Genomic DNA, 64915 nt, shown 5'->3' with positions numbered 1-64915 from the left:
CTGGAACAAATATGTCTTGGCAAAGATCATGACAAGTTGTGCGATTCTACATAACATAACATAACATGATCACCAAGGATGGAAGAGATACGTACGGCACACACCATTGACTATGAAAATACAGGCACTGCAGTCAGACAGACCACATTCAAATATTTCTTTAGGCGTATCAGAAGATTTGAAGACCTGGTCTCCTAAAGATCGAATTAGCTAGGCATCATTGGGAGCCAGCTGAATGACAGTGGGTTTATTTATTTTTTTAGAAGCCATTAGTTAGTTTTTTTTATCAAATTACTTATTACATTTAGGTCATTTGTTAACTCATATTATTTACTATATTCGGACTAATGGTTTGTAATAATATTCGTTGAATTGTTTAATCTAAATTATTGTAATAGGCTAGAAAGAAGAATAAATAAAGGCCGCATTATGATAAAATCTATGTTTCTTCGCATCCCTCAAAATATTATGAAGAGTGTATCCTCTACCCCGGTCCCGACCGCGTCCTCTACCCCGTGTGGTATCACGGCTGCCTTCTCGCCGGTCCCGACCGCGTCCTCTATCCCGTTTGGTATCACGGCTGCCTTCTAGCCGGTCCCGACCGCGTCCTCTACCCCGTGTGGTATCACGGCTGCCTTCTCGCCGGTCCCGACCGCGTCCTCTACCCCGTGTGGTATCACGGGTGCCTTCTCGCCGGTCCCGACCGCGTCCTCTACCCCGTGTGGTATCACGGGTGCCTTCTCGCCGGTCCCGACCGCGTCCTCTACCCCGTGTGGTATCACGGGTGCCTTCTCGCCGGTCCCGACCGCGTCCTCTACCCCGTGTGGTATCACGGCTGCCTTCTCGCCGGTCCCGACCGCGTCCTCTACCCCGTTTGGTATCACGGCTGCCTTCTCGCCGGTCCCGACCGCGTCCTCTACCCCGTGTGGTATCACGGCTGCCTTCTCGCCGGTCCCGACCGCGTCCTCTACCCCGTTTGGTATCACGGCTGCCTTCTCGCCGGTCCCGACCGCGTCCTCTACCCCGTGTGGTATCACGGCTGCCTTCTCGCCGGTCCCGACCGCGTCCTCTACCCCGTGTGGTATCACGGCTGCCTTCTCGCCGGTCCCGACCGCGTCCTCTACCCCGTGTGGTATCACGGCTGCCTTCTCGCCGGTCCCGACCGCGTCCTCTACCCCGTGTGGTATCACGGCTGCCTTCTCGCCGGTCCCGACCGCGTCCTCTACCCCGTTTGGTATCACGGCTGCCTTCTCGCCGGTCCCGACCGCGTCCTCTACCCCGTGTGGTATCACGGCTGCCTTCTCGCCGGTCCCGACCGCGTCCTCTACCCCGTGTGGTATCACGGCTGCCTTCTCGCCGGTCCCGACCGCGTCCTCTACCCCGTGTGGTATCACGGCTGCCTTCTCGCCGGTCCCGACCGCGTCCTCTACCCCGTGTGGTATCACGGCTGCCTTCTCGCCGGTCCCGACCGCGTCCTCTACCCCGTGTGGTATCACGGCTGCCTTCTCGCCGGTCCCGACCGCGTCCTCTACCCCGTGTGGTATCACGGCTGCCTTCTCGCCGGTCCCGACCGCGTCCTCTACCCCGTTTGGTATCACGGCTGCCTTCTCGCCGGTCCCGACCGCGTCCTCTACCCCGTTTGGTATCACGGCTGCCTTCTCGCCGGTCCCGACCGCGTCCTCTACCCCGTGTGGTATCACGGCTGCCTTCTCGCCGGTCCCGACCGCGTCCTCTACCCCGTGTGGTATCACGGCTGCCTTCTCGCCGGTCCCGACCGCGTCCTCTACCCCGTGTGGTATCACGGCTGCCTTCTCGCCGGTCCCGACCGCGTCCTCTACCCCGTGTGGTATCACGGCTGCCTTCTCGCCGGTCCCGACCGCGTCCTCTACCCCGTTTGGTATCACGGCTGCCTTCTCGCCGGTCCCGACCGCGTCCTCTACCCCGTTTGGTATCACGGCTGCCTTCTCGCCGGTCCCGACCGCGTCCTCTACCCCGTGTGGTATCACGGCTGCCTTCTCGCCGGTCCCGACCGCGTCCTCTACCCCGTGTGGTATCACGGCTGCCTTCTCGCCGGTCCCGACCGCGTCCTCTACCCCGTGTGGTATCACGGCTGCCTTCTCGCCGGTCCCGACCGCGTCCTCTACCCCGTTTGGTATCACGGCTGCCTTCTCGCCGGTCCCGACCGCGTCCTCTACCCCGTTTGGTATCACGGCTGCCTTCTCGCCGGTCCCGACCGCGTCCTCTACCCCGTTTGGTATCACGGCTGCCTTCTCGCCGGTCCCGACCGCGTCGTCTACCCCGTGTGGTATCACGGCTGCCTTCTCGCCGGTCCCGACCGCGTCCTCTACCCCGTTTGGTATCACGGCTGCCTTCTCGCCGGTCCCCACCGCGTCCTCTACCCCGTGTGGTATCACGGCTGCCTTCTCGCCGGTCCCGACCGCGTCCTCTACCCCGTTTGGTATCACGGCTGCCTTCTCGCCGGTCCCGACCGCGTCCTCTACCCCGTTTGGTATCACGGCTGCCTTCTCGCCGGTCCCGACCTCGTCCTCTACCCCGTGTGGTATCACGGCTGCCTTCTCGCCGGTCCCGACCGCGTCCTCTACCCCGTGTGGTATCACGGCTGCCTTCTCGCCGGTCCCGACCGCGTCCTCTACCCCGTGTGGTATCACGGCTGCCTTCTCGCCGGTCCCGACCGCGTCCTCTACCCCGTTTGGTATCACGGCTGCCTTCTCGCCGGTCCCGACCGCGTCCTCTACCCCGTGTGGTATCACGGCTGCCTTCTCGCCGGTCCCGACCGCGTCCTCTACCCCGTGTGGTATCACGGGTGCCTTCTCGCCGGTCCCGACCGCGTCCTCTACCCCGTGTGGTATCACGGCTGCCTTCTCGCCGGTCCCGACCGCGTCCTCTACCCCGTGTGGTATCACGGCTGCCTTCTCGCCGGTCCCGACCGCGTCCTCTACCCCGTGTGGTATCACGGCTGCCTTCTCGCCGGTCCCGACCGCGTCCTCTACCGCGTGTGGTAGGTGCCTTCTCGCCGGTCCCGACCGCGTCCTCTACCGCGTGTGGTATCACGGGTGCCTTCTCGCCGGTCCCGACCGCGTCCTCTACCCCGTTTGGTATCACGGGTGCCTTCTCGCCGGTCCCGACCGCGTCCTCTACCCCGTTTGGTATCACGGGTGCCTTCTCGCCGGTCCCGACCGCGTCCTCTACCCCGTGTGGTATCACGGCTGCCTTCTCGCCGGTCCCGACCGCGTCCTCTACCCCGTGTGGTATCACGGCTGCCTTCTCGCCGGTCCCGACCGCGTCCTCTACCCCGTGTGGTATCACGGCTGCCTTCTCGCCGGTCCCGACCGCGTCCTCTACCCCGTTTGGTATCACGGCTGCCTTCTCGCCGGTCCCGACCGCGTCCTCTACCCCGTGTGGTATCACGGCTGCCTTCTCGCCGGTCCCGACCGCGTCCTCTACCCCGTGTGGTATCACGGCTGCCTTCTCGCCGGTCCCGACCGCGTCCTCTACCCCGTGTGGTATCACGGCTGCCTTCTCGCCGGTCCCGACCGCGTCCTCTACCCCGTGTGGTATCACGGCTGCCTTCTCGCCGGTCCCGACCGCGTCCTCTACCCCGTGTGGTATCACGGCTGCCTTCTCGCCGGTCCCGACCGCGTCCTCTACCCCGTGTGGTATCACGGCTGCCTTCTCGCCGGTCCCGACCGCGTCCTCTACCCCGTGTGGTATCACGGCTGCCTTCTCGCCGGTCCCGACCGCGTCCTCTACCCCGTTTGGTATCACGGCTGCCTTCTCGCCGGTCCCGACCGCGTCCTCTACCCCGTGTGGTATCACGGCTGCCTTCTCGCCGGTCCCGACCGCGTCCTCTACCCCGTGTGGTATCACGGCTGCCTTCTCGCCGGTCCCGACCGCGTCCTCTACCCCGTGTGGTATCACGGCTGCCTTCTCGCCGGTCCCGACCGCGTCCTCTACCCCGTTTGGTATCACGGCTGCCTTCTCGCCGGTCCCGACCGCGTCCTCTACCCCGTTTGGTATCACGGCTGCCTTCTCGCCGGTCCCGACCGCGTCCTCTACCCCGTGTGGTATCACGGCTGCCTTCTCGCCGGTCCCGACCGCGTCCTCTACCCCGTGTGGTATCACGGCTGCCTTCTCGCCGGTCCCGACCGCGTCCTCTACCCCGTGTGGTATCACGGCTGCCTTCTCGCCGGTCCCGACCGCGTCCTCTACCCCGTGTGGTATCACGGCTGCCTTCTCGCCGGTCCCGACCGCGTCCTCTACCCCGTTTGGTATCACGGCTGCCTTCTCGCCGGTCCCGACCGCGTCCTCTACCCCGTTTGGTATCACGGCTGCCTTCTCGCCGGTCCCGACCGCGTCCTCTACCCCGTGTGGTATCACGGCTGCCTTCTCGCCGGTCCCGACCGCGTCCTCTACCCCGTGTGGTATCACGGCTGCCTTCTCGCCGGTCCCGACCGCGTCCTCTACCCCGTGTGGTATCACGGCTGCCTTCTCGCCGGTCCCGACCGCGTCCTCTACCCCGTTTGGTATCACGGCTGCCTTCTCGCCGGTCCCGACCGCGTCCTCTACCCCGTTTGGTATCACGGCTGCCTTCTCGCCGGTCCCGACCGCGTCCTCTACCCCGTTTGGTATCACGGCTGCCTTCTCGCCGGTCCCGACCGCGTCGTCTACCCCGTGTGGTATCACGGCTGCCTTCTCGCCGGTCCCGACCGCGTCCTCTACCCCGTTTGGTATCACGGCTGCCTTCTCGCCGGTCCCCACCGCGTCCTCTACCCCGTGTGGTATCACGGCTGCCTTCTCGCCGGTCCCGACCGCGTCCTCTACCCCGTTTGGTATCACGGCTGCCTTCTCGCCGGTCCCGACCGCGTCCTCTACCCCGTTTGGTATCACGGCTGCCTTCTCGCCGGTCCCGACCTCGTCCTCTACCCCGTGTGGTATCACGGCTGCCTTCTCGCCGGTCCCGACCGCGTCCTCTACCCCGTGTGGTATCACGGCTGCCTTCTCGCCGGTCCCGACCGCGTCCTCTACCCCGTGTGGTATCACGGCTGCCTTCTCGCCGGTCCCGACCGCGTCCTCTACCCCGTTTGGTATCACGGCTGCCTTCTCGCCGGTCCCGACCGCGTCCTCTACCCCGTGTGGTATCACGGCTGCCTTCTCGCCGGTCCCGACCGCGTCCTCTACCCCGTGTGGTATCACGGGTGCCTTCTCGCCGGTCCCGACCGCGTCCTCTACCCCGTGTGGTATCACGGCTGCCTTCTCGCCGGTCCCGACCGCGTCCTCTACCCCGTGTGGTATCACGGCTGCCTTCTCGCCGGTCCCGACCGCGTCCTCTACCCCGTGTGGTATCACGGCTGCCTTCTCGCCGGTCCCGACCGCGTCCTCTACCGCGTGTGGTAGGTGCCTTCTCGCCGGTCCCGACCGCGTCCTCTACCGCGTGTGGTATCACGGGTGCCTTCTCGCCGGTCCCGACCGCGTCCTCTACCCCGTTTGGTATCACGGGTGCCTTCTCGCCGGTCCCGACCGCGTCCTCTACCCCGTTTGGTATCACGGGTGCCTTCTCGCCGGTCCCGACCGCGTCCTCTACCCCGTGTGGTATCACGGCTGCCTTCTCGCCGGTCCCGACCGCGTCCTCTACCCCGTGTGGTATCACGGCTGCCTTCTCGCCGGTCCCGACCGCGTCCTCTACCCCGTGTGGTATCACGGCTGCCTTCTCGCCGGTCCCGACCGCGTCCTCTACCCCGTTTGGTATCACGGCTGCCTTCTCGCCGGTCCCGACCGCGTCCTCTACCCCGTGTGGTATCACGGCTGCCTTCTCGCCGGTCCCGACCGCGTCCTCTACCCCGTGTGGTATCACGGCTGCCTTCTCGCCGGTCCCGACCGCGTCCTCTACCCCGTGTGGTATCACGGCTGCCTTCTCGCCGGTCCCGACCGCGTCCTCTACCCCGTGTGGTATCACGGCTGCCTTCTCGCCGGTCCCGACCGCGTCCTCTACCCCGTGTGGTATCACGGCTGCCTTCTCGCCGGTCCCGACCGCGTCCTCTACCCCGTGTGGTATCACGGCTGCCTTCTCGCCGGTCCCGACCGCGTCCTCTACCCCGTTTGGTATCACGGCTGCCTTCTCGCCGGTCCCGACCGCGTCCTCTACCCCGTGTGGTATCACGGCTGCCTTCTCGCCGGTCCCGACCGCGTCCTCTACCCCGTGTGGTATCACGGCTGCCTTCTCGCCGGTCCCGACCGCGTCCTCTACCCCGTGTGGTATCACGGCTGCCTTCTCGCCGGTCCCGACCGCGTCCTCTACCCCGTGTGGTATCACGGCTGCCTTCTCGCCGGTCCCGACCGCGTCCTCTACCCCGTTTGGTATCACGGCTGCCTTCTCGCCGGTCCCGACCGCGTCCTCTACCCCGTGTGGTATCACGGCTGCCTTCTCGCCGGTCCCGACCGCGTCCTCTACCCCGTGTGGTATCACGGCTGCCTTCTCGCCGGTCCCGACCGCGTCCTCTACCCCGTGTGGTATCACGGCTGCCTTCTCGCCGGTCCCGACCGCGTCCTCTACCCCGTTTGGTATCACGGCTGCCTTCTCGCCGGTCCCGACCGCGTCCTCTACCCCGTTTGGTATCACGGCTGCCTTCTCGCCGGTCCCGACCGCGTCCTCTACCTCGTTTGGTATCACGGCTGCCTTCTCGCCGGTCCCGACCGCGTCCTCTACCCCGTGTGGTATCACGGCTGCCTTCTCGCCGGTCCCGACCGCGTCCTCTACCCCGTGTGGTATCACGGCTGCCTTCTCGCCGGTCCCGACCGCGTCCTCTACCCCGTGTGGTATCACGGCTGCCTTCTCGCCGGTCCCGACCGCGTCCTCTACCCCGTTTGGTATCACGGCTGCCTTCTCGTCGGTCCCCACCGCGTCCTCTACCCCGTGTGGTATCACGGCTGCCTTCTCGTCGGTCCCGAGCGCGTCCTCTACCCCGTGCTCGTCCCCTCTTCTCCGCTCGGCTTCTTCGGCGGCGTTTCTCTCGGCGCTGGGTGCCAAGGCGGGTGCCATTGGGGTTCCGCCGACTGATCTGTCGGCAAGTTTTGATGGAGAGGCGTTCGTTGAAAACCTGATGGAGGTGGAGGATTGCGTTGAGGCTTTCGAGGAGATGAGGGAGGTGCCCGTGCCTCCGGTTCTGCCATGGGGGACTGCTGCTACTGTTTCTCCTCCGCGGGCGTCCTGGTCCAGCGAGCGGGCGGACTCTTCTAAGGCGTCGATGATGATGGACAAGGCGATGGAACTCAAGGCAAACAAGTCCCTTAAAGGTATAATCTCTAAACCCATAACCCGGTCTATGTCTTTATTTAAGGTGCTTGCGTTGGCTAATGACGCACGTATCTTGAAAGTGGCGAGTGACTACAATATTGTGCTGGGGATGGAAGGGAAACCCCCCTTAGAGGTGATCGAGAGTTTTCAGGCTCAAGAGGCAGCTCAAGCTGCTCTTGTGGAGGCCTTGGCCAAGAGGGGTCTGGCTCGCACCATTGCGGCCGAAGAGGCGCTGGCTGACGCTGCCTCGGTTCCAGAGGACCCTGCCAGGGTGACGACAGGCTCCCTGGGCCGGGCTTCTTCTGGCCGTGGTCGAGGCAGGGGCCGTGGCCGTGGGGCATCGCCGATCCGTGAGGAATGTGATGTTGAGGGGTGGGGGGTGATCCCCCTTGGTGCCCCAATGAAAGGTCTAATATGGAATATGAGAGGGTTTGGGCAGTGGGACCGGCGTCGCCAACTGATTGAATATATCTGGAACCAAAAGATGGACTTTGTGGGGTTGCAAGAGACAATTTGGTCTTCCTTTTCTCAAATTAAGGTAGATGCTCTTGGTGGAAGTGATTGATTCCACTGGGAGTGGGTTCCGGCTATGGGACGTTCGGGTGGGATCCTCCTGGGTTGAATAAGGATGTCTTTGAGGAAATATCTTTCTCTAGGGAGGAGTTCTTTCTTGGGGCGGAAGTTACTTAGAGAAATAAAAAGTTCAAATGGGAACTTCTCGTGGTGTACGGGTCGACTGACCACTCACGTTCCCTCGGTTTCCTAAGGGAATTGTATGCTAAGATTGAGGGGACCTCTTTGGCGGTTGTTGTGGGAGGTGATTTTAATCTTATTAGATCAGCTGATGATAAGAGCAATAGGAGAATTCTTGACCAAGGGCTGGTGGACAATTTTAATAACTGGATAGCGGACCTCCAACTTATCGATCTCCCAAGGGTGGGTGCTCACTTCACTTGGTCTAAGAACCAGGATCTCCCGATGAGGTGTGTGCTTGATTGGGTTTTTGTCTCCATGGAATGGGAGGCTAAATACCCCTCCTGCTCGCTGGTGGCGGAAACTAGTCTGGGGTCGGATCATTGTCCGTTAATTCTGAATTTAGGCGAGGGAACAAGACGCCCTTCAAAACAGTTTTTCTTCGAACGCCAGTGGCTGCTCCAGCCTGGATTTGTGGAGAGAGTGTGTGATATTTTGGAGAAAGCGAGAGGATGTAGGGTCCATAGATATGGGCCGTTGTGTGACTTGATGGATGACTGGCAGCATTGTATCTGTCGTACTCGACATCATCTCAGAGGATGGGGGGCTAACTTTGGCAGTTTCTCTAAGGATCGCAAGGAGGCTTTGTTGTCAGAAATTAAGGGACTGGACATGCAGGCAAATGTGTATGGCCTCTCTAGAGGGGAATGGGCGCGGAGATACGAGCTTGAAGATGAGATGATTTTCATTTTGACTTGCGAAGATTTGTACTGGAAGCAATGTGGGCAACAAAAGTGGGTGCTGAATGGGGATGCTAGCACGGAATTCTTCCATGCGGTTGCCAATGGCCAAAGGAGGAGGTGCATGATTTCTCTCCTCCACGAGGGTGGGACTACGTACTCTGAGGAATCTGCCCTTAGGGCCCATGTGGATGGTTTCTACAGAGGTCTTTTGGCTGTAGCTGGAGGTGGAGCTATGTCTTTGGGGCCGAATATGTGGACTGGCCATGGGAGGGTGTCTCGACTGGATAATTCAGCGCTAATCAGACCTTTCTCGCTTGAGAAGATTACTACCAACTTAAAGACAATGAGAGTGAACACGGCCCCGGGGCCGGACGGTTTTCCCATGATTTTTTACAAGAAATTTTGGAGCATGATAGGCCCCCAATTTGCGGAAATGGTCCATGAATTTACGTTGGGATGGATAGTGAAAAGGCTAAATTATGGCATTCTTGCTCTTATTCCGAAGGTCCAGGGTGCACACAACATTCGGCAGTTCCGGCCTCTCACGCTTACTAATGTCAGTCTTCGGCTGTTGGCTAAAGGCTTCGCTCAACGGCTTGCCTCGGTGGCACACAAGATTATCGACTCGGGTCAATCTGCATTTATTAGAGGGAGGAGTATCTTGGACGAAGATGTCGTCTTGCATGAGGTGTTGCACGAGATTCGACAATATAAGGAAGAGGTGTTTATCCTGAAACTTGATTCCGAGAAGGCATACGATAGAGTGAGATGGGACTTTTTTGAGGAGGTGTTGCGCCAGAAGGGCTTTGACTCCCCTTTGGATAAGTTGGATGCATCAACTTGTCAGTGGGGGCCAAACGGCTGTCAACCTTAACGGCCATATGGTCCTTATTTTCGAAATAAGAGGGGCTTTCGTCAGCGAGACCCCATTTCTCCGCTGCTATTTAATGTGTCGGCTGATGCCTTGCCTGATATTCTGGATAAAGCTAAATCGCCTGGGCACATTTCGGGTGTGGCATCATCTATTATTCCTGGAGGGATTTCTCACCTGCAGTACGCTGATGATACCCTTATTTTCATCAAAAAATCGGAGAGGGAGATTATAACCTAAAGTTTATCCTCATGTGTTTTGAGGAGGTGTCAAGCCTCAAAATTAAGTTTGATAAAAGTGAGGCGTTTGTGACTGGAGGTGATCTTGAATTGCAGCTCCGCGCGGTCCATCTGATGAATTGCGAATTAGGTTCCATCCCCATGAAATAGTTGGGAATGCCTATTTCTGCGAGGGCTCTCTCCATGATAGATTTCTAGGAGATGGTTGATAAGGCTGAGGCGCGTGTGGAGCCATGGAAAGGAAAGCTCCTTGCTTCGGGAGGTCGTTTGGTTCTAGTTAATGATTGTCTTACTAACATTCTGATGTTCATTATGGGATTCTACTTGCTTCAGGATGGGATTCATGATAAATTGGATAGGGTGAGATCCAGATTCTTTTGGCAAAGGAAAACCAAAAACAAAAATACCACATAGTGAGGAGGGAACACATTTGCCAACCAAAGGAGCTGGGAGGCTTGGGGGTGATCAACACCAAGATTATGAACTCGTGCTGGCCAAATGGGCATGGAAAACCCTCACTGGACAGGGCAGGCTTTGGCTTGACATTTTTAGGGCGAAATACCTCGATGTGGATGGAGTGGAGTTCAAACGCAATATCGCTTTCTCCCAGTTTGCGAGGGACATTCGAAAAGTACAACCTCTCTTACGGCTGGGGACTAAGTTCACATTGCGAAATGGGCGATCTATGTCCTTTTGGTGGGATCGCTAGCTCCTGGATCGTCCCCTTCAGGAGGCATTCCCTCGGCTGTGTGCCATTGCTGGGAACCAAAATGGGAGGGTGGCGGATGTGTGTCACCAGGAACGATGGGACCCCAGGTTTCGACGCTCCCTTAGTCCTCCTGATATGGGTGAGTGGGATGAGCTTCGTTCGCATCTCCAGCACGTGCACCTTTCTGATGAGCAGGATGAGTTGATTTGGCGGCTTGATCCGTCCGGCCAATTCACTACTGGGTCTTTATATAAATAAATCTTTTGTGGGTCCCCGCAATGCGACCTTTCTGGTAATTGGAAAGCCCCTTTACTGGCCAAAATTCGGACCTTTCTTTGGCAAGTGGCCCGAAATATGATTACTAGTGGGGACCAAGTTCAGAAACGCCGTGGTCCTGGAGATGGAAGCTGCTCCTGGTGTGGGGCCAGTGAGGATAGAGATCATATATTGTTTTGGTACATTATCGCGCGATTTGTATGGAGCACGATTAGAGAGGTGACCGGGAATGATTGAAACCCATCTGGTTTTTCGGATTTTTATCGTCTCGCGAGAGACCTAAGAGGGAGACAGAAATGACTCGCGTGGATTGGACTTGAGGCTATTGCGTGGGCGCTTTGGACCACTAGGAATAAAGCTTTGATAGAGGGTATTTTCATCCGCGCCCAACTGACCTACTGTATGAAACTGTTTCTCTGTTGCAGCTGTGGAAGCTGCTAGCAAGGCGCCAAGACAGAAGGCTCGTTGAGGGACTCACGTCAAGGTTGCGAGCAAAGTGCATTGAACTCCGGCGTGCGGTGTAGGGCCGGTTAGAGGTGGACGGCCCATGCCTTGGTCTTCATGATGACCGTTCTTGCTAGTCTTACCGTGCCGCGTCACATGTATGGCCTGATGGCCTGTATTTGTTACCTCTCATTTCTTTCTTTAACCTGGTTTGAACCTTGTAAGGGCCTCGGTTTAAGGCAGAGCAGATGCCTCATCTCTAGAAAAAAAGAGCACATTATTGAGGTTACGAATACAACGACGCTGGTAGAGTTGCACTTACGTGAGTGTAGTGAAAGAAAGACACTGGCAATATACAAAATCGTCAGGGCCGAGGTGATTAAACAGTTGGAATATGAGGAAGAATTTTGTAAAGCATTACTCCTACATCATTCGACAATCTCAAGAAAAAGATGTTCAGAAAACCTTGTCCCTCAGATTCCTTAATCCTTCCTTGGAACTAAATTTCTTCGTTGCAACGGGAGTAAAAAAACTCATAATCTGGAATGGTCATGATCACATTTTTCTGCATCATCGAGATACACAATCACTCTAAATTTGGTAAAATCAAGAACAGGTTTTGAAATCAAGAACTTTTTTTAAACTCGTGCACATAATTGAACTAACGAATATTTTTAAAATTCGTGAACACTTTAACAAAAAATTTAACAACTTCTAAAATCAAGAACTTTTTTCAATTCAATAACAGTTTATATTATTTACAAACATTGTTTTAAAATTGTGAACATTTCTTTAAAGAATTATCTTGAATGGGCAAACATTTCAAGAATCGATGAACATTTTTTGGAAATAGGTGTAACAATTTTTTAAATTAATGAACATTTGTTTTGATTTAACGAATATTTTTGAAAATGCATGCTCATTTTTTAATTAACGAACATTTTATGAACTAATAAATACGTTTGTAAGTCACGAGCAGTTTTTGAACATTTGTTCATTCATGTACATTTCTAAATTGGTAAACTTTTGTTCAATTAATTAACAGTTTTTAATACACAAACATTTAAAAGGACCATGACCACTTTATTTATTTTCTGAACATTCATTTTCAAAATTCCGAATTTTCTTAATGAGCAAACATCTTATTAAAAACTCACAAACATATTATGATTTATTAAACATATTATTTCAAAATTCTGTTTTTTTTTTGTTTTTCGGAACTCATTTGAAAACCAAATTTATTTAAAGTAGAAAAAATGTAAGTGGAAAAGAAAAATAAAAAAATAAATTTAAAAACATGTCGCCTTGACATGGGCCGGCCCAAACGGGCGTGTTGTGTCTTCTCACTGCCCGTGGAGTGGCGAAATCACTAGTTAGCGAGTACACCTTTCAACGATTACTCCCACCTCCACAGATTCACTGTCCAAAAAAAATATTGTCAATCTGCAGACGAGCCATCAATCCTTAGCGATCCAACAACGAGCTCCCAATGTAGGTGTTAAAACCGACAGACCTCAGGTAAGGGGCCTGAGCTGTGAATTCAGGTCGACGGGTAACAGGATATTAGGAACACACGAGGTTTTACCCAGGTTCAAGCCCTCCCTATGGAGGTAAACCCTACGTCCTGCTCTTGTTGTATTATTGGTGTAGCAACGTACAGAATTTATCTATCTCGAGATCGGATGTGGTGGACTAAACCTAGGGGTGATGATGAGTATGTATGGATGTGTCATAATGATCTATCGACTAGCTAGTTTGGCATCGGCTTATATAATGCACCAACGGCCTAGGATAAGAAAAAGAGTCCTAGTCGGCTACATCGATGGAGATGAGTCCTTTTCTTCACCAAGTCTTGTAGAATCTTCCTCGTATTGTCATGGGCTGACCGAAGTGGCTCATTAGTGAACCGCCATGGGGGTCCTCGGCCCGACCCACCTGGTCGGGTGTCGACGTGGTGAGTACCCCCTAGTCCAGGACACCATCACCACCCCCCACTCCAGGACACCATCACCCCCCCCCCCCCCCCACACACACACACACACACACTTCTTTGCACTCTAGTCCCTTGAAATGGCACCAGATCCGGCCAAGTGTTTTTGTCGTCGCCTCCACAAACGATGGTTTCTCCGACATGAGCTTAGCGAGAGCCTGCGGTTCCACCACACCTACCTTACGAAATCCAACCCATCTGATCTTGAATCCTTTCTTTACTTTCTTCAAAAGTATGAGGTCCTTCGACAGCCCCTCCACCTTCTCCATCTTCTGAAACAACACAGGCGACACGAGAACCCTAGGAAACAGTGGTGTATGATCACGTGCCCTAGTACACACGACAAGCTTTTAGTGAGAAGTTTGTGACGGGGAAGAACGAGAACAACCAACGTTGATGCATGGCGGTCACCCCTACACCCGCTACAGATGAGATCGGGACAGGAGGGGGCGTAAATGATGGCGGCGGGGAAACCCTAGACCGCCTCTCTATTGCGAGAGTCACCAGAATCGACATCCTTTTAGCCAAACAAGGAAATGGACAAGCCCGTTTTACCCTTTCCAAACCCAAACATGTTTTTCTGTAAATTAGTTTTTCTAACATATATAGTACAAACTCAGATGCTTATATATACGCGCATACACTCATCCTTATGAACACACACACATACCTTATTTTTATGAAAACCTGAAGAGACCGAGCCGGCATATCATCTTGAGATTTAGATTGACGCGGTCATCAAAGGCGTCTCGTGATGGACGGAAACATCTCCTTCCACTGTCTGAACAGGCATCGCCGGATATCTTGAAATGAATTCAGCAATAAATGCAAGCATCCGGACTTAGAACCCCGATGAACCAAGGATACCTCTGTCCACTTAATCATCCAACCACATGTAGCAAAACTGATTTTGCTAAATCCTGCTAGAAAAACATGTAGCAAAACTGATTTTGCTAAATCCTGCTGAAAACGCGTTTTCCATATATCCGCCCATCCAAACAGCCACTGGGAAATTTTACATAGATGTAGCAAAGCAGGTCAGCATCGTCTTTTATCGGTTTATCCTCTCCCATGTTATACCACTCAAACAGTCAAAGTCCCACAAAAGTCCACTCGATCCAGACCACCGAGATCCATCTTCCCTGCCGTCTCTTTGCTCATCCTACCGGCCGGCCCCTTCTCTCCTCCTCCTCCCAAGCTCCGGCCCAGGCCAGGGGGCCAGGCGACGCGGCGGTGCTCTGCGGTTCACAGAGCGTGTGTGCTCTTGCTGTCCAGCTTCTACTCGTTGCGAGGCTCTTCGGGGTGGGGGCGAGGCTCCGTCTTCCGGCCAGGTGCGGCTTCGACCTTGGTGGAAATATCTCCCCCGGATGAAGGCCGCCTAAGCGCGACAAGGGGCAGAGAGGTTGGGCCGACGCCTAAAAATCCCATCTGTTTCTATCCTGTTATTATATGAGCGAATTTGGTTAGCACAGACACAACTTTTTCTTTAGAGGAATTCCATTTGGGAGGCGCAGTGGCTGCCTGCCTGCACCAGTCACCTGACCGACACTCTGCTCAAGCAGTCAAGCAGGCTCACCACCAACCATGGCGCTTGTGTAGCGGCGTCTGCTTCTTCTCAAGGGGCAGGACGGAAAGAGATGATGGGCGTGGGTGTCGGGACGGGAGCGTTGGGCTCCGTCATCGGCAAGCTCGCCACGTTGCTCAGCGACGAGTACACCCTGCTCAAGAGGGTGCGCAAGGACATCACATTCCTCGAGCGTGAGCTCCGCAGGATGCAGATCTTGGTGAACACACTCGCCGACATGGAGGAGCTCGACAAGCTAGCCAAGGACTGGAAGAGCAGCATGCGCGACCTCAGCTACGACATGGAAGAGTGCATCGACCGCTTCATGCTCCGCCTCGGCAATGGAGACGCCCAACCCGGGTTCGCCAAGAGGACCGCGCGCCGGCTCAAGACGTTGTTTGTGCGCCATGGCGTCGGGACCCAAATCAAGGAGCTCAAGGCCCGCGTTGCGGAGGAGTGCGAACGACGGCAGAGGTTAAATCTCGATAACTATGTTGTAAGTCCAACGAGGACCGTGAAGATAGATCCCAGGCTGGCTGCGTTCCATGGCGTGGCCAAGGGCTTGGTGGCCATTGACGAACGCAGGGATCAGGTTATCTCTTTGTTGACGGAGGAGACCATGGAGCTCAAGGTGGTGGCCATTGTTGGAGGTGGAGGGCTGGGAAAGACCACCCTTGCCATGGAAGTCTATCGCAAGATTGGAGAGCACTTCCAGTGCCGTGCTTCTGTGTCAGTTTCCCGCACCCTTGATCTTGAGAAGCTATTGAAAGATATCCTTTCTCAAATCGACGAAGACGCGTTCAGTAAATGCCAGGCGGAACGGTGGGAGAAAGACAAACTAATCCGTCAGATCCAACGTATCTTGACCAGAAAGAGGTATCGTTTCTATACCCATACATGGGATTAGCATTTGATGATATGTTCTTTTTGTCCAAGCGCATCCGGTTGTCAGTTTGCAAAGATAAATGTAGGTCTAGTGCAGATTAATAGTGCAAGATTGTGTTAATTAGCTTGATTAATAGTGTAACATTGTGTTCAGGTACTTGCTTGTTATTGATGATGTATGGAAAGAACAAGATTGGAAATTTGTTAAAGCAGCTTTTCCCGACAATTATAATGGTAGCAGAATAATTGCTACTACACGCATTACCAAGGTGGCTAAGTCATGTTGTTCTAACTCTGGTGATCAGCTCTATCAGATGCCACATCTGAATGTTGTTGATTCCCAAAGATTGTTCTTTAAAAGAATTTTCCACTCCGACAACTCCTGCCCTCCTCAGCTTGAAAAGGTTTCAGCTAGGATCTTAAGAAAATGTGGTGGTCTGCCACTGGCTATAATTACCATTGCGAGTTTGCTAGCCAGTAAACCTCAAAACCCTGATGAATGGGAGAGGCTCCAAGAATCCATTGGCACTGGTCTTTCATATGAGAGTGATGACCATGGAAAGATATGACACACATACTGTTACTTAGTTATTGGGATCTTCCACATCACTTGAAGACTTGTTTGTTGTACTTATGTATATATCCAGAGGACTCGTTTATCCCGTGTGAAGGACTGAAATTGAAATGGGTAGCTGAAGGATTCATCACTACAAAACGGGGAAATTTGAATGAAGAAGCAGAGAGTTATTTTAATGAACTTGTCAATAGAAGCATGATCCAGCTAGTTGATGTTGATGTTGAAGATTATGGTTTCGAACAATATTGCCGGGTTCATGACATGGTACTTGACCTTATGATATCTCTGTCAGATGAAGAGAATTTTGCCACTGTTCTAAATGGCGTCTGCAATACTTTGCCAACCAAGATTCGTCGACTCTCTCTGCAACCTAGGGGGCTTGAACAGAATGGGGCAATCCAAGCCATCACAAGAAGCAAGTTACATGTTCGCTCATTGAATGTGTTTGGAGAAACAAAGGAGATGCCCCCGCTTGTGGACTTCCAGTCTTTGCGTGTGTTTGATTTATGTGATGGTTATTGGTCGTGGGAAAACGAGCATATAAGAAATATAGGAAGTTTCTATCAACTAAAGTATTTGAGAATTCATAGAAAAAGGATAACGGAGCTTCCTGAAGATATTGGAAAGCTGCAAAAATTAGAGACTCTTGATTTGCGGGGCACTTCAATTACAAAACTGCCACCAACAATTACCCAGCTGCAAAACCTGGTGCGGCTGTTCGTTGACTGCAGCCTTGTGTTTTCTGCAGATATAATTCAGAACATGCGAGCCCTGGAGGAAGTGTCAGATATCTGTAAAGTTGACAACCCTGAGAAATTTTTGGAAGAGCTTGGGCATCTAACAAAATTGAGAAAGATTTCTATGAGCAGGTTATGCATTTGGCTTCAGGACCAGCGTGATTTAAGATGCTATAGAGAAAGACTGGGGTCATCTCTAAAGGAGTTGGGCAAATGCAACCTTCGATACCTTCATACCGATGGAGATATGGGAAATTATTTGTTCACAGATCCACGCTGCACCTTTCCGCACCTCCAAGATGTTAAACTAGAGTATGGCATGAAAAGGGTTCCCAAGGGAATGGCATCCCTAACCAACATCCTCAAATTACAGATACAAGTCAAACTATTTGACGAGGAGGACCTCCATATTCTCATGGGTATGCCTTCTCTGGCTTGTCTCCAGCTAGTGGTATCAAAGTCGGCCGGTGTCATCACTGTAAGCACTAATGGATTCAAGCTGCTAGAGGTGTTCCACTACAGTATTAGCCTAGGCGAAGCAACTGGGATAGAATTTGCAGCAGGTGCTATGCCAGCACTCCGACGGCTCCATGTTTCCTGGAACGCATATCGTGTTAGAGATGGTGCTGACATGGGCATCGAGCACCTTTCAAGCCTCGAGCACCTCCAGGTGGAGACCGATTGCTCTGATGCAACTCCTGGCGAGGTGGAGGGTGTGGAGGCTTCCGTTGAAAAAGCCATCGCCTTGCATCCCAACCGTCACACTCTTCAAATCCATCTCCGTAGAGTATATGAATATTACATGTTTACCGATGAAGAGGAGAGGGAAAGTGATTGGGAGGAGTACATGGATGTGCCTGCTGGTTTCTTCATGTGATGTTTACAGATCTGGCCCTCTTTTCCTCCCAGCTTCCATCTCACTCCGCAACAGCAGGAATGCAGGATAGCATGTACCACGGCTCTGCAACCAGCCACCAGGACCTTTTGTTCCAAGACATATACATGCGTTCTAGCTAGAACCTTCTTATGTATTCTCAGACATGTACCATCTCCTGGGAGTTCCTGCCACCAATTAAGCTTCTCTTGCTTTGTATGTAGATCACTGGAGCTAATTTCTTGAATCTTACTGTATACGCTAAGATTATTTGAAAAGGCAGGGTTGTTATGCTTCAGCAACAAACTGGACTGAATCGGCTGTATCTGACTTGAGTTGGTTGGTTCAAATCTACAGGAACTGGATTTCAGGAGCACCATTGATTACATTGCATGTATGCTACATTGATTGAGGGCGGTGACACCGCTAGGCAAAACCAGCAGTACCTGTAGATAACCAGAGACGCATCATTGTACTTTTTTTTTACTGGTTAATGTACATTTGGACAATTTAGAAGTTCAGAATGTTCAAACAATTCAGCAGCATATGAGAACATTCAAACGGAGGACATGGAATCGACTCAGGATCATAACTTGCGAACATGGTACATTAGCATATACTCCCTCCGTTTCTAAATATAACTCTTTCTAGAGATTTCAATAAAGACTACATACGGATGTATGTAGGCATATTTTAGAGTATAGATTCACTCATTTTGCTTCGTATGTAGCCTATGTTGAAATTTCTAAAAGGACTTATATTTAGAAACGAAGGGAGTATATCTCTACACTGCCTTGATACCAGGGCCGGCCCTGAGGGAGGGCGCGGGGGGCACCTAGGTAAGTAGGCAACCCATACACACAGCTATGCCGGCCCGGCCAGCCTGTTGAAGCTACACATTGGCCCTGAGCGGGGCACGCATCGGCTCATTTAATGCCGTCAGGTCGTTCCATGACTCCTCGTCCGTTATCTCGTAGTTGTAGCCATGTGCGCACAGATCTTTTTTTCGGTTTCCTAATTTACATCTCAGTTTATATCGCGAGTTCATCTCTTCGTGACGATCGCCAATTCGCCATCATGCCCTAATCCTGTTTGATTGCCGGTTGCGGTTTGACAGGCGCCGCTCTCCGATCTCCACTCCAGGTGACTGTTCATATCTCCTCATGACCTCATCGTCGAGCAGACATGCATTGACACACACACGCCAGTCTACGTTGAGTCATGACTGAGGGCTCAGTCAGGGATCACCTAGAAGTCCCTCATAAAAAAAAGGCGATCACCAACAAGGATCTGACCCATCCGACGTACCTATATGTATATGGCTAAAGTAAGTAATTGACCTTCCTATGATGCATATATTTCACCGTTCAACTTTTGGTGCCATTTTTTCAGCATTGTATGTGTACATTATTTCATTTGAAAATATTTTGTGGATTGATTTAAATGTTTATCAGTAAATATTTGAATTTTAAATGTTTACATAGAGTCATTGATAAAGGATTGGTTGGATATTTTTAGGGATAAGTATATATCAGAGGTTCGTTCTTTATGAGTTAAACTTGATAATCAGTAAGATTTAATTGAGTATGTCTAGTACCTTTGTAACTCCACACTAGTTTTGGATTAATCAATTTCTTTTTTAAATTTATCACATTTAGGTCATCCAAGTATGTATTCAAAAAAATATTAGTTTTTTTTTATTAAGGTAGTATTGGTAAGTTATCTTATATGGGACCGTTTCGGAACATTTTAATTTAAGTGTTTCTTGGTAACATTATATATATACATACATCGATTATTATTATTGGTATTTATATTATAGGGCCCGGGTTAAAGTTTCACCCCGGCCCCCCGAAAGACCAGCCCTGCTTGATACATCAGCGTATGTACACATGCAAAGTGCTGCTCTCAACCAATAATCCTGATACTCCCTCTTGAAGTTTACTTGTGATGATAAAAGTTTACAGGTACTAGTACATGGTAGGCAAACATGGCTCGTCTTCCAAACAGAGATAGCAGCAACATGATTTTGTCAGAATTTTATGGCACATCATGCAAACAACAGGCAGTGGTTCTACATATAAAAGCGGTCTTGGGAAAGTAGGATCATTGCCCATCAAATCAAATCAAACACGGGTAAAAAAAGACGGGTAGGTGAAAACACATTTTATTCAAACTAATTCAGAATAATCGCCGGGGGAGATTCGACGAGCAACAATTACTGTCTTCCCTCCAGGGTTTGATCAATCACATGGAAGTAGTGGAGGGACTGGAGAGAATATGTGATCTCCTTGTAGAAAATAAATACAGGACTCATTATACTCGAATAGTAAAAATTAAACGGCAGTTGCTCCCCTGCAGGAAAAGGACTCATGACTGGCAGCGGCAAAGGATACCAACAAGACGAAACCTGACGGGCCGTCTCTCGGTAGACCAGCGGCAGCAGCAGCTTAGATCTTCGAGTTGGCGATCTTGTACCACTCGGTGTGGAAGGAGCCGGGCATGTCGACCCTCTCGTAGGTGTGCGCCCCGAAGTAGTCCCTCTGGGCCTGGACGAGGTTGGCAGGAAGCCTGTCCCTCCGGTAGGAGTCGAAGTAGGCCAGACTCGCGGACATGCCGGGGGTGCTGACGCCGTTGTTGATGGCGAGGCAGACGACCCTCCTCCACGCGGCTTGCCTGTCCATGATCTCCTGCGCGAACTCGGGGTCGATGAGGAGGTTGGCGAGCTCACCATTCCTGTCGTAGGCCTTCTTGATGCGGTCGAGGAAGCTGGCACGGATGATGCACCCGCCCTTCCAGATCCTGGCCAGCTCGCCGAGGTTGAGGCCCCACCCCTTCTCCGTGCTCTTGGCCTTGATGATGTTCATGCCCTGGGCGTAGCTGCAGATCTTGGAGGCGTACAGGGCCTTCCTCACATCCTCAATCAGCTGTGCCTTGTCGACAGTTTCGCCGCTGCTGTAGTCACCCTGGAAGATCTTGGAAGCAGCCACCCTCTCGTCCTTCAGCCCGCTGAGGAACCTGGAATCCAAGGACGCCTCAATGGTAGGAGCAGCCACGGAGAGCTCAGCGGCCTGCTGCACCGTCCACTTCCCGGTTCCCTTCATCCCTGTCTTGTCCAGGACCTTGTCGACCAAGTAACCTTCACCCTGGTCATCCTTGATGCTGAATATATCAGCTGTGATCTCAACCAAGAAACTGAGGAGCTCACCCTTGTTCCACTCGGCGAAAACCTGCTGCAGCTCACCGTTTGTGAGCTTACCAACCGACTTGAGGACGTCATACGCCTCAGCGATCAGCTGCATGTCACCGTACTCAATACCATTGTGAACCATCTTCACAAAGTTTCCAGAGCCGCCCTTCCCAATGTATGTGACGCACGGGCCGCTGTCAGGGACCTGAGCAGACACCTTGAGAAGAATGTCTTCAATGTACTGGTACGCCTCCAACGAGCCTCCAGGCATCATGGACGGGCCATGGCGGGCACCCTCCTCTCCTCCAGAAACACCCATACCGAGGTAGAGGAGTCCACGCTCCTCCATCGCCTTCTCCCTCCTTTCTGTGTTCTCATACCACTCGTTTCCTCCGTCAACGATGCAGTCGCCCTGCTCCAGGTGTGCTGCGAGCGTGGCGATGGTCTGGTCAACCGGAGCACCGGCCTTGACAAGCATGATGACGACACGTGGCTTCTGAATGGAGTTGACGAAGGATGCAGGGTCATGGAAACCGTAGAGAGGAAGGTTTCCTTCTAGCTTGGCACGCTGGACGGTCTCGTCGACCTTGGATGTCGTCCTGTTGTAGACAGAGATGGGGAAGCCTTTCTCTGCAATGTTGAGGGCAAGGTTCTGCCCCATGACGGCGAGGCCAGCAAGACCAATTCTGGTGAGAGCCATCCCGTACCTGAAAAGGAGATGCACCAAACACAGAGTTAGTTAGATATAATATATTCAAGCATATCTCAGTAGAAAATGTTAACAGACTGTCTAACAAACCAAATTATCATGCATCTGCATTATACCAAGTAATTGTTTGTGGCGAACAGAAAACTTATCCAGCGAGTGGCCAGTGGATAACTGAATGTGAGGTCACAGATGCATTCAGTACTGGATGCTATGTTGGCAGGACATATGCAGCAGGGCAGGCATGCGGAATTCGAATCCACAACTAAACTAACTAGAGCTTCATCTTTGATGGTCTGCGGCAACACAGTCGAGTAGGAAATCAGAGTTGAATCGAAAAGCACCGCCCGTGCGAGTGATTGAGCGAGCGAACCGACGGTAACTGAAACATTGATGTGTAGTCCGGGTAAACCAGCGACGGCCCATGAGGCCAAGACAGTAGGCTGGTCTCAGCATCGATCAGACGCAACCACCGGGATTCGCGAGTCGGTCAACCAGACTGCTCCCTCCCATTCCGTCCCCATCCCATCCCACCCATGGATCTGAGCCAGCCACTGTCCAGCTTCAGCCGCCGGCCGCCGCCCGCCGCCCAAAAGTAGTAGGAGTAGTACCTAACTCGGCGGCCCGAACTAACGTAACTAGCTATGTCCAGATCCGCAAGTAAACTAACAACTTACAGGTTGCCAATTCCATACACCAAACCAAGTTTTATGCATCAGAATTACCATGCGGGATTACACACTGAGACCACAACCACGATGTATAAGGCGTAACTTAGGACCGAGTTTGTACATCACCAAACACGGCTAGTAAAAATACTAGTAATAATTCGTTCTCAACCCAAATGGATTGGGCTAAGGATTCGAATTGACCTTGGGCAGGTTACCGCCGCGCAGATTCGCAGACAAAACTCGAATCACAAACAAACTAGAGATCCTTCCAAATCCCAAAACAGGGAGGCTAACCGTGCAACCGGAACGGACCACTAGGTCGAAATCAATCAACCAGTAAACTAGCAGCCTGAACAGTCTAGGCAGCCCAATCGGAGACCGGCCCGTACCGAGGCGAGTCGAGGCGTGAGGGAGGGGCTTACCCGCGGTGGCCGTACATGTCGGCGGCGGCGGCCGGAGCTTCGCTGGGGAGGGGGTGAGGAGGAGCGGCCGGCGGGCGAGACGGGCGGCGGCGGCGGAAACCCTAATCGCGAGAGGTGGGGATTGGGTGGTCGGCCCGGGCTGGATCTGTGCCTTTGGTAGCTATACGATCCTCGATTCCTCCGCCCGGCCCGGCGGAACCCGCGCCCGGGCCGCGACGGAGATCGGCGGACGGACGAGAGGGGGGAGGCGAAGGAGATTCGGGAGCGCGGGGGAAGAGACGACTCACCTGCCTGCCTGCCTTGGATGGGATCTGCCTGCGCCGCGCGGGTCGAGGAACAAGGAAGGAAGGAAGGAAGGGAGGGAGGAAGGTGGACAAGCGTTGGTTTGCGATGCGGGAGGAGAGCGGCCACCTACCCCTCGCCTCCGTTGGTTAAATGGCGTGGCATCGTTCCGTTCCTTCGTCGCCGTTGGCCGACTGGTGGGCCCGGGGAACGCACGCACCAGGCCGCCGCGGGTGGGTGGGTTGGTGGAGGGTGGGTGGGTGGGTTCAGGCTTCAGAGGCGTCTGGTGAGTGGGAACCAAAGTGCTGACGGGGGCGGAGGCGGAGGCGGGTCCCGCTTGGCCTCTGCGCGGCGGCTGCGATGGCGTCAGCGCGGCGTCACCAGTAAAAGAGCCACCGTATCTACTGTCCACGGAAGAGTAAAGTCTGACTTAAACCCCTGTTTGGTTTCAATAAGGGCAAGTACATCGGTTTAGACACCTATTGTCTGTAACGATCGTCCATATCATCTGTAGACAGTGTTAAATCATCTCATACAATAGATCGTCCTTTCTTGCCATCTGTAACAACCTAAAATTAGTAAATATGTTAATTAGTCTATTAAGTTAAATCCCATCCACCTCCGGCTGACCCCACAGCTCTTACTCTACAGAAGGGGCGGTTGCCGTTTTTTACAGACACGCTCGATGCAACGCTAGAAAGGTTGTCCTTAACCAGAGATTTTCAAGCGCTGCAGACCGTCGTTAATTATACCGACGGGCCCTTTCTCTCTCCTCAATTTCTCTCCCCACGTCATCTAAAATCCTAGCTGTAACCCCTTCTAGATAGCTGATTGTACATTGTTGTACATGCCCTAAGTCACCACGTGACTTGAAACCAGTCACGCCTGTTTGGTTGTCATCTAACTTATAAATCACATTTTCATGTAAAAGTGGATGACTTATAAGTTTTAAGTTGGGGTGAAGCAACTTATGACTTATAAGTTGGGGTGACTTATAAGTTAGGTCTGTTTGGCAAAAATAAGTCACTTTTTGCACTTTTCAACTTATAAGTTGGTGACTTATTTCGAACCAAACAGGGCCTAAAGATGGACATAAATGAACCTTCATCTTTAAATCCTAGAAGTTGGTACCCTGACCTCTCTGACCCCGGTCTAAATAAACCTTCGACTTTTTAGGAGTGGATTCGATGACGTGGCATCGAAAGACTGGGATTACTCTGACCAATTTTTAATCTAACTGCCACACTTTTTAGAAAATGACACCATCACCATAGAGCTGACCCCATAGGATCTCTTTTCCAGCTTCGTCGGGTACTGTTACGCCGTTTGCACTACCCATGTGAAGGAACCATACGAAAACGATGTATGGCACATGAACGACGATGGTGATGGAAGGATTGTGCCACCGTCGCTCCAGCCAGAACGCCCAGGCGAGCACGACCAGCTGGGCTTAGCGCCACCCATGCTTCACGTTCGCGCATCCGCATCTATCATGCACTGCACCACACCCGGCTCCAGTGGCAGCTCGTAGCTCGTCAGCCATGCTGCTACGATCCGCACGGCCGTGTCCCGCAACGCTGATCGGGTGGAGGTAGTGGATCCGCAGCAGGAGCAGCGACATGTACGGTGGATGCGCTGACGACGGGAACCGTACTATCCGCGCCGCGTGCCCACTAGTTCGAAGATCACGTCCATGAGCAACTTCCGTCGCGAGGCCTCGGACGTTGGCGAGCATCGAATTGCACAATCCTGATGCAGCGTGCCGGAGCTATTCTGTTTCACGGCAGCCACGAACAGTAGCACGGCCAGGTTTGATTTAGTGGGACCCATCTGCAGGTGCCGACTCACCCTAATCCGGGACTTTCTTGAGCCACGTAGAAATCCCGGTGTTTGGATACGCCCCCAAGGTTATAAATGATCGGGATCAGAAAGGTGAGGGTACCGACTTCCGGGATTTAAAGATGAGGGTTCATTTGCGTTGGTCTTTACAATCTCAGGGTTTATTTCAGACTTCACTCGTCCACGGAATTCAGACTTGAGACACGTCGAGAATTCTACGTGTTCCCTCCTCCTGTGTTCGATGCTCCCCTTTTACGGCATCTCTAGCCGTTCCAGCCTCAAGAGTGTTTTTGACAAAATAGTGTCTCTTTCCTATCGCCGACATCCAACACATATATATTCATGGCACTCGTGACCTAGTGACAAGCATTAAGCATAGCAAAGTCAATCCCAGAACATAGTGGATACTAAGGATGAAATCCTATCAAAAACTAACTCGATTACATGATAGATCTCATCCAACCCATCACCGTCCAGCAAGCCTACGATGAAATTACTCACGAACGGCGGAGAGCATCATGAAATTGGTGGTGAAGGATGGTTGGTGATGACGACGGCGTCCATTTCCCCTCTCCGGAGCCCAAATCAGACTACATATTTGCCCTCCCGAAAAAGAACACGAGGTGGCGGCGGCTCCGTATCGTAAAACGCGATGAACTCTTCTCTCTGATTTTTTTCTCCCCGAATAGGAATATATAGAAGTGGAAACGAGGTCGGAGAAGTCACAAGGCCCCACAAGCCAGGGGACGCGCCCCTGCAGGCTTGTGGCCACGTGGTGGCCCTTTCTCCGGTTGATTTTTTCTCCAGTATTTTTTATTAATTCAAAAAATATTCTCCGTAAATTTTCAGGTCAATCCGGTAACTTTTATTTCTGCACAAAAATAACACCAACACAATTTTGCTGAAAACAGCGTCAGTCCGGGTTAGTTCCATTCAAATTATGCAAATTATAGTCCAAAACAAGGGCAAGAGAGTTTGGAAAAATAGATACGTCTCAACTCCCCCAAGCTTAAACCTTTGCTTGTCCTTAAACAATTCAGTTGATAAACTGAAAGTGATAAATAAAAACTTTACAAACTCTTCTTAATCTTGTTGTTGTAAATATGTCTAACTGATGTTCAGATCTTCAGCTAAGATTATAGACTAACCACATTCACAATAATATTCAGGTCCCATATTTTCTTATATCAATGGCATAATCAACTAACAAACAATAATAATAAGTCTCGGATAACAATAATTTTATCAAAACAACAATAATACAATATGATAAATTGGTATCTTGCTAGCCCTTTCTGAGACCGTAAAACATAAATACAGAGTGCCTCCGAGAAACAAGGACTGACTAAACATTGTAATTCATGGTAAAGGAGATCCAGTCATACTCATACTTAATATCAATTAATAACAAAGCATACAAATGACTGGGGTGCTCTCTAACTGGTGCCCTTTTATAAGAAGAGGATGACTCAACAGTAAAGCCTCACTAGTGCCCTTTTATAAGAAGAGGATGACTAAACTGAAATCTGCGAGCAATGCTCAAAGGAGAATACGTGGTAATATGAGCTCTGTGATAGATAAACGATAATGCATATGAGAGCCACTCAGCATGTCATCGTGGTCTTCTCCTTATGACCCAAAGAAGAAAGAAAAACTATTTACAAGGGAAAGCCCCCAACAAGCAAAAGATGAACGAAAAATCTTTTTGGGTCTTCTTTTAACACTACAACCAAACAAACTTGAAGGTAAAGCTTGAACTATTTTTTTGGATTTTCTCAAGGTTAATGAAACACACAAGAAGAAAACAAAAAGAAGAAATAAACTACCATGGATGGTACAATGAAAAAGTATGAACACCGACAACTCGAGTGAGTGTGTGAACATGAATGCAATGTCGATGAGAAATATGTACTCCCCCAAACTTAGACTTTTGACCTAAGTTGGTCTAAGGCCATGGCTAGCCTAGATAATATCCAAAGTCGTAGTTGGGGTTGTACTGGCTTGCGGCGGCTGCTGCCTGAATGGCTTCAGCGTAGAGGTGAGCGGATTTCGCCTCTCTCTCGTACTCGTCTACCTCCTCTCTGGTTATAAAGTACCTCCGTTTTTCCTGAAAGTTAAAGAAGGCAGGAGCAGGAAGGTTAATATGGACAACATGGTGTCTATCAAAAACTGGTCGGTATAGGAGGAGTTGTTCATTTCTCTTAAGAAACTGGTAGCGCACCATAGCCTCATAATCAAGAAAAGCAACTGGTAACTCAATATCATTCTCCCTTATAGGCATCCCAAGATAATTAGCTACATGGGTGGCATAAATTCCACCAAAGAAATCGTTGTCCTTAGCATTTTTATGTAGCCTCCTAGCAATAATAGCTCCCAAGTTATATCGTATATCACCCATGACCACACTCTTAAGAATACTAAGGTCACGTACGCAAAGGTGGCTATGCTCATGTTTACCGTTAATACATCTACCTATGAAGAGAGCAAGATAATGTATGGCAGGAAAGTGAATGCTCCCCAAGGTAGCCTGTGTAATATTTCTACTTTCTCCCAAAGTGATGCTAGCAAGAAAATCATTATATTAGGTTTTGTGAGGATCAATATGGCTACCCCATTATGGCGAAATTAACCTAAGACGGAAAGGACTCAGACTAGGATTGTTGGTGGATATGTGGTGGTTGTATATGACAACAAGGATAATGATGGCGCGGTGGTGGTATATGGCAGCAGCGATGATGGTAGCGTGGTGGTGGTATATGGTAGTGATAAAAGATGGCGCGGTGGCGGCGTGACAACCTGTGAACAGAACTCGAAACTCTAAAGGACTAGACACTAAGATCAGCAACTCGACACGACGATGTAACTGTAAATTCAACAAAGCAAAATACTGAAAAGACTACGCAAAGGCTCATATTGGTTCGGATGTGATGATCTAACCCTATTTTTTTTGCTTTTCCGTGGACTATAGATATGAACAACAGAGGCGATCTAACTATGAAAAACTGATAAAATCTCTCCGAGCAACCTGAAAATATGATACCACTTGATAGAGGCAAAGTTGTCCCTGTCTTTTGATGAGATGGTGGTTATCGTTTTGGTGGAGTAGACTCTGACGATCCGACTACGAATGTGTGAGTACGTCGCACCTTAGCAATCGCTAAACCAACTCCGAGAAGTTATTGTCCATGCTGGAGCACGATCAACCTGACCACGAGGGTTTGTCCCTGCATGCAAACGAAGAACAAGCAAGAAACTAAGATTGCAATCTAGATATTGCGAATATAAGAGGAAAGCTATATTGATGAAGGTGGAGTTCTGTGACGCCTTTGTCTGGTCATGGAATACAAACGAAGAACGTGAAGTTGCAGCTATGGCGAATTGGTAATCTAAACAAAACCCAAGTCTAAACGGCGCCCTAAGGGCTGTTTATATGGGGAAGAAGAGGAGGGATTTTGTGACCCCTTGGAGGAGGGGTCCGAAACCGACCCTAACTCAGTTTTCCCACACATACGAACTCTAAAAATAGCCTATAATGTGGTATTTCAAAATTACATGGGCCTGCCCCAAAAATAATGTGGCGCAACACCTATAATAGCCTATGGACTAAATTTATGAAGTGACATCTTGAATATTTCGTTCAAGCCTTCATGCTCTCCTTATGGTGGCTTCAAAGTGCGAAAATCACCAACGAAAGCTTCATTGTTCTTACCCGCGCGTGCACTTTCTACTCCATGCTTGATCCCGCTCCAACGGATATCCTTCTCGTCCATGCTAGGTCCTTCATTCATAAGTACAACAAAAGTATCTAACTTAGGCAACGTCATATGTTTAGAAACATTAGAAGGATTTCCAAAATATCAAAGTACCTGGTAATTCAATTGGCGTGCACGAGCTCCAGTAACTGGTCTAGTATGTATATCAGCTGGGGTTGTGGGTGTAACAATGATGTTGATGTCCTCATCAAGTCGAATACGCAAAAGTAGATGAACACATAAAAGTAGGGAGGAGACTATTTTTATTTATAATTGATCTCTTTTACAATGATTACTCATCATCTCTTTATATAGAGGTAGGGGGCCAAGGCATAAGTACCCACTTAACGCAAAGTGTGGAAATGGGAGGTGCCAGGCAGCGTGCCTCGCACACGTCCAACGCCGCCTGGTCGATGTGCTTGGTTTTCGAACACTTCTCCTTAGGTAATTATTCGTATATCCATATCTCAAAACTTTGGAAAAAAAAAACGCACATTACACCGAGGAAGACGAGGAGTAGTCTAGGATTATGTGTTTTTATTTTAGCATTGTATTAACTTGCTTGTTATGAATTTGAATGTTTGCCGTTGAACTATTTATTATTGATTTTATTTTAAATATGTTTGAACTTTTTGTTCTATGTTTGAGTGCAAAATCTGTTTGTTCTGGACCCGCGCGTTGTATTTTAACGCATTCGGTAAGCGCTACAACCACATGCTAAAGTTTGTAGCTTTTGTCAAAGCTACCATACGACCGCGCGCGTTAAAATGTTATTTCAGCGTTGAAAAATGCTCTAATAATCTCGTGTACCTGCCTAAAATTTTATTGGTTTGATGCGTCCGATTCTCCTGTAAAGTCATCGGTGGTGACGGGCCAACACATCTACAATGAAATTCAAACAATGATGTACATCGAGAGGTTCGATGACGTGTTGATTCTCATTGTCTACCTTCTCCAGTTGGTCAACCTGGGCGTCTCCTGAGCCTTGACACGACCTGCCTCACCTTCTTCGTGTCCCCAAAAGCCATCAGTGTCACACGGCAATTTTCCTACTAACAAACAATCTGTAAGCGGTTTCCTCAGTGCTAAGATAAGCTTTTATTATATTTGGACATAAATACGTACATATCTGAATTTGTTCGTATTTTATTATTTTTATAAAATCATTTTTTTGCGCAGGACAGGGTGATTTTATTCCATAGGTATAGAATTATAATCTTCAGCAATCAGCATGGTGATGCATGGAGGCGGTCTACCCAACCAACAAGCAGTACTATCTTCACATCTACCAAAGTTTGCTAAACAATGAGCAACTCTATTTTGTTCCCTACTAACTTTAAGAGGAAAAACCTCCCTATCCAAAAGAAATCTCCTAATCTCTGAAACTAAGTGACCATAAGCCGATCTATCAAAGGAATCTGTAGTAATCATCTTGAGTGCAACCGCACAATCAGATTGCAACACCACCGGGAATGGAGAATGAGCAGTCGTCAGCTGAAGCCCTTCTTTCATTGCTTGTAATTCTGCCTCAAGAGCCTCGTTGCAATGGAACAATTTATGAATCACCTTAACCATGCATTTCGAAACGACCTTATAAATGACATTGCAAAGAGAAATTGGTCGGAACTCCTACAGAGATGTCGGATGTTGGACTTTAGGGATGAGAACAATGCATGTGTCATTAACTCCTGGAGGCATATGACCTGTAACCAAAAACCGACGAACCGCTGATAAGATATCCTCCTTTAGACAACCCCAATTCCGCTTGTAGAACCGAGCCGGAAAACCGTTAGGGCCCGGTGCTTTTAAAGGACCAATTTGGAATAAGGCATCAGCAATCTCAGAGTCTGAAAACGGGGCCAACAGGCGTTCATTTGTGTCAGCAGAGACCTTCGGCACTAGGGTATCCAGAACAGGAGTAGGATCTAAGGTCGGGTCCTTTGTGTACAACTCCTGGAAATATGACGCTGCCATACGTTCCATCTCCGAAGGAGAGTTACACCATGAACCATCGCTCTTCTGTAGCCTGCGTATGTTATTTCTCCTCGCCCTCCACACAGCCTGCCGGTGAAAATATTTCGTGTTGCGATCGCCTTCCTTCAGCCAAACGATGCGGCTACGTTGCAACCACATCATCTCTTCACGGTATAGGAGCTCGTCTAAGGTTTGCATTTTCTGACGGACTAGTAGTCGGTCAGATCCATTAAGTTGTAGTTGTTCAAGCTCTTTGCGCAGCGCCTCAATCTGTTTCTCCACCTTCCCAAAATTCTCCTTACTCCACTTACGAAGATCAACCATAACAGATTTCAGCGAGGCCGCCACATTACCCAAGTCACCTTCTGAACGTGACCTTGCCCATGCTCTTGAAATGATCTCCGGGAGCTTAGGGTCACGCTCCCACATGATCTCATATTTTGGGGACCCCTTGCGACGGCGATCCTCTGATGAATCGAGGAACATCATGATAGGACAGTGATCAGATCGCGGGGACACAAGGTGTTGAACCCTGACATACGGAAATAATTCCCTCCACTCTTTGCAAGCACATGCCCGGTCGATACGAAGACGAACATTGCCTTGTCCCTGCTGCCCGTTATCAAAGGTATAAGGCACACCCAAGAAGCCTAAGTCCACCACTTCACATAGCGTCAAAGCATCCCTGAATGCCTCCATTTGGCTTTCTCCCCTACTGGTACGGGAAAAGTGTTCATGCTGCCACAAGGCCTCATTAAAATCGCCGCATAACACCCACGGTAGTGCCGATGAACCCTTTAGTCTGACGAGATGATCCCACATACGTTGACGATGCTCAACCCTTGGCTCTCCATACACAAAGGTAGACCGCCAGCTCTTCCCTACTCCATTATCCAGAACAACCACATCAATAAACCTGTTGCAGGTTTCAAGGACTGTCGCCGTGAGAGATTCATCCCAGAATAAAGCAAGTCCTCCACGGCCATCAGAATCAACACCACAGAAACCTCTCAAACCTAATTTCCACTTTGACACTTGGCTGTCTTGTTTCAGCAAGAAACACCAAGCATGGGGAATGGGCTTTTACAAGAGCCCTAACTTCGCGAACTGTCCGGCGGTTCCCCACCCCCCGGCAGTTCCAGAACAGGTGACTCATTGGGATTGGCGGCGCTCCTCTTTAGAGCCCGCCGTGGTTAAAATAGAATTGAGAACCTCACCTCCCACCTTTGCCCGTTTGCTACACCCAGAATTACCGGGTTCCTCTAGGGCCTCCGAGGGACCATCAGTAAGCAGTAAAACCCTCCCCGTAGGGGCAGCAACGTTGTCGGCGTCTGGTAGGGCAGTAGCCTCCGTCTCCATTTAGCCGCTTTCGGGACGACTTATCAAGATCCATGCCGCTTAGCTGGTTGATTGTAAGCGGGCTAGAAGTCTTATGTTCAACAACCACCACATGAACCGTTTTACCCATCCACTGTTTGGCAGCATCCGGGTACGAAGTAGCCTTGTGATCTAGTGGATGTTCCCGATCCGATCGAACACGAACCAAATGATCCGCGTATAGATAGGCTCCAAACTTTAGACCCTTTTCCTCAAGCACACCGTCACCACACTCTTTATGTTCATGCCAAATTACGCCACATGCACTGCAGAACCTTGCAAGCTTTTCATATCTAACTGCAAAGACATGACGAGATTTGTCCTTAACAATACTCACAAATTTAGTCAAGGGCTTCCGAATATCATGATTCACTCTAACACGGACGTAGTCCCCTCTGGAATTCCCATTGATCCTGGTCTCAAGAACCTCCCCTGCTGATCGAAGCAACTTAACAATGAGATCATGTCTACAATAGCCGTCAGGCAACTTGTGGATTTGCAGCCAGATGGGCATATAGACAATCGGAACCTCCTCTTCTTTTGTGAATCCATCGTACGGAGCTAGCAAAATAGCCATGTTCCGAAAGAGCCATGGTCCTTGTTGCATGATACGATCCCAATCACCAAGACAGTAGACCTGCACAACGAACAGGTTCGGTCCTATGGGACGAAACCTAACTTGCTGTGAGCAATTCCAGGCTGCTCGCATGTCCTTATAGAACGCAGCATGGCTAAAAAGTTTGGAAGTATGAACCCTAGCCAGGGCAACCCAGCGGATCTCCTCTAGTAGTTCAGGGGCTTCCTCCTCCACCACAACATCATCAAACTCATCCTCATGGAGATCCAACTTGTCGAAGAAGTCACCAAGGTCATCCTCCTTGCCCTGGGATTTACCGGTTGACGAAGAGAACGTAACGCCGCCATAGTTATCGCGTCTAGGGTTCCTTCCGCGATAGCTTGGTGTCACCGGAGAAGTGCGGGAAGGGCGAGGGGTGTAGGAGGAGGGTGGAGGGCGTGGAGGGGTGAAGCATGCAGCAAAAGCTTGCCGGGGGCGCCGACACTAGTGGACTTACGGCGGGGAGTCGCCATAAAGATAGGAAACACTAGCCTGCGCTAGGGGCTTTTTTGCTAGACGCTTAGGATCAAATACGCCCCAAAGCCGAAATGGATATCAGGTTTCCAGTTTTATAAGGCTTGTAGATTTTTAAGTTTTGTCAAGTTTATGTTTTTAAAAGGCTACTGCAGTACCATTTTGTTATAAACTTGTATGAACTTCAATATATTTCACTTAAAAACAAATCTAGATGCCTTATATACTGCGAAGCAAAGTATTTTTGAGCATTCGCCTCTTTTGAATCCATAGACAACATCTGTTGTCCTGGGTTCATTCGAAATTCTTTATCTACTACTTCCTCTGTTTGAAAAATTGCTAGGCCGGGGACAGTTTTAGCGAGACCAAAGAACAAAACAACAATTTGTTTTTTGTTTGGAAACCACTTATTCTTCATTTGGATGTCTCCATTGAGAGACTCTGTATTGCATTGGATCAAATAGCAAATCAACCTTTGTATTGCGATGGCTCCAATACCAATACAAATGTTTGGGTGTACAAAATATTGCCGGTTGGAATTAGATAAGCTAGCAATACCAATGTTATATTTGGATGCCATAAAATGGAATTGACGGTGTGCATGAGCTGCGTCATGAACAGTGTCGATCGAGCAGCCGTGAGGAGCACATGACGCAGCCATCCCAATAGTCACCCGACCATCCACGAGCAGGATGGAGTGACGCCGCCGAGCGTGATGGCCCAAGCTCGTGCACCCACAACTCCTCGTGTATGGGAAACTCCGAAGGCCACAGGATCCGGAGCAGAGCACGTCCACGCGAACGAGCACGAGGGGAAGAGGATGGTGGCTGGGACGCTGCAGACGGGGAAGAGAGGGGCGCCACCAGAGGAGAAGGGGGAAGTGAGCCGCGACCCAAGAGGAGGAGGAGGAGTAACCTGTTAGGAGGAGGGGGAGCGGGGAAGAGGAGGGCGGGCCTGCGCCGCCGCCTTCTGGTCGCTGCCAGTTCCGTGGTGGCCGCCAGCTCTGTAGTCATCGCCTTCATTTTCTCCCTGATATCCTTTTCTGTTCGTGAGGGGGAGGCTGATTTTCTCCCCCGATATCCTTCCGTAGACCGACAAAGCGGTATGTTTTGCGGGGAGGCTAATTTCAGCACGATTCAGAGCGGGAGGGCTCCGTATTATGGGCGGGCACTACGCATGGGAGGTAATTCTACGAGCGTTTTCGTTTCATTTCAATCTGCCAATTCGATATCCAACCAAACATATGAATTAAAATTTAAGAATACCAATTTAGATTCCAGGCCTCCAATGAAAACATCCAAACACAGTGTTTTATGAGAACGCTATAATTGCTCGACATTATCCTCAACCCTAAACCGATTCCACCAAACCCGCACGCAATCATCCACCATTTGAGATTTTAGCCCTCAACAGAAAGAGCGAAGGGAGGACGATAAAGGAGAAACTGAACACTCTGTCCACGCGATTCGGTAAAAAACAGACGAGCTTCCTTGGCTCCCCGGCATAATGACAGCGGACGGAGGAAGTACACTCCTTTTTCCCAAGTTCGTAAGGCCTATGGATTTTGTGTTTGGGTCAAAAGTTTGCAAGGGGTGCATGGAATTTGTGTTTAGAGCCAAAAGCTTGCAAGGCATGTATGGAATTTGAGTTTGAGTCAAAAGCCGTTGATTCACTTGTTACCAAGCGCGGTGAAAAATCCACTCCCACCATCACACCACTCTCACCACCAGCGGCGAAATATCCCCAACGGCCGTCGTCTCCCCCCAAGTCTGAACCCGCTCCTCCCACCATCTCCACCCGGCGGTAAATCTCGAGCGCGCGGCCAGTCCGTCGGTCCAACCGCGCCGTCCCTTTCCCCGCCCGGCGGCTTTACCCGTTCAACCAAAGATTTGGATTTCTCTCGCTCTTTCCTCCCCTCCCTCCCCCGCGTCTCCGGTTGACCGGCGAGGGTCCCGCTTGCCGATGTGTGGTGGTGGTTGGCGGGGCGGGGAGCGCAGGGCCTTGACCGTCATCCGTGCAAGCCAGGCCGGATAGGCGGCGGCGGCGACGACGACGACCACGACTGCAAAGCCGAGGAATTCCCCACCAAAGGTTAGAGCTTTTCCGAGTCTTGGTGGATTGCGCCCTTGCCCGGCGGGTGTTCGGCGGATTGCGCCTTTGCGCCGGAGGAAGGGGGAAGGGAGATGGCCGGCAAGGCGGAGACGGCGACCTGGGAGGAGATGCTGCGGCGGATGCTGCCGCCCGGGGCCACCATCCCGGAGGGCGCGGCGGGGAACCTCGACTACTCCATCGCGCTCGAGTACGACGGCCCCCCCGTCGCCTACGAGGTCCCCAGGATCGCCCCCGTCGACATGGCCGACGTGCCCACGGCCGAGCCCGTCTCCGCTTCCTACGGCCTCCCCGGGACCGGCGTGCCCGTCGCGCCCGTCTTCAGGCCGCCGGCCAACCGGGCACGCGCCGAGCCGCCGCCGCCGCCGTCTGCGCGGGCCAGGGGAGGCGGCCCAGGGCCGGCCGACTCCGCGCCGCGTGACGAGGCCTCCAGGCCGGTGTCCGGGGCGCGCGCTGAGCCGCCATCTGTGCAGGTTCAGAGAGGCTCGGAGTTGCCCCATTCAGGTCCACAGAATGAGGGGTACTCTGACTCCGACGACGACTCCCGGCGCTCTGTGTCGCGTGAGTCTGCGCCGAGCTACCGGGGCCAGAGCGATGGCGGCAGGCATGCCATGGCTGCGCCGGAGGGGAGGAGGTCTCACGTGGTGACCTTCGGGCTGGCCGATGACAGCAAGTATGAGCAGAGCAGCGAGCTCGATGACACCAGGTCGGAGCAGTTCGTGGCGGTGACCAGGACGGAGAAGAGGGGAAGGACCTGCGACCGCTGCGGCAAGAGGAAGTGGGAGAGCAAGGAGTCGTGCATCGTCTGCGACAAGAGGTACTGCGGCTACTGCCTGCTCAGAGCCATGGGGTCGATGCCGGAAGGCCGCAAGTGTATCACTTGCATTGGCTGGCCGATATATGAGGGAAAGCGGTCGAAGCTAGGGAAGAGTTCCAGGATACTGTCACGGTTACTCAGCTCGCTGGAGGTAAGGCAAATCTTGAAGGCCGAGAAGGAGTGCCAGGCGAACCAGCTCCGGCCCGAGCAGCTCATCGTCAATGGCTTCCCTCTTTGTCAAGAAGAGATGTCAGACTTGCTTAGCTGCCCACGGCCTCCTCAAAATCTGAAGCCTGGAAGATATTGGTATGACAAGGAGTCTGGCTTATGGGGAAAGGTAAGCCTCTTGGTAGTAGAGGAAACATAGCTTTATTCAAAACCTGTATTTGCTGCTAATAAGTACTCCAATGTGAAATCTGAAACCTGTATTTGGAGTAATAGCCTTCTGTTTACGTTGCCAGGAAGGGGAAAAGCCAAACCGGGTTGTCAGCACTAACCTGAACTTCAATGGAAAGATTCAGCCCAATGCTAGTAATGGCAACACTCAGGTTTATATGAATGGAAGGGAAATTACCAGCATAGAACGGAAAATTCTGAAGGTATCGATACACATTCTAAGCTACACAGATTGAGAATCCTTATCATTTTGTGTATATCATGATTATGGAGTGCGTGTATTTTGATTTGGCTTTTCACAATATCTGCATTATTATTCTTACAGTTTGCGCAAGTTCAGTGTCCCCGTGATACTCACTTTTGGGTCTATCATGATGGTGGGTATGAGGAAGAAGGCCAAAATAACATCAAAGGGAAGATATGGGAGTCGGTACGTATCTTGTTCAACACAGTTTCAATTCTTTCTTCTTCCTTCCTTAAATTAATGCATTTCTCCTTTTTTTGCTTGTTTTAACAAGATTTTCTGTATCCCCTGTTATGCAGCCTTTGACACGTTTTGTGTGCACCTTGGTTTCACTACCGGTGCCTCCTGCAAACTCTGTTGAGCCCAGAGATGATGCTCCTTACTCAGCAAGAACAGTGCCTGATTACTTAGACCAGAAAAGAATACAGAAACTTCTTATTCTTGGATCACCTGGAGCTGGAACAAGCACCATATTTAAGCAGGTCAGACTGTGTTCTTTTCTCTACATGTAATATGGAGCTGGAACAAGCACCATATTTGGTTTGGACTTCAACTTACCTATATGCTTGCAGCAAACTATGGCTGGAAGTTGATTGCTAAAGTTTTTCTCTACATGTAGTATGGCTTTTTGGTGTATAAACATTTTTTTACTCTTCTGGAGTTTGACTAGTTTTCTATATTTGTAGATGTTTTAGATGACACATGTATGCGTGCCATGGTACATTCTTCTGCAAGTTAGGGGGTATTTATACATTAGTCTAGTTGCCGTAACCTCATAGGTATCTTTGCTGCAAACAAATGTCTCAAAGTCTATGGAATATCATACAAGTTGTTCATCACCAGTTTATCATGCAATCTCCAGCTGAATCCTGACAGTCCAATTCGTTTACTTTTGACTTTCTATTTATCTTGTATGTATTTTCATGGTGTTTGGTTTTACAACACAGGCTAAGTTACTGTATGGAACTAGATTTACCCCAGAAGAACTTGACAATATCAAACTAATGATCCAAAGCAACATGTTCAAGTACCTTGGGATTCTTCTAGAGGGCCGTGAGCGTTTCGAGGAAGAGGCTTTGGCTGTATCAAATAACCCAAACTCAGAGGATGAGGATACCCAACAAGGTAGCAAGGAAACTAATATTTCGTCCACTAATCTTTTTGAAGATCATATGCAGCATGCTGAAGTTGGTTTTATTATGCAGATGAAAACGAATCGAGTGGTTTAAATTCCTGCATATACTCAATAAATGCAAAGCTGAAGAAGTTCTCAGATTGGCTTTTGGACATCATTGCAATGGGAGACCTAGATGCATTCTTCCCTGCAGCTACACGTGAATATGCTCCAGTTGTTGATGAGTTGTGGAAGCATCCTGCCATACAAGCAACATATAAAAGAAAGGACGAATTGTATTTTCTCCCTGATGTTGCTGAATATTTCTTAAGCAGGGTATACACATCAAACCTTTTATATGTGATTCAGTGTGAAATAGCCCCTTACTTCAACCTGTTTACAGCTTGTATTTCATAGATTATGCCGCACCAGCACTTCATATTATGGCAACTAAGCAATACATGCCCAGTTTAATCTTCCGGAAATGGACCACTTAATCTCATAATGGCCTTTTCTATCCCTGGACTTAACCCAACTGTCCTTTTGTCTAGAATGGTCCAGCATTTTTTTTCTGAACATATAGAATGGTCCAGCATAGCACAGTGCGCTATTCCTTACTTTTGTGTGTGTACACAGTAATTGTTATTTGAGTACCTAAACTGATTTCTCTCTTTTATGCCGTTTTTGCAGGCCATTGAAGTATCAAGCAATGAGTATGAACCTTCAGAGAAAGATGTAATATATGCTGAAGGAGTATCACAAGGGAATGGATTGGCCTTTATTGACTTCACTCTGGACGAACGGAGCCCTATGTCAGAACTTTATGGTGACAGTCATGACCCAAGCTCTCAGGCACAAAACAAGTAAATCTCTTGCTGGCTTGTGTCTACTCTAAACTGCATCTAAATCGTTCTATTTGCCGTATACCCAAAAACGTCTTGCATTTTTTTTAACATCGATGTTGTTATTGTGGAATGTATCTATTGATTGTGGTGAAAACGCATAGCCACTGTAAATTTCCCTACCTCATCAGTAGTGCAGTATGTAGATTTCCTGATTTTTGCATTTGCATGGGTTGATGACACTTTCCTCATGAGAAACAAATTGCGAAAAAAACTTAATTTTTCTCATCTACTTTTATCCCTTCTCAGATATCAGCTGATCAGAGTAAACGCCAAGGGCTTGAATGAGGGCTGCAAATGGGTGGAAATGTTTGAGGATGTCCGCGCGGTGATATTCTCCGTAGCACTCAGCGATTATGACCAGCTGGGAGCCCCTGCTAGTGGCAGCAGCAGACGCCTCGAGAATAAGATGATTCAGAGCAGGGACTTGTTTGAGGCCACAATCAGGTAAAGTAGTCTTGTCAGTTGCATTTGCTAAATGGTCCTGCAGGGGCTAACAATCTGGTAAACTGCACATTACCTATTCGTCTTTCATGATATAGAGAGTGAGAACATATTTACAGCTTGCCTAGAGTTAGCTAAGCTGAATTCCTAGATCAGAACTTACTCAATCTATACATACTTTGGCCAGGCACCCGTCTTTCCGTGACACGCCATTCGTCCTGGTGCTCAACAAGTTCGACCTCTTCGAGGAGAAGATCGGGCGCGCCCCGCTCACCGCCTGCGAGTGGTTCAGCGATTTTGACCCGCTCCGCACCCACAACAACCAGTCGATGGCGCAGCAGGCATTCTTCTACGTGGCGATGAAGTTCAAGAACCTGTATGCGGCTCACACGGGCGACCGGAAGCTCTTTGTGTGGCAGGCGCGTGCCCGCGACGGCCCCACCATCGACGAGGCCTTCCGGTACATCCGGGAGGTGCTCCGGTGGGAGGACGAGAAGGAGTACGGGGGCTTCTGCCCGGAAGAGTCCTTCTACAGCACCACCGAGCTCAGCTCCTCCCGCCTCGTCGAACAAGACTGGCAGCAACATCCTGCCGCCGGCCAGAGACAGGAGAGCGCATAGTTTTGCTGTTGCTAATTGTACAGTGCTGCTGCCTTTGTTGTATTAGCTAAGCCAACGTTTATACATACAGCTTGTTCAGAGTGGACCATTGTGGTGTGTAGTGATAAATTTGCGGATAGATATAGCTAAAGGGAAAACACATGGTTGATTTGTGATACCATTTGGTTCTAAACTTGATCATGGTGATGGACCTATTGGGGTTCATGTAGCTTGAGAAAACAAAATGCCCTGGACCAGCTTAGATTGATTCCAATTGTTGTCCATGTTTTCCTTGCCAAATTGTCGCAAAATTTTATAATTTCTCTTTGGCCAACAGTAAAAAGTTTTGAACCGGGCTTAACCCCTTTCTGTCAAATGAATAATGGAAATACAATGCTGATCCGAGAGTTGTTCAGGGGACGGGTGGGTGAAGGTTCCTAGCGAAATTTTGGTAAAAATCCTAATGGAAACTTGGTCTGTATCTTCTTGTTAATACATTAGCATCCATAGCCATGTTTGGTTCATGAAAACCAAATTTGGCCCTCGTTGCAATTCGGGATGTCAAGTGCCCCCCCTCCCCACAAGAGTAGCTCTAATTTCAACACTATTACAACTACACATTATTCATTCTGTTCCAGTACTGCTTACCAGTACTGTTTACGGTGATTGTTTCTAGGCCTGTTTGGTATGTATTGATAGCTTTCATTTTAAGTTAATTATGTTCCCGCAATCAGAAATTTCTTCCATTCAATGCAATGAAAACAAATATACAGTAATTGGCATCACTTTCATATGAAAAGCCTCACCTGATTAGCAACTCATATGTTTATTATCGCATCACACTGGAATTGGGCACACTACACCAATTAAATTAACGAGTGAATTCGGGATGCTAATACTGCCATATTGGCATCTTGAGTCTAGTGGCTCATTCTCCACCAAGTCTCTCTATTAGGCCTTGCTTACCACCCCTAGGCCGCGGGAGCTGAACCTCCTTTGGGAGATTAAGGTGCCAATGAAGATCCATATTTTTTTTGACAATGGGCGCGTGGCAGACTCCCCTCGGGGACAGAGGCACTAGTGGAGAACGGAGCTTTAGTCCTGGTTGGCAACGGTCTATAGTCCCGGGTCACCAACCAGGACTAAAAGGTGGGGACTAACCTGTTGGCCACAGCCTGGGACTAAAGTCCCTCAACATGGCTGCGAGCGTGCGGTGGGCCCGGCTGAAGGACCTTTAGTCCCGGTCGATGACACCAACCGGTTCTTAGACGAAACGGTCCCACCAACGGACAATGTCCACTTTGCGACATCCCTGGGGATTTTAACCATATCTTTTTTCGGTGTCCTGCCGCGGTTTTTCTTTGGGGATGCTTTCGGGATGTTGTGGGTGGACACTGGTCCCATGATAATCTTCCGAACCTATTCAGTGAGGTCCTCAATTATTCTTTGTGGCCCGCCCATCCATGTGGGTGGCTATTAGCGCCCTAGAACGGACGCTTTGGAGTGCGCGGAACAAACTTGTCATTGAGCATGTGATCCTCAACGCACGACTGCCGCCATTTACAAACTATGTGGCTTCTTATAGCTATGGCGACCGCTTAGCAAGCGAAGACAACATGAATTCATCGACATCGTTTCCAACAGCCTCCGCTCACGCGCCGTTTCCATGGATCCACCACCCTCACCCCCTCCTCCAAAGCCGGATTAGTCTAGTAGCTTCTTCTTTGGGGTTTGTTGTGCCGTGCCCCTAGTCAGGCTTATTCTCTTTTCTGCTTTAATTTATCATACTGTTGGTTGTATGCTGCGGTTTCTTTATAATATAAAACGAGAGAAAACCCTTTTTCGTCGATTCTAATACTGCATACTACATCATGGGGACTGGAATTGAAAGAAAAGGAGAAATGTATGGATTGTTCAACGAGAGACCGGAAGGGGGAGAAGGTTGGATTCGGGTGCCGTCAAGAAGTGGCAGTGAAGAGGGTTAATAATACTCCTCTTGTTGGGTGAGATAATTGTTGATATAGTTGGCATGGACCAGATGAAGGCTACATGTTTGTTGGATGAAACCAGAAGAAAGGGAGCTGCGAATGAACAATGTGACAAGTCATTGACTCGTATATGGATTGTACATTCCATGGGGAATTGAAGGTTGACCGTGTTGTGACTTCCAATACCGATCAAACTACAGTAACATTATATTGAATGGTTCAAACGTGAACCAAAGTAAAATCATGAGCTAGGACATTCTTCTTTCACCTAACTGCCTTCGATGGGCTTAGCCTGTATGTAATTCAGCAGATCGTGCCTATGGTAGAAAGAAAATGTGTGCTTGACCCAAACCGAGTTCCAAGTTTCAACAAACTTCACGCGAAATCAACAAAGGTATCACCAAGCTAACAGACGATCCATGAGGCCCATAGCTACATGTCCTTCTCCTGGGGCACCTCGACATATCTCAAGATAGGCGTGACCCATAACATGTCATATGTCCTGTATTTAATTTCGATAAGGAGGTCTAGTATTCTCTTCACTACTTCATGTGATTAATCAACCATGAAGGGAAACCATTGTTATTCGCCAGATTTCATCATCCTGTAGTCTAGTATGAATAAAAATCATGAAGTATCTAGCGAATTCCTTCCTGGAGGAGATGATGGTGGCGCTTCGGTGTCTTGGTCCTTTTTGAAGGCATCATTTTGGAGCCGTATTGGCTTGAGAACCATCGGCTCAGGTGTTGCGCGACCTCGGGGCCGGCTTTGAAGTCGTAGCGGCGGCTCTAGATCCCGTCGTCATGGAAGGGTGTCGGCATAGGTCACATGGGTGGCGGTGTCGTCGGTTAGCCTGGTGCGTAGCCTCAGGGTCGGCGTGGATGGCGAAGCGGCGTCTTCGGATATGGTTGTTGGGTGTGGGCTCCGTTTTCTTCTGTGACGAAGCTGGTGGTTCGCCTAGTGCGCGGCCTTGACGTCGACGTGTGTGGTTTCCGTCTGTATATCGGAGCAGTTGCTCCAGAGATGGTTGTAAGGTGTTGACTCCGGTTGCTCGGACGGTAGAGCAGGCAGCTCACTGTCAGGGCCGGTTTTTCTGGGATTTTAAATTCCCATCAAAATCACCCTTGTGCATACCAGCCCCAGAAATACTGTTAGCTGGTACACAAGTCCTTGATACAAATGTCCAAGCAAATTACAGATTTTAAGTACAAGACCAAGATGGCCTATGGAGTACATAAAAAAAGTTCCTACTGGTTGATGGCGGAAGCGGTTCGGGGATCTCTAGCATCTATGGGACTCCATTTCCCACAGGAACAACTGATCTGGATAATTTCTATCTCACACGGCTGCTGTCTTCGGTGCCTAGGTTCCGGGGCTACCGTGGGGGTGCTCCTCTCTGACCAAGACAATAGCGAGGGACAAGCCAATGAATACTTTAAATATACTCGCAAACATCATGAAATCAGACATAAAATAGGTGGTAGTTAATATGCACTTGAAATGATTCAATGATATTTCGTTAGTCATAATCAAACTTCTTGAGTGCAAGCAGACAAATGTTTTAACCATACTGAGAATTTAATAAGCAAACAATGAAAGAATATTAATTGGAACATCGGGCGGTAGTCCTCCCAAATATTTTCAAGAACAAGAAAGTAGTCCGATCGGCTGTCTTGAGGGACGCCTCGAAAGGATAATATATGAAGCATGCCTTTTCTGGCGTCTCAACGGCACCATATAAAGGGCTTATAAGAAATAATAACATGCATGTCACAGTCGGACGTCTGAGCGACACCACATGAAAGGTTTTATGAAATAATAACAATGAATATCCAGGAAGTAGAACCATTCCAGGGATATTCAACATTCATGTATCATAAAGGTTAGTCCATGATAAAATAATAATTATGATCATCCATCATATTTTACGATTTTCTCATGGTTAAGTTAATTTCTCCGAAGACCTACACTCAGACCGACACTTGATCTATCAACCAGTCGTCGTTGACCGTGGACATGACTACTCGAATAGTTTTGACTCTGCAGATGGTGTACTCTTTACCCACAGCCCAGGGATTTCAATAGTCACTCGGTCTAATCTCGTGTACGATATCTCAGAAGTAAACACTCAAAATCAGCACACACCCATTTTTTCTCCGTGAAGACCAGAATCACTCGGACTACGCTGTCAGGGAAAAACCATAAGACTGGAAGGCTACAACCTCGACTAGTATGAGATCGAATTTATACCGCGCGCTATAAGGAAAGAGCTCTTCCCTACCGGTTCCAGACCGGAAACACACATGCCCCCTGACTGGATGACTGACTTTATTCCAGTGCCTCGAAGACCTTCATTCCGGCCCCTCTACTTGGTGTGTACCTGATAATAGGGTTACGACTTACTGAACCGTATTCCCTTTGAGGAAGACCCGTGGTAGCAAGAAATGGTAAGGTGACACACTGACAAGACTCGATCTACGATTGACTTAGGAGGTTTAAGTTATTCCCTGCATGATTAGCACGACAAAAATGTTTCACGATTCCACACATAATCACCACCTTTTATACCCCAACATGCCTCGCCGACCATCCTCGTCCCACGAGATGTCAGTCCGCAAGGTCGTGTCTTTCCGGGACACCGACTCATTTCAGATCCCATCTGGTAGGCATGTGTGGCAGAACGGAGTGACTACTATCACATGCATCTCAATATGCAACAAAAATAATTTCTCACCATGTACTCATGTGCATGATACTTGTTCTAACATCACAACAATTCACACACAACCATAGTACATCCAAGTTCACGATGCTTGCCTTCCAAGTGTAGAGAGGTAGGGTGCACTCCAAAACTTTCGAAAGTTTTTTACTTCTCTCTCCATATCCTACTTTTGAAAATATTCTAATCAACACATAATTTGAAAACAGTAAACAAAAACTGTCTTAGAAAATTTTCAAATAAATACTAAAATAAACTAGATAAAATTTGAAAGAGGTAAGAGAAAGAATCCACTCATTCAGAGTTTTATTTTAGAAATTAGAGCGAGTCAAAGATTGGTCAAAGTTCTGTTTTAAAATAAATCAGAAAAGGGAAAACGATTCGGAGGGAAATAGGCCAGCGTGAGGTGGAAACATACTTCACGGGATGCGCGTCCACTTATCCAGCGCATGCGTGACTCACGAGTCACTGACAGTGGGCCCTCTTGGTCCACTGGTCAGGTTTGACCGGTCTCCTCCTTCCTCATCCCGCGACAGAACCGGGACGGAGCAACTGCGACCAATGCCGGCAAGGGGGGCTTCACGCGAGGTGGCAAGCACCTGAGGGTGCTCAGGAGGTCACGGCGGTCCTCGGGAGGGGCTTCCAGGTCGCCATAGTGGGCAGAGCCGCCGAGGACGAGCTCACCCGAAAAGCTCCGGCGGGACCAAAATTTGGGCATCTCTCTCTGGTGCTCCTCTGGCTAAAGTTTGCCTTAGGGATGGATCCAGGGGAACTCCAGGAGCGAGCAAGGGAGGGGATAGGCACTGGTCAGGTCGAATTTGACCGAATGGCGACGACAGCCATTGCTACCGGAGACGAAGAGGATGACCCTCTCGGTCTCAATTGGCTCAAACTGAGGGTTCTTGCGGGACAGTAGAGGGATCATGCTCCGGCTGAGAGCTCGGGGCGCCCTATTGATAGCGCGTCGGGGTCGTTTCCGCGGTAGCCGAGGATAAGAACGACGACTGCTATAGGGGGCGATGTGGCGGTCGGCTGGCGAGGACCAGGCACTAGCAGACGAGCTCGTGGATGAGCTCGAGCTATTCCAGGGGGCAGCTGGCGCGCGACTGTGGCTTGGGCGGTGCTGCCATGGAAGGGACTTGCTGCGGCCGCCGGCGTGCTGCCAAGGAGAGTCTGACGGCGGCGCTGCGAGGCACCAGGGGGCGGCCGGAGCGTCTCTGCGGTGCTGGATGGACCGAGGCGTGTCCTTACAAGCGAGCAAGGGCGGGGTAGGTGGACGCGGCGGCTCGGGCATTGCGGCTGTAATACACGCGGTCTGCTCGCGCCCAGAGCACACACGCCAACTGTTCGACCAAATGCCACGACAAGCTAGAAGGCTTGGTTTGAGGTGCAACTAAACAGGGTGGCTAGGGTGGTCACCAAGGCTCTTCTAGACATGCTGGTTTGGCACAAAAATGGAATCCATCATGCAAACCAGAAACCACGTCAATTCTGGCCACGCACACAAGGTACTCGACAGAATGCCATGGGCATCTAGATGGCTTTTCTGGTCACCAAAATTTCCAGTCCAAGGTATCTTCATATGCACAGGGTAATGGAAAAGTTAGTTTTTGAAAAGCAGAAACTTGTTATTGCATTAATTTGAGAAAAAACATTTTTTGGGTAGAAAATTCACGAGGTTAAAGCAGGGGCTTAAACTATGTCACTGGAGTTAATCTCTTGTACTTAAGTTTTGGTAGGTCCTACTATCAACAGTAAAAATCTCAAAGGGAGTTGGGGCAAAATAAAACATGGTTGAAGTACAAACTGCAAAACTGGTCCAGAAAAGAAAAGGGGTTGGGGTGCTCAAAATTTTGAAAAGACCAAAGTGATTTTTTTTCTTCATAAAAGTGATCTACATACCTTCCTTCACATCTCCCAATTTTTTGTAGAATTTTTGAAATAGTAGATCAAGTGGTTGTAGTTCAAAACACCAAGTGGACCAGAATAGAAAAGGGATTGTTTTGCTAAATTTTTCCAAAACACATAATTGGATTTTTGCATGAAAGTGATCTAGTGATATCATATGCCACCTACAAGTTTTTGTAGAAATTTTAAATAAAGTTATCCAATGGTTGCAGTGCAAATGAGGTCTTTAAAGGGATCGAAAACCATTTTTGAATAAATGAAACCTGGATCTTTTTAGAAAAAAATCTCCACTAGATTTTTCAAATGCAAGGAAATGTTTTGATGCAAGCACTCAAGTCTCACCATATTTTTCAAAAACTGCTACTCGGGGAAAGAAATTTTATAATTCAGAGAAAAGAAGTGGGTCTGAAATCAACAGAAAACTCAGAAATAAAAAAATGAATGAACATGGCCAAATTTTAATATATAAAATCTTGGTTAAATATTTGGGGTGTTACACTTACCTGGTGCACGGCCTCGGGGTCAGCATGTATACCGGAGCGACGGCTTCGGTTTTGGTTGTAGGGTTTCGGCTTTGGGTTACTTGGGTGACTGAGTTGTCGGCTCGCCTAGTGCCATCTTGGGGTGTGTTGCAACAATTTTCGTCCAGATTTACATTAATTAACCGGGTAACTCTCTTCTATCATTTTCAATTAATTGGACCCTAATATACGGCGTTTAAGACAAAGCCTAAACATAAAATAATAATTCAATGGACAAATGCATACGCAGCCCCTTTTTTTGTTGGATCAGTCACACCACCATTCTCGTGTTACATCAATTCAATTGTGAACGGAAGTAAATAAAATTGTGACGGGAGTAAAATCATGGGTTGGGAATAAGAAATTGATCAATTTCTACATAACATTAGTGTATGTACTTTGCGCAATCAAATTCATCTAATTTTAAATGATTTCCATCTCTAATAATTGAAGTAGATATATCAGGTCAAAAAGAGTGCATCGTTCGAAGACTCGTTTGAGAAAAGAAAAAAACTCTTGCCCATTGTGAATCTATGCAGATGGGCTCCGCTCGAAGGCGTATTTTTCATACCGGAGAAGCTACAAAGGTGGGTTTGCTACTTGTCCATCATGTTTTGATTTTCTTTCTTCTTTTTCCTCCAAATTGCAGGATTCCTTCATTCATTAAGAAGAAAGGAATCGCTTGGATAATTAAGAAAAACAAAGCGAAAACCAGATTGCCCAGTTAGTTAAATAGTAAGCACGTTTTATAAAGCATTTAGTAAATATCTAAATGAGACATAATTTAAAATATTAACTAAAAGCACTTACTTAATAAATTATTACAAATTTTTGAAATTTCGAACAGTTTTAGGAAAGAATAATAGAGTTAAAATAGGAGAGTTTCAAAAACTGAAGAAATGTCCCCGATTTCTCTATCCTCACACAAATTCAAAAAATGTCCGGGGAGTTTCAAATAATGTTTGTGCTTTCAACATTTGTTTGGAACTTAAAAAATGTCCCTCTTTTCAAATGTACTCCACACAAATACAAAAATAATCGCAAATTCAAAGAAAATTGGTTTAATTTTTGTTCATTATTTTCTTTTTTATAGAATTCCGAATTTGAACGTGTTTTGCAATTTGTTTTTGTGATTTTTATTTTCATTTTTTTTATAAGACACGAATATTTGTAGAATTTTTTGAAGAAACAAAATATTGTTTGGAATTTATATAAATTTTATTAAAATATATATACTTATTTTTCAAATATTCTTTAAATAAAATCATTTTTTGAAACGTTCATTTTTTCTAAAAGCATGAGAATGTTTTGGAAAATAAAAAGAACAAATATAAAAAATGAAAAATAAACAAAGTACAAACAGGAAAAAAAGGCGCAAGTTTTATGGATTTTTTTGTTAGTCTAAATAAATATTCATGAATTTAAAAAATGAAAATGTTGCAAATAAAATGAAAATGTTAGTGGATTTTAAAGACGTTCACTAGAGTGTTAGCCGAAAAATGAAAAGAAATTCGTGTGATTTAAATTTTTGTGAAGTTGAAAAAGATTCACAAATTGAAGAAAATATCGCGAATGTGGAAAAGTTCAAATTTCCAGAAAATTCATGCATTTGAAAATCCATGGAAAATACAAAAATAGGAGTATGAACAGATAAATTAAAATTAAAAGTCCGAGTAAAATCCTGAGAAAAACCCGGCCGGAACAGCCAGATAGAAAAGAAAAATTAGGGTCTTTATTTTTAGGGTTATATTGGACGCACTATTAAAGATGAAAAAAGAAGAAATTAGACATAGGAGGTGAGGTATTCGAGGTGATTAACATAACATGCTTCTTTTTTGTAGGTTGCAAAAAGGAAAAAGAAATTGGGCTAGCCCAGGTCAGTGGGGGTGTGTGCAACGAAATAAAAAGTAAAAAACGAATAAATCCAAAAAAGGGCCAAACAAAACCAAGAAGAAGAAGAAACTAGACCGAGAAGATGCACAACAAGAAGAATAAAATAAGTAACTAGGCACAAGAAGTGAGCTAACCCAGTTAGTTTTAACATGTGTAAGTAAATCGAGAGCTTGGGAATTTGGATTCCACCCCGCGCACCTATTTTTTGATCTCAAAAAGAAATTTGGGCCAGGCCCATGACAGAGAGTGTGATGGACGGACGGTTCGGCTGTGGACATATATATAGCTCGTACGTGCCACGTACGATGGTGTGTATACCTTATGGTCAAATGACCATACTGTTCTTATGCGGTTTGAAGTCTCGCAAAAATTATGAAATTAATGCCTAATTTAATAGTATTGAATATAAATTGCATCGCCTTATGCGAAAAGAGAGGATAAAACCTCAAGACAGTAACTCCAGTTTCGGAGCAACACAATGCCACATTCTAGATATGAGCTCTCAAAGAAAAAAAAACTAGTCATCACATGCAGATCAACCAACTTTAAAAAAGTGACAAGACAACCACAATGGATGCACTACTATCTTTACTTTTGCTTTGCTTCACACCTACGTTATCATGTTGAACTTGAAAGAAGAAGGATACATATCAACTAGACTTTTACATGGTATCAATGCAAAAATGTACCGCGCCAACAACTTCCAACCATGAATGTCATGTGTGCATATATACCTCCCCATCATGAGTCAAGGAGTATCATCCACTTCTACTAGTTGGAGCACTTGTTCATCACACTCAAATGTGAGGAAACTGAAGAAAAAAGAGAAGCTAATCTTGAGTGATAGGAGATGAACATAAATAGAATATGGAAATATATCACGGAATAGGAGACACGAGGAAAAGGAGGAACATTTCTGTGTGGAACATGCATTGAGTTAGTTATAGAAAGACGAGTCTAAAAGAATATTCAAGATGGTCCACAAAGGTGTTCCATATGGTGACATGCAACTGATTGGTGTGGCATACCACACTGTCTTGTTTGTCGGTATGCTCACAAACGGCATGTTGTAGAAGAGCTTCTCTGGGTGGAACAAGGGTGGCCTCCTAAATTTCTTGGACGAGATCAATGCCGCATATTTGGCATCGAGCAAGGGTGAAGTCTCCTTGATCAAGAGGGGGTGGGCCGAGTTAGAGGGGAAGGAGCAGGAAAAGGGATAGCACAACAGGTTGAGGTGCTATACATTGTTGCCCGTACCATTTGGGCGTCCTTTGACATCATGCTCTTTGGCGGGTTGACGGTTGAGCATGTTGGGGCTTCCAAGATTGGTCGATATTACTGTAACATCATGTTAAATGGTTCAAACATGAATGTGGAAGGGACCATCTTCTTTTACCTTTTTATTAGACATTCTTCTTTTACTAAGTAGTATACATGATTAGATAGCATCACTAAGAAATATAGTGCAAAGTGTGTTCCAATTTTGACTCGAACCATGCAATGATGCAAATGAAGGTTTGCACGTCTCCCTGCACTGCTGCACTAGGGAAAACGTTTCTGCGTGGCACGCAAACCCAACTCAAAGGCGTATTCTCCGTGCCACGGAGGCAACTTCGTGGCTCTGCTTTGGCTTTGGGTTTTGGTTTCCTTTCCTTCTCCAACGGTACTCATTGATCCAGAAGCTTGTGCCGGCAGAATGGCAGCGGTGGAGAAGGAGCCATGTTGTATCTAGCATGCATTCGACTGCGCCTCGGGAGAGCATGAGAGGTTGTGGGAGCTCTACTACATGTTGTTCATGTACGGTTCTACTGGAAGACCCAAAGGTGTTTGTGGAGTGGAGAAAGGTAAACATTCAAATTGTTGTGAGATTACTTAGGTCACCAGGAAGTTTAAGAGGAATCGGTTGACATGATTCTAGATGCTAATTTCTTGTTTAATACTTGTAGAGTATTGTATTTCAGCACTTTTACTGACAAGAAGTGGCGGTGAAGAGGGTTAAGTAATAGTTCTTGTCGGCAGAAAAAACGAGCTAATGATGCGTCTCATTATTAGCTACAAATGCACACAAATACGCTTCAAGAGGTGAGTTATCAAACATCGACATAATACTTTATGGATTACCACGAGATCAATGATTATGCATTTTACAATGTAAATAAAATGTCAGCATAATTTCAAAAAATGATTATGCGTCTATGAAATGTCATGAACATTTTTTCGAATTGTATGAAACATATTTTATATATTATCCAAATATTCTCTTTACATTTTAAAAACACATTTAAAAATAAAATAAAAACATATTTTTGAAACTTCTGCACATTTTTTAATCTCACGAATATTTTTTGAACGCTATGAACATGCTTTAAATATTGTGTGTATTTCTTTTACACTGGGCGGACATTTTTATATGTGTGATGAACAGTTTTAAGTATTTATGTATTTTTTTAATTCATGACTTTAGAGTAGTAAGAAAATATATAAAAAAATAAATAAATAATGAATAATAAACCACAATAAAAATTGAATAATGATTTTTTTCAGAAATCTCTCCCTCTTTATTCATCAAAAGCCACGATCATACGTACAAGGTTTGGATCATGAGGGTTGCCTAACGACACATGTCTACCTATTCCTAGGTTACACGCAAACTTTGCGAGATTGTGATGCTCGAAATTAAAGTTCCGACGTTCATGTTTAAAAGAGACTGAGCTAAACCTATTACAATAATTCATGATTTCATGTACTATAGCTCCATTCGGACCACCTGTCCCCTTTGTGATATCATTCACCACCCCAGCGCAATCCGAGGCGATGTGAATGTGTTGTACTCCCAAATCCTCAGCGAGATAAAGAGCTTCTCGACAAGCATATGTCTCCAAAATCTGTGGATCATTAACATGTGGGAAGACAATCGCCGAGGACCCCAAGTAAAATCCCGTCCGATCTCTGCAAACCGCTGCTACTCCCCCCCATAGTGCGATCATGCTATCGCTCCATCAACATTCATCTTCATGCAACCATCTGGAGGGGGTAACCACCGCTGTGGTTGAGTTGGTACAGCTCCCCCCGTGCAGTAGTAACATTATGAGCTGACGCCTGCCCCATCTCCGCTATGAAATTATTCACGAAGGAGGCTGTTTGCTGCAGACCCTAGAAGATGGATTCATAGACTGCTTTTCCTCCTCGCATACCAAATAGCCCAAAGGGTTACCGCCAGCCTTGTGAAGTTTGCATGATCTAATGTGTCAGCAAGCTCGAATAGACAAAGCCTTGCGTTGGGTTCGCTGTTCTCTGACATCTGTGATACCGACTCATCTTCCGAGAACGCCCAAATGCATCAAGACAGGTTGCATGACACCAAAGCATGTCGGCACGAGTCCTGACAACCGCAAAGAGGGCATGCGTGCATCCACCACAAACATATTCCGATGTTTCAGCACATCGGTAGTAGGTAGTGAATGGTGAGTGAGACGCCATAAAAATATTTTGATCTTTGATGGGACCTTCAACTTCCAAAGAGATGATCAAGAATTTTCATCGCGCTGATTGTAAGATGATCCACTCCTTCCCTGCAACCATTCCTCTCGCTGCAACTTGGTTTTCAGCAAGAAATTATACGCCGAAGAGACAGTAAACATACCCTTCTTCTCTGGTGACCACGCCCAGAAATCCTCCATATTGCTCGTACATGTGGGGATCTTTAGTATTGCATTGGCATCAATGGGTAGAAAGATCGTATGCACGTACCAGATTTTCATCCCAATTCACTGTTGCCGGAATCAGTAACTCAGAGACCAGCTGCGGCGGATTTGGTAGAAGGGAGGTGATATGCCTCAGCGTAGTCTCTTCAGGTATCCAGTTGTCACTCCATATGTTCGTGCTTTGGCCATTACCTATCCTCCGAATGAGACCTTGTCTCAACAAGTCTCTCCCCTATATGAATGAAGACACCGTACTAGCTGCAGGCCATAATAATGCATTGGACCGGACCACTAACGAGTTCCATTGAGGTGAGGCTCACTACGGTGTCGCAGTTGGTGGACCTCCTGCTTGGCGCCCGTTAGCGTCGATTTGAGGATATTTCATTAAAGGCGCGAAATGTCCCGGTACATAGTGTGTTATTGAGAACTCCTACTGGGTGCGTTTATTTGAGGAGCTTTCGCTAAACTGAGGCAAGAAAAATGGCCCGACGTATAGCATGTTTGTGAGAGCTCCTGCTGGGCGCCCATGAACATTGGTCGTATTTTATTTTGTATATTTTTAAAATACTGTATTTTTAAACATGCTTCTTTTTGAAAGTTAATAAAATATTTCAAAAATGTGAACATTCTTAGAATTACGAATCTATTTTCAAATGAAGATATTTTTTAATTGTGAAAAAATTATATAAATTTGAACAAAATTTTCAAACGCCATTTTTATAAAAATTATGAACGATTACTTCCAAAGAGGCGGACTTTTTCTAAATTTAGAGAAAAAATCGAATTTTTTTGCATTTGTTTTCAAAACATCAACAGTGTTTTTTTAATAAAATGTGGCAATTTTCTGAAAAATTGATCTTTTTGTCTCTGAATTGTGAAACCATATATTTTAATTATACAATAAATTTTCAAATAGCGATTGTTTTGGAAAACATAAAGAAACATTTTAAATAAGGTATTTTTAACAATTGTGTGGAATTGTGAACATTTTTTTAAAAAGGTGAAAAACTTGAATTAATTTTAATACATGCTGTTTTTATCAAATATATGAACATATTGTTAAATTCCATTTTTTGAAATTGTGAACATGTTTCTAAAAACAGAGTAAAATTTAAAGAAATGAACATGTTTTGAAGGCAACGCGGGTGGTCGAGCCCCGAAACACCCTAGTGCGGGGGTAGAGCCGTAGAGAGCAGGTTGAGCGGTGCTTGCCAGCGTGATGTACACCGATGGGAGGCCCAACCATTCCTCCTCGCAGGCTGGTGGCGCGGCAGCTTGCAATTTGTTTTTGCAAGAGGAGAAAGAGATATAGGAGAAGAGTCGGCCAGTCAGACATGTCTATGTGACATTTTTTGCCAAGTTGGCTCTAGCAGCCTGGTCCCACCTGTCAAAAACGTCAACAAAACACCCTAAGCCGTCGATTAGTGGTTTATGCAAATAGTTACTGTATATATGGTGTTTTCTGCCAAAATTATGAAAATAGTGTTTTCTACAAATCTAGTCTTGAATATGTTTGTTTCGCACAATTAACACAAAAGTAGAAGGTCGATTCCGCTGAAGTGAAAAGACTGCATGCAAACTGCGAGCAGAATATGTCGGCGCGTGGCTTCCCTTATACTTGCTCCACTCATTTGCGAGGTGGTTATTGTGGAAGTACGACAAACTTTGGTGAGAAAGAAAAACATGTACGTCCTTATTTGTTGATGAATTTATGGGCGTTCTTATAGTTGTGGACATTTCCCTTCTGTTGCCTCTCCTTCCGCATGACGGCGTCAAAATATCTTGCCAGTCGCCTAGGGCCAAAGCAAGGCGTTTTTACTTCGCGCAGCGCCCAAGTGCGCTCAAACGTGCGTCCATGAGCGCCTAATTTATCATTTATGAGAATGACAAGGGTGATAAAGCAGCATCGCGACTACAATCGATGGCATGAAGTCTTTTGAGGGGTATGTGGCAACCATGGTGGTTGGTCTCTCAGTCTATGTGGTGGCGGCGGTGTAGGATTGGGTAGGATTAGGGTGGAAGCATTAGTAGAAAACAAGGCTATGGTTCTGGTCAGATAAGAGCATTAGTCCCGACCGACTTACGAACCGGGACTAATGCGGACATCAATCCCGATTCGAGTGGCCAGGACGTCGGTCGAGTCTCGGCGGACACCAGTCCTGATTCGTCTAGGACCTTTAGTCCCGGTTTCCACCACCAACTAGGACTGATGGGCCTGGCTCCTGGCGCAACCCCTTTAGTCCCGGTTCGTGCGTGGAACCGGGACTAAATGTCTGTCTTCAGTCCTGGTCCTAGGCACCAACCAAGACTAAAAGGTTAGCTATCTATATGCTCGTCCCTTCCCACTCACTCCTCTCATTTTTGGCCAGCCAACGTGTGCAGGTGCGTGCTATTTTGTTCTCACCTCTTCTACGCACATGAGGTATTTGATGAAATGCCCGAGCCACACTTAAGCTTTGTTTCCTCTCCAAGCTCGACCTCCAAGCTTCATTTCCTCCAAGATTTGTCTAGGTTTGGCGGTGCACCAACTATCCAAGTGTTCTAAAAAAGTTGGCAACTTCATCCTTATCTCTCACTACTAGTTTACCTCATTTCAAATGCTCTAGAAGTAGTGCGTTTGCGGGTTTTAGTGGAGAAGTGCATGTGTGAGTTTATTTGATTTAGGTACACAATTTGATATGTATGTTGTTTATATACACGCAGATGAACCGGCAATGGATGTACGGTGACCGACGCACCTCCGACTATATTGACGACCTACATAATTTTTTCGAAGTGGCTGAGGAAAACAAGCAGAATGGTTTTATGTATTGTCCATGTAATGTCTGTGGGAATACGAAGGATTACTCTTCCTCAAAAACCCTTCACTTGCACCTGTTTGAGAAGGGTTTAATGCCACACTATAATGTTTGGACCAAGCACGGACAAAGAGGGGTTATGATAAAAAATAATGGAGAAGAAGAGGATGATGAGAACTATCCGGATCCTATGTTCCGTGAATACGGTGATACTGCAGCGGGGGAAGCTGAAGATCAAGAGGCACCAGATGTGCCCGCTGATGATGATCTTCGGTGGGTCATTGTTGATGCACAGAGAGAATGCGAAAGTGAAAGGGAGAAGTTGAAGTTCGATCGCATGTTAGAGGATCATGAGGGATCGATAAAAGACGTGTCTAGAGGGGGGTGGGGGTCAATAGACTACTTGTCACGATAAAAACCTTAGCCTTGGCAATTTTGACAGAGGGCAGGATTTCAGCAATACTAACAAGTCTAGTGCACCATACACATGCTAGTCAACATATATGGCAGCGGAAAAGTAAAGACTTTGCACATGTAAAGGAGTAGAGGTGAGGAAGATCAAACGCGAAGAAGTAGACACGGAGATTTTTGGCATGGTTTCAATAGGTGACGCTATCGTACGTCCATGTTAGTGGAGACTTCAACCCACGAAGGGTAACAATGCTGTCACCTAATTAGGCCTAGGCCTAAGCGTTTATTTTTCCATTTTCTTGTTTTTTTCGTTAATTAATTTATCTCGTTTTAAAAATTCATTATATTTTTTAAAATATGATCAAAATTTCAAATATTGTTTGATTGTTTTGTTTTTAAGTATTGTTGGCAATTTTTAGAAATGTTACCATCTTTGAATTGTTTGTTCACAACTATAATAAAATGTTGGTGTTTCAAAAAATGTTGACAACTTTTTCAGAAAGTTACCAACGATGTTTTTGGACTATGGATAATTGGTCTCTACTTATTGCAGCATACCGGCACAGATATATGAGGAATACATGCCAGATATGAACGACTTCCGACACCATTTTCACATTGTGACATGTTCGTCCATTTATCATCCTCTTTCCAACCAGAAAACTCCAAAAAAATGCAAACCTTGTTGAATATCCAACCAACTTACCATGGTGTCTTGAATTTGTCATACAAGGCCATGAAAAAAATTAGGTTCATTCCAAAGTTGTCGAGAAACAATGTTCTCTCAAACAATGCCTTGTAGCCTATCTGAACACCGTCAATTCAACATGGTCTATTTTTGGACATGCTTAATATGAATTCAACTTCTTCAAGCAGGTGGACATGCCAGGCACATCCATATCAAGTTTGAATGATTTAAGATACCATGTGCAAGTTGCCAAGCATCCAACAATTTTTTTTGACCGAGAAAACTTCAAAAAATGCAAACTTATTGAAAGGCAAAACCACGTGGCATCGTGCCTTCAATTTGTCATAAATTTGATTTTTTTTTCATAAAAAATGGAAAAAGATCGCGGGTTGAAAATGGTTCACGAATTTGATTTTTTTTTCATAAAAAATGGAAAAAGATCCATAAATTTGGAAAAAGTTCATAAAATTGACAAAAACTTCACTAGTTCCAGATATGGCCACCACATCATGGTTAATCCCAACATCAGTGGTCCTTTGGATGTGCACAGTTGAGGTGGGGTAGACCGTCGTACAATGACCCAAGGAGAAGCCTTTGAATGTAATTGCCGCCCTAACTGATGGTTCACTCGACCGTTCTGCATATGGAAACTTGATGGCAGAGATGAAGAAGCTATTGGAGCCGCGTGGGTTTATTCTGTTGTAAATTGCTCGTAATCAAAATAGAGTTGCTCTTAGTCTAGCTAATTTACAAAGATCTGAAGGTAACACAGCTTGTTGGTTGCATCAGTTTTCAAATAGTGTGCAAAATATTATATTTACAGACTGTAACATTATTTCAGAGGAATAAAATACCAGTATCTTTCGCAAAATATAAAATATTGCGGCGATGTGCAGCGAGGACTGGCTATGGCACTTAAGGCCAGGACGCGCTGCCAGTCCTGGAGGCAGGAGATACATTTGAAGTAGATCTTGGTCTAAAACTTTCATGGGCACGTTGCTAGTGAGCACAGAAATATTTTCTAGCTCGGTGATGACAATATTATTCTCCACTGAAAATCATTTTTTGAGCGCTTAACTCCAAAAAAGGACAACTTGTAGGCCAAACAGCACATGTAGTTTTATTTCCGTTACCTCCTAACCCTAGATTAAACTGGCTTTGATGTATTCTTTTGTATGAGCTTAGACGATAGAAAAGTTGGGCATAATTATATATTTGGAATATGACATATTTGCAAGACCACATTTCATGGACATGTATATTGATGTAGATGCTCTTCGTTGCCTTTTATGGAGCATAGATATATCTTCCCTAGGCTGCTGCCTCGTCGGTGTCCAATGCGTCTACATGTGCACTATAATTGTCTGTCAGAGGGCGTAGGGTTCGGCTCACTTCCGGGTTTCTAGTAGGAATTATTGTGCAGGGCGAACAAATGAGTGCCATGTGTCCTTGTGCACCAGCAACCTTAATTAAATTAAATTTAGGACACCAATCCCCTACAACACTAAGCTTTTAAGTTTTTAAAGTCTCACAAACGATTAAGGCCCTTAAGTTGAAATTGGGTCATTCAATTTTGACCGAGTCAACAATTTCACATGGAGCTCTCTCATTTATTTTGTAATACACTATGCTTTCTAATTTTAGAGTTTTCCCCTTCAACCGAGGTCCCTAATTTTAATTGGATACACAATTAATTGGGTCATTGACCCGAGCTTCGTGGTAGGATCTCTCGATCAATGGGCCCCTTGGTAAGTACTTAGGTGGTGTGGCCTTGGTTGACAAAACAAAAGTGTTGTCCATGACACGTTTAACACCATCATAGCACACAAATCCAACAACGTAAGTAATTTTCTCCAATATTTGTATTAATTAAAAATGTCCTTCAATCAAACGGTCAAAAAGATCCATCCAAATACACCCACGAACGATTCGCTACGGATAGGTCATAACAAATATTCTCTCACCAATCACTTTCCTTATTTTCATGGTTGGTCTATTCTTCCTCTAATCTCTTATTATAAATTGACAGATTCATCGCTAATCATGATTCTCTAAAGTCTGTTGGTAGGAGTAGCATATATGATAAAAACACACTTTATTGTGTCCCCGCACACCAAACCAACTAACACGTAAATAACTTATACGATGCCCACCATTCCTATTTCCACTAAGCTGGCGGTTCAATTCTCACACAAAACCGTTCTCCCCGCGCTAGCCGTCTCTCCCCCCACTGTCGTCGCTCCTAGCCGCCGCGCGCCACTCGTCATCGTGTTGCCCCTTGCCGCCGCGCGTGCCCTTGTCGCCCATCGCTCCCGGCCCCTCCTCGCGCTTCCACGGGCGCGCATGTCCTCCTCCACCAACACCGGAGGAGGCATCTTATCGCCACCACCAGCACGACTTTCGAGCTCCACCCCGATGGCTAGCGATCCGAGTATTTCTAAGAGGCACAAATATGACAATGCATACCTCAGAGGTGAAACACTTGGAGTTCAAATGCAGGGTGCGCCGACCGAAGGGTGGAGGAGGATTCCTCCTCCAATTTGGTTTGGAAAGGAGGAGTCCTCCTCTTCCTTCCCACCTCCCTCTTTTTTTTTTCTTTCCTTTGGTATTTTTGCTAGTGGCGCCATAGCCCTCTTGGGCTGACTCCACCAGCCCACTAAGGACATGATGCGCCACCCTAAGGCCATGGAATCACTCCCGGGCGGGTGGGCCCTTCCCGGTAAACACCCAGAGCCCATTCGTCACTCCCGGTACACTGCCGTTAATGCCCGAAACTTTCCGGTGACCAAATGAAACCATCCTATATATCAATCTTCGTTTCCGGACCATTTCGGAAACCCTCGTGACGTTCGTGATCTCATCCGGGACTCCGAACAACATTCGGTAACCACACATATAACTCAACTATACTAAAACATCATCGATCCTTAAGTGTGCAGACCCTGCGGGTTCGAGAACTATGTAGACATGACCCGAGACACTCCTCGGTCAATATTCAATAGCGGGACCTGGATGCCCATATTGGATCCTATATATTCTCTGAAGATCTTATCGGTTGAACCTTAGTGCCAAGGATTCATATAATCTCGTATGTCATTCCCTTTGTCCTTCGGCATGTTACTTTCCCGAGATTCGATCGTCGGTATCCGCTTACCTATTTCAATCTCGTTACTGGCAAGTCTCTTTACTCGTTCTGTAATACAAGATCCCGTGACTTACACTTAGTCACATTGCTTGCAAGGCTTGTGTGTTGTGTTGTATTACCGAGTGGCCTCCGAGATACCTCTCCGTTACACGGAGTGACAAATCACAGTCTTGATCCATACTAACTCAACGGACACCTTCGGAGATACCTGTAGATCACCTTTATAGTCACTCAGTTACGTTGCGACGTTTGATACACATAATGTATTCCTCAGGTGCCAGTGAGTTATATGATCTCATGGTCATAGGAATAAATACTTGACACGCAGAAAACAATAGCAACAAAATGACACGATCAACATGCTACGTTCACAGTTTGGGTCTAGTCCATCACATGGTTCTCCTAATGATGTGATCCAGTTATCAAGTGACAACACTTGCATATAGTCAGAAAACCTTGGCTATCATTGATCAGCCGGCTAGCCAACTAGAGGCTTGCTAGGGACATTGTTTTGTCTGTGTATACACACATGTATCTATGTTTTCATTCAATACAATTATAGCATGGATAATAAACGATTATCTTGTAACAGGAAATATAATAATACTATTTTATCATTGCCTCTAGGGCATATTTCGAACACTAGGGACTTGCCCTAGGGGTCGGCCGGCGCAAGGAGGAGGGAGTCCTCCTCCTCCAATACGGTTTGGAGGAGGAGAACTCCTCTCCAATTCGGTTTGGCCCCGCCTCTCTTTCCTTCTCCACTTCGGCCGAATAGGCCCTCTTTGGCTGGCCACTAGCACACCCGGGGCTGGTGCGCCACCCTTTGGCCTGTTTGGTCCCCTCCGGGTGGAATTCCGAAGCCCATTCGTCACTCCTGGTACTTTACCGGTAATGCCCGAAATCCTCCCGGAAGCCAAATGGATACTTCCTATATATCAATCTTCATCTCCAGACCATTCTGAAAACCCTCATGACGTCCAGGATCTCATCTGGGACCCCGAACAACTTTTGTTTACCAACATCAATAATTCAACTATAGCGAACCGTTACTGAACCTTAAGTGCGCAGACCCTGCGGGTTCGAGAACTATGTAGACATGACCGAGACACTCTCCGGTCAATACCCAATAGCGGGACCTGGATGTCCATATTGGATCCTACATAGAAAGATCTTTAATTGGTTGAACCTGTATGTCAAGGATTCAGTTAATCACGTATAACATTCCCTTTGTCCTTCGGTATGTTACTTGCCCGAGATTCGATTGTCGGTATCTCTATACCAATTTGAATCTCGTTACTGGCAAGTCTCTTTACTCGTTCCATAGTACAAAATCCCGTGGCTAACTCTTTAGTCACAATGCTTGCAAGACTTGATGTGATGTTGTATTACTGAGTGGGCTCCGAGATAGTTCTCCATCATACGGAGTGACAAATCCCAGTCTTGATCCATGCTAACTCAACGAACACCTTTGGATATACCTGTAGAGCACCTTTATAGTCACCCAGTTACGTTGCGACGTTTGATTACACACAAGGTATTCCTCCGGTGTCAGTGAGTTACATGATCTCATGGTCATAGGAATATATACTTGACATGTCGAAAACAGTAGGAATAAAATGACACGATCACATGCTATATTCACAGTTTGAATCTTGTCCATCATATCATTCTCCTAATGATGTGGTCCCGTTTATCAAGTGACAACACTTGTCTATGGTCAGGAAACCTTGACCATCTTTGAACAACAAGCTAGTCAACTAGAGCTCTACTAGGGACAATGTGTTGTCTATGTATCCACACATGTGTCCGAGTTTCCATTCAATACAGTTCTAGCATGGGTAATAAACGATTATCTTGAACAAGGAAATATAATAACAACTATTTATTATTGCCTCTAGGGCATATTTACAACATAGAGGGCCTTGAATTTGTCGACGAGTACCCTGCTAATAAAATATATCTTAGATTTGATAGTGTGGTCAACGACAATATTTTCTACGTGGACGTAATCAAGCCTTCTTTAATGAGGCTTTGGTCGCTCTGACATGCTACAAATTCATTACTCCAGAATGAGGAGGTTTGCTTCCTTGATTCATATCTCATGCATTGGACCAATATGGATTCTAATAAAGGCCAATGTCTCATGGCGAATTACCTCCACAAGGTGATTCTTCATAGTCCTCAACACAAGCACAACTTTGTCGTGCCTTACATCGAAACATAAGTTCATTTCTTTTTCCTTGCACATATATATAGACCTGGTTACTTTGATGTCAATCTCATCAATGTTGCATTGTCCAATAGTTTAGCGCAGCAATGAACACTGGATTGTAATCGCATGCACTGATGTCCCAAGATGGCCGAGCGTATTTATTTGATTCCAGGAGAGACCCTAAGAAGCCGTGAACCGATATGAAAAAAGTTCTCAATGCTGCTCTTCCTATGTGTCATAAGTTCGATCGTAAGAACATCCCGTATTTGTACTATAAATTTAACACTAGCTTCTATTGCCGATAACAACCGAAAGGCGAAACCATGCACATGTATGGCTACTATGCCATGGTCTTGATGGATGACTATGTGCGTGCAGGACCACTGTTAAGAAGTGATTCAATGTTGCAGAAATGATCCGAAAACAATGAGAAGGAGGTTAAGCTAGCTCACTTCTGGACAGAGCACGATCTCCTTTCTAGTCTATTAAACCGTGAAAAACATTAAACTATCACCATGATTGTTACCTTGTGATCTCTACTTTATCTGTACATGTGTCATATATCTATATATTAACCTTGTGATCTTTTCTATATGTATATAATTTTTCGCAAACAAAAACCCTGCATCGACCTAAGGGCGAAAGAACATTTTTGTGCTCAAAATAGTGTCAGTAGTGTCTTGTATATAACACTATTTTTTTGTTTTTTTCCTCATTAATCACATTGGACTGAGATTGTGGGCCCTTGGGCATATAATATAATTACAAGGAAGACCTTGCACAAGGAAAGCTCTAATAAAAAGTAAAATATAAGGAGTGCTTTGCAAAATGCATAGTGATTTTTAATGTGATTCACAAATCACAATTTCTCATTTATCATTTATTGATTGTTTTGCAAAATGCATAGTAAAACCATAGGCGGCGAGGAGTTTGGATCCTGTTGCAATGCACGGGCGTGTGGCAGACTAAGATAAAGACGGACGAACATAGGTGGAGGCCGGCATAAGATGTGTAACAATGTTTCCCATTGCAACGCAAAAGCATTTATGGTACTAGATTAAAAAAAAGTGTGTAAGATAGTGCTCCCTCGACGGTCCATGGGCCAGTCCGTTTCTCATCCGCTCGTGGATAGTTCGCTGAGTTGTTAAATGGTTCGTTTAAAAAATGTTGCATGGACGAGGTTTCTCTTGACAAAAAATTGGAAAAACAATAATGGTTCATAAACTTGAAAATGTCGGCAGCTTAAAAAAAAGTGTGAATTCCATTTTTGGACAGAATGCCAGTAGGGATAGTACACATTCACAGGGTATGAGAGAAAGTTCCACATCACTCATAGACAGTTGGTCGTGGCAGTATCTGAAGTTACGCATCCACTGCTAACAGTTGGCCAATGCAAGAGACAGTGAAAGCACAACCACATGCAAGAGGAAAGTTGCACATCAACTACTAGACAATTGGCCTAGACAACACATGAATTTGCACATCTCACTAGAAGGAGGTAGTTTAGGGATGGAGGTGCCAGCAGTGAAAACTACACATCTATGGGGTATACGGAAAGTTGCACATCCACTGCCAGATAGTAGCACATCGACGGCCAGGTAGCTACACAAAATAAAGACTAAATTGCTCATTTTTTTGTTTAAACATATCCATGTAGGATCTAGTTCTGAAGAGCGCGTCGCGAAGGTTTCACGATGAAAATGGATCTTAATTTTGATGATGGGTTTGAAAGTTATGTGTTTTTTTAAATTTTGAAAGCCCGAGTTAAGTACATTTACACTTGTTCACGTGGGTGGTTTGCATTTACCTTTTACCTTTTCTGTTCATACATGTTCACTTTTTCTAATATGAATTTAGGGGATAAACTGTTTCTATCTATAGATTAATAGGTGGACAAAACATTTCCTTTGATCGATTAAAGACCCGAAATTTGCTTTTCCGAATGGCTGTTCCAGAGCCTAGGGAGCAGCCGCCGCTCCCTAGACTCATCCATGAAAAAAAGCCCTTACCAGTTTTTCATTGTAGTTTTGATAGAAAGTAGAAATAAAAAATTCTTTGTAAATTTTGAAAAAGCTGGTCACTATTAAAAACTATTCACAAATTTACAAAATATTCTTAAGTTTGAGAATTGTTCTCATAGATATAAATTATTCAAAAATGCCCATAAATTCTTAAAGTATTCAAGATTTTTAAAAAATATTCAAGAATTTTTAAAAATATTCAAAAATGCATGCCTTTTAAAACTGTCCACACATTGTACAAAAATCATGTATTTTGAAACCGTTCACAAGTTCAAAAATATATTTGCAAATTTTAGAAAAGACCATTTTTTATAATATTCAGGAATTTGGGAAAATGTTTCTGAAATTAAAAAGAAAGTAATGATAAAAAGGAGAAGAAAACTAAAAAGGAATTTCTACCCAATGTGCTAATAGGCGGGGAAATAAGATTTCACCTTAAATTTCTCTCCACTTCTCTCGATTACTGGTTTGAACTCCCTAAATAAAAAGATTATTGATTCCTATCATTAAAATGAGAACTGTTTATACAAGCGTAGAGCCAAATTGGATAAAATACAAGGATGATGTACTACTTGATGATTGAGGTAAACAAGCCTTCTCAACTATAAACATAATTTGCTCCCATTCACAATAAAAAACATTTACTCGGACCAGATCGACCGTGCATCCCCATTTCCTGCTATACGAAACGGAAACTTAACGGAATTTTGTAGAGCTAGTAAGGAAATGGGCAAAGACGAGTTAGAAAATTAACCTCTAACCGCAGAAACATACTTGGCCTCAGCCATAAACAATGGGCGTGAAAACCTGTCAAGCGGCAACTTATCACAGAAAACGACGCGATACATGCGCATCATCAAATATAGCACATGATGAAAAACATCACTGATGGATGCAGAAACAGGAGGCGAGAAATCGAGTTCAAAGCCATCATGATTCGTAATTAAACATCTTTCAACATAATTCGTTCCTACCCAAGCTATGGATTCGATGATCGACACTACCAAGGTTGGAGAGATTATTAATTACACGTAGGTTCCAGGGTTCTATTTTTCATAAAAC

At 47.0% G+C, this 64915-nt stretch overlaps 2 protein-coding genes and 1 pseudogene across 4 annotated transcripts; 2 read left to right on the top strand and 1 right to left on the bottom strand.

The window, feature by feature from the left end:
• The first annotated feature begins 14914 nt into the window (after positions 1-14914).
• LOC123407299 lies at positions 14915-18479 on the top strand (annotated as a pseudogene).
• Positions 18480-20065: 1586 nt separating this feature from the next.
• Positions 20066-23312, bottom strand: LOC123407300 (6-phosphogluconate dehydrogenase, decarboxylating 1). Of its 3 annotated transcripts, none has more exons than XM_045100403.1 (2): positions 23190-23312; positions 20066-21814 (listed from the first exon to the last, which is right to left on the bottom strand). In XM_045100403.1, exon 2 carries the CDS (start codon positions 21802-21804, stop codon positions 20365-20367), a length of 1440 nt encoding a protein of 479 aa, XP_044956338.1. In that variant the 5' UTR covers positions 21805-21814; positions 23190-23312; the 3' UTR covers positions 20066-20364. The 3 variants fall into 3 exon arrangements, with proteins under 3 accessions (XP_044956338.1, XP_044956339.1, XP_044956340.1); XM_045100404.1 differs by having other exon boundaries at positions 20066-21811; positions 23191-23312; XM_045100405.1 differs by lacking the exon at positions 23190-23312 and adding an exon at positions 22929-22944.
• Positions 23313-34962: 11650 nt separating this feature from the next.
• On the top strand, positions 34963-40110 carry LOC123407298 (extra-large guanine nucleotide-binding protein 3-like). Its single transcript, XM_045100402.1, has 9 exons — positions 34963-36480; positions 36605-36742; positions 36865-36969; positions 37083-37265; positions 37731-37908; positions 37989-38233; positions 38588-38760; positions 39049-39246; positions 39431-40110. The coding sequence occupies exons 1-9, from the start codon at positions 35401-35403 to the stop codon at positions 39861-39863; spliced, it is 2733 nt and encodes a 910-aa protein (XP_044956337.1). The 5' UTR covers positions 34963-35400; the 3' UTR covers positions 39864-40110.
• Positions 40111-64915: the final 24805 nt, after the last annotated feature.

Source organism: Hordeum vulgare, chromosome 7H (assembly GCF_904849725.1).
Source record: "Hordeum vulgare subsp. vulgare chromosome 7H, MorexV3_pseudomolecules_assembly, whole genome shotgun sequence".
In the NCBI taxonomy this organism is placed as follows: Eukaryota; Viridiplantae; Streptophyta; class Magnoliopsida; order Poales; family Poaceae; genus Hordeum; species Hordeum vulgare.
The sequence above is the reverse complement of the archived record's forward strand: the minus strand, read 5'-3'. Positions and strand labels throughout refer to the sequence as shown.

What these genes read in the sequence shown, in the direction of transcription:
- LOC123407298 (XM_045100402.1), top strand. Translation starts at nt 35,401, where the DNA reads ATGGCCGGCAAGGCGGAGACGGCGACCTGGGAGGAGATGCTGCGGCGG. An exon ending in AGTCTGGCTTATGGGGAAAG is followed by an intron (nt 36,481 to 36,604) that starts GTAAGCCTCTTG and finishes TTACGTTGCCAG; the next exon opens with GAAGGGGAAAAGCCAAACCG. An exon ending in CAAGCACCATATTTAAGCAG is followed by an intron (nt 37,266 to 37,730) that starts GTCAGACTGTGT and finishes TTTACAACACAG; the next exon opens with GCTAAGTTACTGTATGGAAC.
- LOC123407300 (XM_045100403.1), bottom strand. Translation starts at nt 21,804, where the DNA reads ATGGCTCTCACCAGAATTGGTCTTGCTGGCCTCGCCGTCATGGGGCAG.